Source organism: Nuphar pumila, chromosome 7 (genome assembly GCF_984573655.1).
Source record: "Nuphar pumila chromosome 7, dmNupPumi1.hap1.1, whole genome shotgun sequence".
In the NCBI taxonomy this organism is placed as follows: domain Eukaryota; kingdom Viridiplantae; phylum Streptophyta; class Magnoliopsida; order Nymphaeales; family Nymphaeaceae; genus Nuphar; species Nuphar pumila.
In genome coordinates, this window is record NC_143255.1 from 42,974,327 (window position 1) to 43,046,415 (window position 72,089).

General features: G+C 36.8%; 3 protein-coding genes across 4 annotated transcripts; all 3 read left to right on the forward strand.

The window, feature by feature from the left end:
• The first annotated feature begins 1,457 nt into the window (after nucleotides 1-1,457).
• Nucleotides 1,458-14,374, forward strand: LOC149832084 (hydroxyacyl-thioester dehydratase type-like protein). Of its 2 annotated transcripts, none has more exons than XM_090012349.1 (5): nucleotides 1,458-1,803; nucleotides 4,529-4,644; nucleotides 4,746-4,923; nucleotides 6,074-6,194; nucleotides 14,172-14,374. In XM_090012349.1, exons 1-3 carry the CDS (start codon nucleotides 1,522-1,524, stop codon nucleotides 4,858-4,860), a joined length of 513 nt encoding a protein of 170 aa, XP_089868475.1. In that variant the 5' UTR covers nucleotides 1,458-1,521; the 3' UTR covers nucleotides 4,861-4,923; nucleotides 6,074-6,194; nucleotides 14,172-14,374. The 2 variants fall into 2 exon arrangements, with proteins under 2 accessions (XP_089868475.1, XP_089868476.1); XM_090012350.1 differs by having other exon boundaries at nucleotides 1,481-1,803; nucleotides 6,106-6,194.
• Nucleotides 14,375-18,931: 4,557 nt separating this feature from the next.
• On the forward strand, nucleotides 18,932-25,455 carry LOC149832085 (transcription factor MUTE-like). The gene is made up of 3 exons (XM_090012351.1): nucleotides 18,932-19,027; nucleotides 22,964-23,359; nucleotides 25,333-25,455. Exons 1-3 carry the CDS (start codon nucleotides 18,932-18,934, stop codon nucleotides 25,396-25,398), a joined length of 558 nt encoding a protein of 185 aa, XP_089868477.1. The 3' UTR covers nucleotides 25,399-25,455.
• Nucleotides 25,456-31,348: 5,893 nt separating this feature from the next.
• On the forward strand, nucleotides 31,349-44,568 carry LOC149832086 (protein DETOXIFICATION 12-like). The gene is made up of 7 exons (XM_090013152.1): nucleotides 31,349-31,648; nucleotides 39,618-40,162; nucleotides 40,263-40,349; nucleotides 41,734-41,790; nucleotides 41,897-42,135; nucleotides 43,977-44,182; nucleotides 44,361-44,568. The coding sequence occupies exons 1-7, from the start codon at nucleotides 31,349-31,351 to the stop codon at nucleotides 44,421-44,423; spliced, it is 1,497 nt and encodes a 498-aa protein (XP_089869278.1). The 3' UTR covers nucleotides 44,424-44,568.
• The last annotated feature ends 27,521 nt before the right edge of the window (nucleotides 44,569-72,089 follow it).

Below are 72,089 nucleotides of genomic sequence, written 5' to 3' on the forward strand. Positions count from 1 at the left end.
CATGTGAAGCTTAATTTTTTTCGTAAACTAATGTATGCGAGTATGAAACAATGTATGCTAATATATTTTTTCCTAATATCATATATGCAAAAATATTTTATTTTCTTGAAAACTATCTATTTTTCTGATAATATATCTATTCTCTTGAAAATATTTATTTTTCCTCATAAAATGTTTGTAAAAGATTTATTTTTTCAAAAAATGTTTGTATTGATGCATTAATCAAATAAAATATTCGATCATAAGGTCAAACATTATAATTTTACAACCAGTAAAAAGAGACCTTACCTCAAAATCCATGCAAATACTCAAAGAGAAACGAGAAATTCTCATAATACCAAAAGGGATTTTCCTTTGTGATGAGAAAGCGCTCATTGTCGGCCTGAATGCGATTAAGACTAGTGGGCTCGATTCTTGGCGAGGGTTCCTTGTCATAAAAAAAAAACATATGTTAGGATCCATCATATGTGGACCCTAGCCGTCGAACTGATTCGCGTTCTCACCTGTGGACAAGTCCAAGCTGTTCAGATGCATCAATTGGACGGGTAGGATCAACATATGATGCATGGTCCTTTTCTCGGGTTTGGAGGGAGGAAGCCACCGGTGCTGGTGGAGCATGATGGTGCGGCAGTGCAATTAGATTTAATGCAGCCCAGGTAATTCAAATCCTGATGCAAATAAGGGTCCAAAATTAAGCAATATTTCTGAATCTCAATACTGATTCAAATAAGATCCAACGAGGTAGAGTTGATTAAAGATCTGAATTTCCTATAGGTGTACGGGATCCCACATATCGGTTGGAATGAAGAATTGGATTGGACTTATCTGGATCCAATTATAGATCTGACATAAAAATTGATTTTGATCTGATCCGAATACAAAAAAGTTTAACTACATAAGTCCAAACCTGATGCAGTTATATGTTCAGATCTTATTTTAAGATCCTGATCCATGAAAAGTAAGTCGGTTACACGATCAGAGACCTAATCTATTTTAGAAGTTTGCTCGACAATGGGATCCAAGGTAGGGGTGTCAACGGGTCTGGTATCACCTGATCCGGACCTGTACCAGATCCTGTAGGGTTAAGGTTTGAAAACAAAGGAAGGGTTCTAATTAACTATCCTGGTCAGACTCATGAAATCTCTCTCGCATCCCAGGTCTACCCCAGCTCCAATTAAAATCTGAAAATTTTCAATCTATATTTTAATGGGTATGAACTAGGTCTGGTTTTATGAAAATTTTCAATGTAAAAACATATGAAAATATTATTTTAATATATATGAACTAGGTCTAGTTTATGTAATCCTTATCAGACCCGCGTATAGTTTTCTTGTGGAAGATTTGATTGGATCCAGTATCCGAACTTCTTAATCAGATCCAGAACCAGACCCACTTTCAGTTTTATTTTGAAGATCAAGAACTAAACGTTAAAAAACGTCCCTGGTTTGTGGTTCATCTGTTGAAATTCGGAACAGATAAACCCTCGCCTCCCTCGGTCATCTCCTTTCGCGGAAACCTAACATGTTCTTGAGGAAGACTCTCGCATCCGGCGTTCGATTTTCTGTTTCCTTATTTTCTTCTTCTTCTTCGTCGTCGTCGACTCGGCCGATCAAAATCGGCGATGTTCTGAGGAGGTCGAGGGTCTTCACTCCCGGCGACGTCGAAGACTACTCAAAGGTCAGCCACGACTCGAACCCAGTCCACTTCGATCCCGAACTTGCCCGCCGATTTGGGTTCGACGATCGCGTCGTCCACGGGATCCTCGTCGCCTCCCTCTTCCCTAATGTCATCGCCTCTCATTTCGTCAGTTCCTCCCTTCCTTCTCTTTAAATTTTCTTTTAATTTCGTTTTCAAATTAGCGAAACATAATTTTTCTAGCTGCTTCCTTTTTTTTCCCATTTTGCATTTCGTTTGATTTTTCTATCGTTCTTTAAACGCTTAAAACCTGGAGTTTATGTAGTTTTTTTTTTCTGATTAGTCTCGGTTAATTTTAGGGCTTGTTTGGATCCGTAGAATTGTAGAGAATTGAATTCCCATGAATCCAAATGCATTGTTTGGATTAATTCATTGATTTGGAATAGGAATCCCTTTCCATTGTTTGTATTCACTTGTGGAAAGTGGAATTTAATTCCAAATTCAGTTTTTTGTATTCAAACTTCATTCCAAGACAACTATAATCCATAGTCTGCCCTACATAAACGGCAAAAAAAATAATCATTCGGTGCAGTTGAGATAAAAAAAATTCAAACTTTATTATCTATATAATCAGAAAACATGTTTCAATGCTCCTTAACAACTTCCAAATTCATAACCTCTGGTTACATTATCGAGAATCACAAAATTGGCTCTGTTGGTATAGTAGAGATGTTAGCTGGATCTACATCCTTGTTTGTGGGTGGGGTATCTGCTGAGGCAACGAACTAGAGCTGACTTGCATTATTATCTATCATTGTGGCTGACGCTGCTGCTGTCATTTCTGCAACACTTATGGCTCTAGTTGATTTGGAGGTAATGGTAACTGTTGTTGCATATGCTTTATTGTTCTGCCACCTGATTTTGAAATTGTAAGCTTTTAGGTAATAGAGAAGGTTGCGAAGAAGTATGTGTTGCTGGAGCTGCTGGTTTGGCCCAAACAATTGTTGCCGTTGGAACTCAGAGTGGATATGACTTTGCAGCAGTTGGTTCTGTAGCTGAGCCTGCAATGATGATTGCTATATATAAATATAATAAACGTGGGATACTATTATCCAAAACAGCAACCAAGTAGAAACATTGTTAGCCATGAAGTCGGTCATGTTTTTCTTGACACCAAACAGAACTTTTTATATAAAACCAACATAGAACTAATTTCAGTATCAATATTCAACTATGAATGACAACAAAGCTTATAATGCATCACCACTATATTGAATACATTACATTAACCACAACACCACACCATGGTCTCTATGTTGTACATCTAAGTTCCATGAGGTTGGGCTGAGAAGAAAGGGCGGTCATAATGGGTTAGCAATACATAATTAGCTATATGTTGTTAGATAATGTTGTTTTATTAACATATATATATATATATATATATATATATATATATATATATATATATATATATATATAACATTGTCCACTCTTATACATTTCTTGGGGTATCATATAATAGTTTATTATATTGTTAGGCTTAGTTGAAGTGTCTTAGAATTGTAATATATGTGATGAATTACACTTCAATTGTTGCACAAATTTTTTATTATTTCAATGCTTTGTATCGAATGTCTGAAATGAACTTATGAACTTGTAGTTTTTAGAGGTTTTGTATTTTTATTGATTATGTGTTATTTAGTTACTCTATTAAATGATATAATTGTCAATTGTTGACAACAACAACAACAACAACAACAACTACGCCTTCATCCCAAAACAATTGGGGTCAGCGATATGAACCAAAAAAGAAATTCATTTTGGGTCTTCCACATGAATCCTTTTCCTCCAATCATTTCTATCCAACGCCATGTCCTCGGTGAGGTTCAAAGCATTCATATCCTTTCCTATCATCTCCATCCAAGTCTTCCTAGGCCTACCCCGACCTCTTTTAACTAATATATTTTCCCATTTCTCCAACCTTCTAACTGGAGCATCATTAGGCCTTCGCCGAATATGTCCAAACCACCGTAAACGATTCTCTCGCATCTTATTTTCAATGGGTGCAACACCTACCTTCTTACGTATCTCTTCGTTCCGAATCTTATCTTTTATTGTATTTCCACACATCCATCTAAGCATCCGCATCTCAGCTACACTCATTTTTTGAATATGATGTCTCTTGGCAGCCCAACATTCCGTACCATATAGTAAAGCGGGTCTAATAGTCGTCCTATAAATCTTTCCCTTCAACCGCAATGGCATTCTACGATCGCACAGCACTCCAGTAGCACTTTTCCATTTCATCCACCCAACCTTTATCCTATGATTTACATCTCCATCAATTTCTCCATACTTTTGAATGATGGATCCCAAATATTTGAAATAATCATTCACCGGTATATCTTGCTCACCAAGCTTCACTACACTCCCATCACTACTTCGTTGCTTACTAAACCGACATTCCATATATTCAGTCTTACTCTTACTCAACTTAAAACCTCTAGCTTCCAATGTCTGTCTCCGTAATTCTAACTTAGCATTAACCCCAGCTCTAGACTCATCAATCAAAACAATATCATCAGCAAACAACATACACCACGGTACATTTGTTGACATCATTTCTTAATTATTCACTTTGACGTACTTCTTTTTTCTTTAAAGAACTTTATTATTTAAAAGTTGTCTTCTTACATCTATCATTTTATCATTGTTTCTCCATAATTTCTTATACCGCTTCTTGAACGATTCCCCCTACCACTTCCTATTCACTTCCTGCTTCCCGAATCCTCCAAAAATTTGGATTGGCAGCTTCCCGATTCCGATTCTTGTACCTCTTCATGTTCTAGCAACTATGGTTTTTAACTACTTGTTCTTTTATGAATATGTGCAGCCAGGGGCAGTATATGTCTCTCAAACTCTTAAGTTTAAATCACCAATTTATGTGGGGGAGGAAGTTGTTGCAGAAGTTCAAGCATTAGATCTAAGAGAGAACAGAAAGAGACACATGTACTAATCCAATCTTAGTTTTATACTCTCATCTTTTGGAAAATCTGATGCTCCTGTTCAGCTCTCTTAACCAAGTTTTTCCCCTCCTTTTCTTTATGCAGTGCAAGATTCTTGACTAAATGCATAAAAAATGGGGATGTGTTGGTAATCGAAGGTGAAGCTGTGGCAATATTGCCAAGTTTAGAAATGAGCGATGTGCAATCTAGCGTGCCATGATCTTCATAGCTCTATCTGATTATCTTATTGTTGCTTTTTGTCTCAGCTATATTACCGATTCAGGTACTTTACTGTTTTCCCAATTATTTTTTGTTTAAAATGAAGAACCTTGGAATGATTGTTCATTTGTAAGTTTATTAGTTCAAGACCAAGAAATTTGATAGATGGTTATAAGGCTTTGTTCAAGACAATGGAATCTGTTATTTTGATAAGGAGGCAGTTCTCTCATTCCTGAAAACAGTTGATGCCATAAAGAATTTTGTCCATGCAGTTAGCACAAGTCAACTATTTGTATACAGAAATCAGAATTAATTATGTAGAGAATTTTTAAGGTTCTTAGCAGTGTTATCAGTATTGTATCATACAATACGGTGTATCACAGTATCGGAAAATGCAGCATATCGGACCATATCAGTGTATCGAACTGTATCATACGGTACATGCTGTATCGTAAGATACAAGATTTTCACTTTTTTGTGCTGAAAATTTTCAAGCAATTTATTTTGGATCCTTTTTCACTTTTATGGCAACTTTTTATATAAATACGACTTTAATAGAGTCCTATTCACTTATTTCATAAGCTATGAAAACAAAAAAATATAAGTTTCTTCTTAATTTATTGTGATTAGTGAAGACAAGAAAGAAAAGAGAAATATTATTATGGAAGAGCACACATTATTCAACTCTTGTGTTTATTGTAATTAGTGAACTAATTAATGAAGACATTATGAAACTTCTCTTTTTTAATGCTTACTACCTATGTCACCTGGGTACGGGTTGATTTTTGGGTTTTCTGTTGTTATTTTTATCAATATGGATGATGCTGATGACTTTGACCAATAATGTCATGGGTGATGCTCAATTATGAAGAGGCTGCTTGTCTCTTCCGAAAATCCAATATCATGGGCATCATAAAGACATCTAAAGCTCAGTAACGGTTTGTAACTTGCCTACTGCATTCTGGAGAGTGCAAGGTTGCTCTTTACAAAGATTTAGCTTATCCATGTTCTTGTGTCAAAATTAACATGAAGTCAAAGTGAACTGATGTGATTCATTATGTTTTTTTTTTTCTTGTTATCATGGCTGTTGCTGAACTGCATTTGCTATATGAATTTTTAAAGAGTGCACATCGGTATCTAAAATAGGCCATTAGGTAACAAACTTTTTGGTTAACCTTCTAGACTTTCACTCTTGTATTTTTCATCGATATCAGTGCTTGACACACGTGATACAAATTTGGAGCAGTATTTTGATGCGTGTTTCTCCTTCATTGATGAAGCCAAAAGGATGGGTGGTGGTGTTTTAGTGCATTGTTTTGCTGGGAGATCTAGAAGGTAGTGCATCTTTTTCTATGCTTGTGTTGCTTTAGTGTTCTTGATTAACTTGTTTATTTTTTTTCCTATTCTGGATTTTTCTGTTTGAAAAAGGTTGTGCATATTCATGCACGTGTTGTGCACACATGCATGCGTGTGCACGTGTGCAATTCACATATGTATGTCAATATCCACATCCTTTAGCAGATGCTAACAAGTTAATGAATTCTTTTTGCTGCTAACAAGTTGAACTACCATGTTGGTTCTCTGCATTAATTTTTATCATGTGGGTGTTGCATCTGTAAAAAGCGCACATTAATACTTGCCTTATCTTTCCAGATTAAAAGATATTTATTCTTTTTATCCCAAATGATGGCAGTTAATTTATGGAACCGCAATGGCTTCAAAATCTTTTGGAGCAAAAGGTTTTGATAAATATTTTATCATCGGTATATGTATAAGTATTGCATCTATATCTTATGTAACTCCTATGTTGGTGGGAAAAGACTTGATGATGATGATAATCGAGATGCACAAACAAACACACGCACACGCAATTTATTGAAAACCTTAAAATGCAACATAAGCCTCAATTTTATAAAGCTTTGATTGGAAGAAGGGAATAAAGAAGGGATTTAGAGATCTGGAATTGTAGAAATGAAAGGAGTAAAGTGAATATCTTAAGTGCTTTCCTTCGAGTAGGATTTTCTCTTTTTCTACAATTTTAACAGGTTCTTGATCCATCTTCAATGCACTTTTAGACGGGGTACTGTAGGCTCTTTGACCTGAATCTCTTCCCAGTGCCCATCCAGTAATCTGAACCTAAAGTAGAACATACCCATTAAGTTTTTCTATCCTATACGACCTAATTTTCATTGCATAAAGAGCGTCTTCTTTGTGGATAATTAAATTATTGCATGAGTTTAATATGGGAAGGCAGCTGAATTTGCAGAAGCCATCTTGTGTTTGCAGTTAACATTTATTGCTGGGATGATTAACTAACTAGAATTTTGATAACAAAATTTTTAGGAGTCACCCTTTTATATATAGGATGAGCTTGTTTGAGGCCCTTCAAAAGATTACAGGGAAATGTAAAGAAATAAAATTTGTAAACTTGAAAAGATAAAAAGTTCTGTCAGTGCTTTTGGCAATTGGAGGGCTCATGGAAGTTTCTGGCAGGGCAAGGAAACAGATGGTTGATGGTCTAGGGTTTGCTCTATTTGCTTCTTGATGTCATATAGTCTTATTTAAAACATGTTCATCATTTAAACTGTTTCTATATGTTTTTCATGTCTCCAATGTTAGTACTAAAATTCCAAAAATCAAATTCATATTTGAATGCTCGGATCAAACTTTAAATGCTTTTGGCAATTGGAGGGCTCATGGAAGTTGCTGGCAGGGCAAGGAAACATATGGTTAATGGTCTAGGGTTTGCTCTATTTACCTATCTAGCTGAAATAATTAACGCCAAGGGAGTGAATCTTTTCAGGTGTAACTGTTAGAATCTTCACAGGAACTGCGTTGAGAAAGAGAAAAGGAATAGAAGAAGAAAGGGGTTGCGGCTGTCACGATTTCAATATGTGAAATCGTGACCTAAAGAGGGTATATTAATATGTTTTGAGTGTACAATATGGGTCCGGGTCTAGTATAATATCCAGACCCAGAATGAAATAAAACAATATAAAGTTGTACATAAAGGCTATACAGGTGGATTCGGGTTTGGTATGATATCCAGACCCAAAACACCACTTTATCACCCCCCCTCAAGTTGATCATGGTTCTGAACCATGAACAACTTGCCTTTAAGCGTCCAAAAATGATCTCTGCAACTTGTCTTTCAGTGTTAACAAATTCAGGCTTAATCTCTTTTTCTTCAACCTTTTGTCTCACAAAATGTTGGTCGATCTCATTATGCTTAGCACGACTGTGGTGTACTGGATTGAATGTCATATTGAGATCACTTTAATTGTCACACAACAAGGTAGACAGAGAGATCGTTTCTCCCACTTCAGTCAGTAAGTGCCTGACCCATGTGACTTCGGTAGTAGCGGCAACCATGGATCTATACTCAGCTTCAGTGCTTGATCTAGCAACAACCTTTTGTTTTCTACTACTCCAAGAGACTAAGTTTCTCCCAATAAAAACACAATATCTTGATGTAGATCTTCGCTCATCAGGATCTCCTGCCCAGTTTGCATCACAATATACAATAAGTTCATGCATATTCTTGCCAGACGACTGTGAAGAATATATCAACCCATCTCCAATGGTCCCTTTCAGATATCTGAGTATCCTCTTAACCACCTCCATATGCCCAGTACGTGCTGCATGCATGAATTGAGACACTTTATTGACTGAATAAACAATATCAGGTCGAGTAAATGTGAGATACTGTAACATTCCTATTAGACTGCGATACCTGGTGGGGTCTTCATACATGTCTCCATCATGAGCACTTAATTTTTTGTGGAGCACACTTGGAGTGGCTAAAGGTTTGCAGTCTTTTATACCTGCCTTGCCGAAAACATCTATCGTATACTTGTGCTGAGTGAGAGTCAAGCCATGAGCCTGGCTACCGAATTCTACGCCAAGAAAATAGCGCAAGGCTCCGAGATCTTTCATTTTGAATCTCTGACCTAATAGATCTTTTACTTCTTTGATGTGATCTTCAGAGTTTCCTGTGATAACTATATCATCAACATAAATTAACAATAGAGTGATCACATTCTGCCTTCTAAAAATGAATAATGAGTGATCCAATAGGGAGCGTGAGAATCCATGTTTCTGAATCTCAAGGGAGAAGCTGTCAAACCAAGAGCGAGATGCTTGTTTTAGGCCATAGATAGCTCTTTTTAGCCTGCACACTTGTGTTTTACAGTTTTGTTCTTGATATCCAAGGGGTTGTTCCATATAGACTTCTTCCTTCAAATCCCCATGCAAAAATGCATTTTTTACATCAAGCTGACTCAGCTTCCATCCATGCTCAACGGTCAAGGAAAGAATAATTTGAATCGTTCCCATTCTCACCACTGGACTGAATGTCTCATCATAGTCTTGTCCTGCTTCTTGAGTGAATCCTTTTGCAACCAGTCTCGCCTTGTATCGTTCAATGGTTCCATCTGGTTTATACTTTATTTTGTAGACCCATTTGCATCCAACAACATTTTTGTCAGGTGGTCTGAGAACGATTTCCCAGATTCCACATTCATGTAAGGCTTGCATTTCATCATTCATGGCTTCTACCCATTTAGTGAAAGTAGCTGCCTGATAGTACATGATAGGTTCATCTTCCTTATTCAGAGCAGTTAAGAAGAGCTGAAAGTCCAAAGAGAAATTGTTATAGCTGACCCACCTATCAATAGGATGTCGCATGCGATTGGATCTTCTGACCTCAAGAGTATGAGGGAGTAGGTGCAGCTGCTGAGGTGTGATTTGAAAGATTTGGCGTTGTCGTTCTCTGTCTAGCATAGCAAATGCCCTTATATCTGCCCGATACAAATGATATTTCTTCCCAATCCTGTGATCCCGATGTGCCAATAGTCTCAAACATTTCTTTTTCCTGCTGCCCACAATCTGGAGGGCATACTTCATTGGAACTAGCAAAAAGTTCTGAATTCAGCCAAGGATAATAAAATTCGGTCATGGTAGAGGACATATCCATTGTGCCAGCTTTGTGATCAAAATTGTGTTCATCAAAGATGACATTTCTTGAGATTCTGATACGTTTGTTGACGGGATCGTAACACCTGTATCCTTTGTAGTCGTCGGCATATCCCATAAATCTATACTTCTGAGCCTTGTCCTGAAACTTGTTTCTTAGGGACCGATCAATATGCACATAACAAACACATCCAAAGGCACGCAAATCATGATAACTAGGATGAGCTCCAAAAAGATAGTAATAAGAAAACTTATTTTCTAGAACAACCATAGGCAATCTATTTATCACATGTACGGCGGAATGAAAGACTTCTGTCCACAGATTAATGGGAAGATTATTATCATGGAGCATACTCATGGCACTTTCAACGATGTGCCTGTGTTTTCGCTCAGCAATCCCATTTTGTTGAGGCGTGTGTGGGTAGGACACCCTTCTTCCTATCCCATTATTTTGAAGAAAAGAAATAAAGTCATTAGATGAGAACTCTCCACCTCCATCACATTGAAAGAATTAGATAGACTCAGAGAATTGATTTTTTACTAAGGAAAAAAAATTTTGAAACAAAAGGAAAACTTCTGACTTATTTTTTATGAAATATATCCAGGTGTATCGAGAGCAGCTATCAACAAAGATTAGGTAGTATCTGCTCCCAGATCCAGAGACAACTGAGGCAAGTCCCCATACATCAGAACATATCATCTCAAAAGGCTTTGAAGCTCTCTTATTAATAGAATGAAAAGGCAATACATGACTTTTGCATAAAGAACAACTGAAACATTTCTGACTTTTCTCATCCACATTGAGACTTTCTTTTGGAATGAGATTATTAGAAACAAGTTTTTCAATAAAATGACTCCCACAATGTCCTAATCGACTATGCCATAAGAAAGGCTTATTACATTCAGAAATACTAAAAACATTTGCTGAAGGGAAGGAACACGACTCTAATGAAGACTTCAAATCCAGATGAATAGGGAAAACGAGATGACATGGAGCTTCTTCAAAGACATACATATTGCCTCGTATTTTTCCTTCAGCGAATGTTTCCCTCGTGCGAAGGTCCTTGACCTGCACAGAGAAGGGAGTGAATTCGACTGAAGCATGATTATCATCAACAAGCTTGGAAACAGAGACAATATTTTTCTTGATATTTGGAGCATGAAGTACATCAGTAAGTTCAAGAGTAGAATGTGACATGGGAATGACAAATTTTCCAACATGGGAAACAGGATGATAGGATCCATCTCCAGTGACAATGTTACTTTTGCCAAAATAAGGGATAGATTTAGAAAGTTTACCTGCATCACCAGTCACGTGAGTTGCTGCCCCTAAGTTGACGAACCATGTGCCTTGATCATTCTGTTTTAATTTCAATTCTGAGAGGGCAGATATTAACAAATCTCTAATCTCTCCATTGTCTCTGATATTAGTGGGCTTTGCTTTCTGTTCTGTCTGTGGAGCCTTTCCTTTATTTTCAGGGTTGTGCCAACAATTTGCCTTGATATGCCCCCTTTTGTTGTAAAGGAAGCAAATGGGGATTGGCCTTTGTCCCTGAGTATAAGTCAAGATATTTGGAGTGGGAAGCAATCCACGTCCTCCGTGTCCATTTCGCCCTTGTTCTCCTCGCCCTCGTCCTCGACCATAAGTCACTCCTGTGGCAAAGACTTCTTGGGAATTTGTATGAGCATGTGTTTCTTGAGAAAATCCCTTCAGAGTCATTTCATACTGAATCAGTTTAGCTCTCAAATCATCAAAAGTAGGAAGGGCAGACAAACATAATAGTGAAGTGACGATCATATTATAGTCGGGTCCCAATCCACTCAAAGTTTGCTGCACCATATCACTGTCACTCACGATGCATCCTATAACTTCAAGTTGGTCTGTGATAGTTTTCATCTTGTTGAGATATTCCATGATGGTCATGGAATCTTTTCTCAGTAGCTGAAATTCCCTCTTGAGAAAAACCATTCTCGCCTGTGAAACTTGTGAATACGTCTAAACCAATTTCTCCCAAAGTTGCAGGGTTGTACAATTGTCGGGGATCACAATAAGAACCTCTTGAGACAAGGTAGAAGTGATGTATGCAACTACTGATTGATCTTTCCTTTTCCAGTTGAGATATTCTGCATTTTTGACATACACAATTGAACTTGCCCCTTTATCATCTTTTTCTTCTCTCGTAACAAATTCTAAGGGAACTAGAGTGGTTCCATCCAGGTGACCTAAGAGACCTTGGCTCCTTATGAAAGGTATGATTTGTCTCTTCTAAATCAAGAAGTTTGAGGTGTTTAACTTTTCGAAAACGAGTTGATTAAGAAAACTTGAAGAGAGACTCGATTGAAAAGAATAAGAATCCATGGAGAAAGGAAAGGTAACAAGAGTGTTCACAAAGTGCTCAATCTTCTTCCAGTAAGATTTGTTGATCGCCCCTTTTTTTTTTGCGGCTGTGTAAACCTTAAAACTGGCGATCAAAGACTGTCAGGTTTAAAGGGAATCAGAAATAAGTTTTCCCTTACACTTTTATAAGATTGGAGATTAACGTAATGAAAGTTGAAAATTTTCACACATGAAACAAAAAATTAATTTGAATGTACTAAGTGTTTTTCAGATAAAAACAATGTGGGTACCACCTGTGACAGTGAGAGGAGACTTATTTTAAAGATGAGACACTTAAAAAAGAGGTGAGAATCAGATTAAAAACAAACTATTGTCACTCAGCAAATACGAACAGCAAAGAGGGCTTAATTTCTCAGATCTGAATACGCAGAGTAGATGCGTAGAGGGGAATGCGCAAGAAGTGAAACAGATCTGGTGCACCAGGTTTGAAAATACAGGCGAAAAGAGGAAATGATGAATCGTGAGTGAAAAAGGTTGGTCGATCCACGTGAACGAGTGAATCAACTTCAGCGATTCATGTCGTTACGTGAATCAACTTTAGTAGAATTTTCCTTTTGCGACACTCAGGGTCTGCGTGAACAAGGGTTCACGTGAATATCAGACCCTCGTGGGACATGAATTCACCAGCAAGAGAATAGAAAAGAGGTGGAGGAACGAGAAAAAGAACTGAAGAAGAGTAAAAGGCAGGAGACAGTGGAGACCTCAAACCTCTGGTCGATCGGTTGCACCTTCGGAAGCCTCTTAAACCCTAGATGGACCTTGGCTCTGATACCATGTTAGAATCTTCACAGGAACTACGTTGAGAAAGAGAAAAGGAATAGAAGAAGAAAGGGGTTGCGGCTGTCACGATTTCAATATGTGAAATCGTGACCTAATGAGGGTATATTAATTTGTTTTGAGTGTACAATATGGGTCCGGGTCTGGTATAATATCCAGACCCGGAATGAAATAAAACAATATAAAGTTGTACATAAAGGCTATACAGGTGGATTCGGGTCTGGTATGATATCCAGACCCAAAACACCACTTTATCAGTAACTGCTTCTTGATGTCATATAGTCTATTTAAAACATGTTCATCATCTAAACTGTTTCTATATATTTTTGATGTCTCCAATATTAGTTCTAAAATTCCAAAAGTCAAATTCATGTTTTAATGCTCAGATCAAACTTTAAATGCTTTTGGCAATTGGAGGGCTCATGGAAGTTGCTGGCAGGGCAAGGAAACAGATGGTTAATGGTCTAGGGTTTGCTCTATTTACCTATCTAGCTGAAATAATTAACCCCTAGGGAGTGAATCTTTTCAGGTGTAACTGCTTCTTGATGTCATATAGTATATTTAAAACATGTTCATCATATAAACTGTTTCTATATGTTTTTGATGTCTCCAACATTAGTTCTGAAATTCCAAAAGTCAAATTCATGTTTGAATGCTCGGATCAAACTTTAAATCCTTCAGAATTTGTTAATGTTGCGGTACCTTTGTGTGTACTTTGTCTTTCAAAATTTATTTGATGTCATGATGCTTCTATATCGGACTTTGAGTGGAACTTTACTAGGAATATTGTACATATGAAGTGTTCTCTTCTTGTTATTTATCGATTAAGGTAGTTAATGCGTTTCATAACATCCGGTATGATGCTTATGGGAATGGGCACACACATATGTACACATGCTCACACACCGAGACACCTGACACCTGTCACATGCTTATTGAACAAAGGCACATGGTCACTTTCATATGCACTCACACAAGCATGCGTATGTGGACATATAAGGGAAAAAACATGTATGTTGGGCTGCATTTTCTAGAATTGTTCTTTCTCTTGGTCAGTTTCTTGTAATACAGTGGAGATTTACATGAAGTTGGAAGTGGATATAAATCTTATTGGGCGTCTTATTATGCCAAATTTTTTATTCTTAATTTGTTTGTTTGTGCAGTAAATCAGACACGATTCGGTTTCCTCTTGATAAACATGGTTTATGTGCATAGATGTCTGGGTGAACTAAATGTATGTATAGTTGATCTCACACGGAATGTGCGATATCAGTTTCATCAGCCATTGCTTTAGTTTCCAATTTATGACATGAATAAATCTAATCTGAGCATTTGCTTAGTTTATACAAATATAATTTGTTTTCCTTCATTTCATTGTATCTCCTGTCTAGTTCTTCGTTCCTTTTGGAGTGGGTTGTGTGTGTGTGTGCGCGCGCTCATCCATTTGTTGCTTGCATTCTTGCTCATACCTTAATGTGACTTGACTATCCTGGGAGCACCCATACGGGATCAACCAGATTAGCTGCTATCTATTTTTGATAAACAGCGAGTGGCATGAGCACATCATGCCAGACAAACCCACCTTGCATTAGGTTTTGATATCTTTTAACAATGGGACTCACTGATTCTGAAACCTTGGCCTTCAGCCCAACAACGCTTGATGGTCGATTCCAATGCTAATGTTGGTACTGCCAATCTTGTAAGTTCTCATTGTGTCAATACAATCATTGTGTCAATACAATCGTTTAAGCCCCTTCAAAATTCCATCTCCATTTTAGTTCTTTCTAATCATTGCAACTCTTTTGGAAGTTGCAATGCTGATTTGGAAATAGTGCGAGCATTGTGGTGCTGCCATGTGTGCACAGTCATGCCAGCATCACGTGCCGTCACAACTTTACGCGTGGCAACGGAAAATGATCTGCTTGATAGTTTATGCAATCATTCAAGTTGGAGGCTTGTGTTGTTGAGTGGGTAGGTTTGAAAGTGATCTGGGAGTGTGTGCTTCAGGCCACGTTTGGAAGTGTGAAGAAATCTCATATGAAAAGAAAATTTTACTATTAGAACTGATGTGAAAAATTTTCTTTGTTTTGTGCCATGAGAGAGAGAGAGAGAGAGAGAGAGAGAGAGAGAGAGAGAGAGAGAGAGAGAGAGAGAGAGTGCATGTGCATGTTTGTGTGTCTGTCTGTACGCATAATTCAGCACCGAGTAACTTGATCATCTGGTATGTTATGGAGATGAATTTGTGAAGAGGTGGATTCAAGATTTGCCAACTCTAAAATTCCTTAAGGTAGCAATTTCTTTAGCCATTTTGTGCTTTGTAGGGTGATAGATATGTGAATGGAGATTTCAAAACTGTCACAATGACACGCATCTTTCTTACTACGACAGTTTTTAGTTATTTTATGTTTTCTCAAACGAGCATAACTAAAAATTTGAAACTATACGTGCTCCCGTAATTTTCACAAAAATTGTTTATAACCGTTGCCTTTTATCCATACGTTGGCAAATAGCCATCATGACAAGCCAAAACATGCCTGCAAGCTAGGGTTGGAGCAATGGCCTGGATCAAGAACAAGGCTTGGTTAGCCATCAAGATCTAGCAAGTATTTTTTTTTTTTGAAAGGCACTTTTATCAATGAAGTTATTATGTCAAGCCAAAGTCTAGTGTAGAATTGACAGGAAGATGGTCAGTTCTTGTTAGATCCAAATCTAAATCCAAAATGTATGCAACAAAATTGGATCTAAGTCTGGATTCTAACAATATCCACTGAAATGGGTTTGAACCCAGATCCAAAATTCAAATATCAATATTGGATTCATTAAAAGATTACCAAAAGAATAAGTTTTTTATATACAAAGATGCAAATGGATCATATTTGATATGAAACCAAAGATTAAATCCAGCAGAAAATGGGATTTAGATATTGTCTGAACCAGAAAGTATCCAATTAAATAACCCAAAACTGAGGCAAATGCACATTTAAATGTTTTATTAAGGATCCATACCCTACATTAGACTTGGATCAGATATATCAAACCTGATCCATTTCACCCTTACCAGGTAGTGGTTGTGGTGTTCTTTGGCTGCTACCTCTTTTTTCAGCCACTAGAGGGGAATGCCAGTGAAATGGATTGGATTGACATCTGATCCAATCCAAATTCATCAGATATAGTAAATTCTAACCTTTTTATTGATTGAATTTGAATCACAGATAATCTGACCTGATTACACAGAACTTTTATATGTAATTAGCTAATGAGCACCAGATTCAATATCATATTTTTATTTTGACTCTCAATGCAAATCTAACTAGACATTATCAGATCAAGTCGATTTAATGTTTGTATAGATCCAACTGAGACTGACCCATTTACATCCTTACATACTTTAATCCAGAAGAGTGAGTATTCTTACATCAAATCCGCGATTAGATCAAATAATTAATAATACAAAAAGAACGAGTGGGTCCAAGTTATCCAAACACTAGAAATTGAGATTGAGAATTCTCCTTCTTGGTATTTCTTTGGATTGATAATGCATTTTTTTTTCATGAGAAATCCTCCTCTAAAGTATCCAAATCGATGATTTTAAAGGATATATACCCCAGTTTTGTGAACCACGGTACTTAAGCTCATCCTAAATGGTCCAGAATCTCCAGATATCTTATTCAACCTTTTGTTTAGATACATTGACTTGCAACGCCTAGCTCCAATGTTTGGATAGGTAGGCGCATAAACTCTGCCCAAAAGGATTTCGAATTTCTCTATGCACGCTGAATACGTGGTTGTTTGCAACAAAGTTTGAAATCCATTTCAAAGCAATATTGTATCACCCAAGGGGGGTTTGGCGTAGTGGGGGCAGGGCCTTGACTGCAAACGGGCAGTCAAGGTTTGATTCTCATGGGTGTCAGCCCTCTGCGCAAGCCAATCAGATTTTTGGGTATGGTATCAGATCCAGACCCAGATCTAATTAGGTCTAGTATAAAAGAAACTACACCCGGACCTGATAAGAACTACATGAACCAGACCCGGACTACAACAACAACAACTACGCCATCATCCCAAAACAATTGGGGTCGGCGATATGAACCAAAAAAGAAAATCATTCTGGGTCTTCCACATGAATCCTTCTCCTCTAATCATTTCTATCCAATGCCATGTCCTCGGTGAGGTTCAAAGCATTCATATCCTTTCCTATCATCTCCATCCATGTCTTCCTAGGCTTACCCCGACCTCTTTTAACTAATATATTTTCCCATTTCTCCATCCTTCTAACTGGAGCATCATTAGGCCTTCACCGAATATGTCCAAACCACCCTAAACGATTCTCTCTCATCTTATTTTCAATGGGTGCAACACCTACCTTCTTACGTATATCCTCGTTCTGAATCTTATCTTTTATTGTATTTCCACACATCCATCTAAGCATACGCATCTCAACTATCCTTTAAAATATTATACCTGATAAAATAATATTTTTATCATTTTTATATTAAAAAATTGAGGGTCTTAATCGGAAAACTCGGGTTGGGCCTGGGTCTGGTATAAAATTTCACAAATTATACCCAGGTCCATGTATTAATCAAATCCGGGTCTTAATCGGGTCTTCTTATTTGTCACCATACCCGGACCCTATAATGTTTGGTTCGCGTTGTGTCCGGATAAACCCGACCCGTTGACACCCCCCTCTCACCAAGGTGTCAAAGGGTTGGGTTTGAGATTTTTTTAATTTTAAGTTCTCATTTTCTATTTTCTGTTTATTTTATATTTTAAAACCTTTAAAACATGTTTTTTTATATTTTTGAAATAAAAATAATGCAAAACTTATTATTTTCTTACCTTTTTTGTTGTTATTTATATTTTTTTCAATTTTTTAAACTCTTGAGATTTTTTCGAGATATTTTTGAGATTTATCGAATTTAATGCATAGCATAGGCCCTGGGGGCAAGGGTCCAAGCCTCGGAGTTTTACACTGCCCGCACGACGACCGTAGGTATGACAGGTTGAGCCAATGCGGCCAGGTCTTCTTGCCGGGTGCAGTTTTTTGGGGTTATAAATTAAAAAAAAACAATATTTTGTATCCAAACACGCCCAAAGAGCAGTTTGCTGAACGCTTATCCAAGTGCTTTGTGTTCTACTCTAACTTTTGGTGACCGATCAGTTGGGCTTGCCAACTTCTCACAAGTCTAGCCAGCGGGCTTGGGGGAAAAGGAAATGTGAACCATATCTTCAGTGGAGAACTTTGTCATAAAAAAAAAGAAACTTCTCACAAGTCTAGGCAAGCAGGAGGAAGTGAGGGTCTCATCTCTTCAAATTCAACTCACGTAATTGCATGAAGCCAAGAACACATGAATCAGGGAAGGAAATGTGAACCATATCACACACGTAATTCCGAGCAAGAAAGAATGCATGAGTCAGGTAAAGAAAGTGTGAATAGGATCACATAGAAGTTGAGACACACCATCAATACCGTTCTTTTTATTTATTTATTTTTCTTTCTTTCCTGTATGTTAAATGTTATGCAAGATAATTGAATACCAAAAAGATAAAAACGTGTAGAATGTAAACCCTAGAGAATGTGGATCACGAGACTCTGCGAAAAACCATTCAATGTGTCAAGCACCCTCTACGTGACTATTTAACTCTCCACATTGGGATGAACAATATCATGCCTTGACTTTTCTTAAATGACAAAAATACCCTTACGTGGTGCTTTCTATCTTTGGAAAGCAAAGCATGCTGCCATGTTCAAAATCTAGGGGTATTATGGTCATATGGCTAAAGCAAGGGCGGTCTGACTTATTGGGTCCTGGACCAACAGTGCAGGTGGGTTTTTGGTGATTCCCTTGAAAATGGATAGGTATATATAAGCAGGCATGGATGAAGCACAAAGTGTAAGGGGCGACCGACTGAGTGGTGGAAAATGTCTAACATTGCAGTGGAGAGGAATAGGAGGAAGCAAATGAACGAGCACCTGAAGCTCTTGCGTTCATTGACACCTTGTTTTTATATAAAGAGGGTAAATTACAAATCACTACTCCCTTAAATTCATCTCTCTCTCTCTCTCTCTCTCTCTATATATATATATATATATATATATATATATATATATATTGGTAGCTGCTCATACGTTAGGAGGTTTTCTGCCTTTCTGGTGCTTTTTTTTTGCAGTTTTGACCCCATAAATGTGTTGGACATGGTCAATTTATGAGGATTCCACACCTAGATCATGTGTTTTCAATGAAAAAATGATATTTGGAGCCTAAAAAATTTATAAAGATTTTGAACAGTTTATTTTTGGAATCTTATAAAAACACACTCATGTGTTGGAATTGAACACTTCAATTGCTGATTCTTATAAAATCAAGTACATAGATCACATCTGTACGGTCAGAATTTATAAATAAAATGAAAAAAGGACTGAAAACCCATTTAGCAAGCTCATTTAGCACATAAAGTGTGAGCAGATACCAATCACTTTATTTATACATATACGAGGAAGGAAGCTGCCACAAACATACCAAGATTCAGAAGGATTTTTTTTTTCATGCTTTTCTCAATTCTGACCATATGGATGTGTTCTATATGCTTGAGTTTTATCAGAAAAAACTCGTGAATTATCTGATTATAACATGTGGGTAGGTTTTTATAAGGTTTTAAAATTGGCAGTCTAAAGTTTTCATACAAATTAATTTAAGCTTAAAAATTTATATTTTTCATAAAAAAACATGATCCAAGTGTTGTTTTCATCGACTATGTGCAACACATCTGTGGGATCAGATTTGCAAATAGCACCCAAAATCCCACATTTCATCACAGTAGGCACCATCTCTCTCTCTCTCTCTCTATATATATATATATATATATATATATATATATATATATATATAATCATGTCAGCCATATGCCCTTCCATTTTCCAGTAGCGTGCAGCATTGAATTAGCTAGAAACCATTAGGAGAATTTGTTATTGAATTGAGATCAGGTGCGCAATAAGATTGTACACTTTAAGTGTGCTGCTGCACCTGATCACATACCGTCTGCTGTTGCACCCGTAGCTGGCAGTATCTCAAAGATGATGAGTGATTAGGTGCAGTGGCACACTAAAAGTGTGCAATCACATTACACCTGATCCTCCCTCTTCGTTATCATGGTTTGGTGCCAAAACTATCACTCGTGGTACCCCAATGCCTGTCAAAAAGATAGTTTTATTCAGGGAAATACAGTGAAAGCCAGATCATCTATTGGAAAGGAAGAAAAAATGATGCAAATGGATAGTGATAGAGTGCCCACTTGGGAATTGGTAGAATGTAATTGCACAAAATAAATAGGAAGCAGATCAGGTCATGCTGAACATGAGCGTTTTTGCTCATGCCGACATCGTGGCCGTCTGTTTGCATTATGGATGAATGCCATGTGGTTTTGTTGAGTTTTGAGCTTTTTTAAAGTGCAAATTGGATGGCCACGATGTCATGAGAAAGCTAAAAATCGGCTTAATTTTGTGGGGCCCAGAATCTTAATCCGGCAGGTGTTGGGTGGCCAGATGGAATGTTACAGTTTTGTGCTCAATGTGATTGCACCTGATCACGCTTTGATGAGATGGAGCCAAGTGTCAACCTTTCAAGTAGGGGTGGCAATCGGGTCGGGTTGGCGGGTCAGCATACCTCAACCCGAACCCGAACCGTTTATTAAACGGGTCGGCTGTGGCAAACACGAACCCGACCCGTTTAATAAACGGGTAACCCGACACGACCCGCCAACCCATTTAATAAATGGGTTGGGTCGGGTAAACGGGTTTTCAGGTTCGCGGGTCGGGTTGGCGGGTTGACGGATCGGGTTGGCAGGTATGTAGGTTGGCGGGTTGACCCACCCGTCTAACCCGTTTATTAAACGGGTCAGCCGGGTTGGCGGGTTGGCATACCCCCAACCCGAACCCGACCTGTTTAATAAACGGGTTACGCGGGTCGACCCGTTTATTAAACGGGTTGGCTTAAGCCCAACCCGAACCCGCCTAAGAGGCGGGTTGGCGGGTCGTGTCAGAAATTGCCACCCCTACTTTCAAGTAACACCATTAATAAAAAAAAATTAATATCACTTTATATATATATATATATATATATATATATATATATATAGAGAGAGAGAGAGAGAGAGAGAGAGAGAGAGAGAGTTGAGGTTTGCTACAATCATTTGTATGTGCAAACTATCTAGCTAAGAGTAGAACCTCCTTGTTTGGTTTTCTTTTTTTTTCTCACATCTAACACTTTTGGAACACAGAAATCCAACATATATATATATATATGTTTTTCCGATAATTTAAAACTCAACGGTTATGAAGGCATTGATTTTTTTCAACTCATAAAAACATGATTTAGGAGTCAATTCCTATTAAATAGAGCATGCTGAATACATCCAAGGTTAGATTGTGTTAAAATAACTTGCATTGTGAGATTCAAACTAGATTGTAGGTACAATCGATTGTACCAAATATAAATGCATGCGCGTGCACACACACACACACATATATATATATATATATATATATATATATATATATATATATATATATATATATATATATATGTGTGTGTGTGTCAAACTTGAAAATCAATGAGCAAAATCTCATTGTTTATGATTTTTTTAAAGTGAATCTGACCACTCGGATTTATCATGATTTATTCGGCTTAGGGCACTCTTTAAACCAATGAACTTAAATGTATATCTAGAAAAGATAAAACAAACAAACAAACAAAGAATATATTTTTGTTATTCAAGTTTTTCATCAGCACTAAATGAACCATGATAAAACCATCGACACAGTATGATCTGCTTAAAAGTTTTTGATAGTGTGAGATTCCACTTGTTGATACATTGAATGCACCCACAAGCATGCACCCACACGCATGCACACACACACGTGAGAAGCTTAATATCTCCTAGATGAGTTTTATCTCTTAAAACATCTCTTAAGTCATCTGGGTGCATGGTTTTAGTTCTACTGTTTAAGGCTTGCTGTTAATATTTGGTGTTGATAAACGTACAAAACTATTGATTAGAAATCACTTTCATTTCATGCTTTTATATCTTTTTGTATGTTGGACTCTATGTTATGATCTATAAAGTTTATTCGATAAAAAAATAGTTGTGAATCATATGACTGTGACATGTAAGTAGGCTTTTTTAAAAGCCTAAAAAATCAACGGCTCACAAATTAAAGTACCAAAACTTCACAAATCAAAAAGTCAAGGTTTGATCCTAATTAGCAAATAAACCATGCCGTTCTATGTGGTCATATTGGGTTAATACAACTTTTGAACCTATGATTTCTCTCTCAATAGTTATATACCTTCATTAGTACCAAATATAACCCATATATATATATATATATATATATATATATATATATATATATATATATATATATATATATAGGGCAACTGAAATATGTAAGCCAACAAAATATGTAAGTTGGTGTGCACTGAGAATTGCATAGGTTTTTTTTTTTGTTTTTTTCTAAAATTTCACCATACAAATATGATCTAGATACTTGGTTTTATAGAACCAGACTCTTAGATAATCCGATTACAATGTATAAGAAGGACCTTTTAAGTCTTGAAAATTAACGGTTCAGAATTTTTGTAAATATTCAAGCATATAAAATCAAATTTTTTGATCTGATTACGATGATCCAATAATTGATTCCAATCAAATGGATCATGCAGAATGCATCTGCAGGGTTAGATTTGCAAAAACCTTATGAAAATCTCGGTTCATACTAGTTTATATATTTTTCTGGTTTACATATTTCAGTTTTCCTATATATATATATATATATATATATATGTGTGTGTGTGTGTGTGTGCGTGCGCGCGCATGCACGCTCAAGCGTACAGAAGCTTTTTAATTTATACTTTTATCATCACCTTCAGCAACTGTTTGATATTAATGGTGGTAGGGGGACCAAGCATCGGTCATAGGTGGGGTTATAGAGTTTATAAAGGAGCTGCACCAAGTGCTACAGTCTCTAGAGTCCACGAAGCGAAGGAAGAGCTTGAGCCCAAGTCCATCTCCCAGTCCGAAGCTGCATGCCCTCCCTGCTGCTGCTCCACCAGGGAGCCCAATGTTTGGGTTCGTCGACAACCTTAAGGAGCTGAGTGCGTGCTGCAACTCTTCCCTTGCTGATGTTGAGGCCAAGCTCTCTGGCTCCAACGTTGTCCTGAGGACCGTTTCCAGGAGGATCCCCGGCCAAGTTGTGAGGATAATCTCTACTTTGGAGAGGCTTTCCTTTGAAGTCCTTCACTTGAATATCAGCAGCATGGATGACACTATCCTACATTCATTCATAATCAAGGTACTTGCCCAACCAATTTACCTTCATGTAATGTGAGCATATGCATGCATGCGCATACACACATCCACACATACACATGTTGGAACACACACACAGATATCATCTGTCCCATCTCGGTCAGGTGCAATCACATTGCACAAATGCATTGCGCCGCTGCACCTGCGCCCTCCATCTGCTCTGCACCTGATCCCAATTCGGATAGGTCCGCTAAAGACCAGCTCACAACTACTGTGGCCCATCCTGGGAATGATGAGTCCAGTCAGTGAGCCTCTGGTTGACTTGATGATATTAATCTCCTGGCAGTCAAACTGGGCCCACATCTGCGAGTGCGGATCAGACACAGTCACATTGCACACCAAAAGTATGATGATGCACCTGACTGTTCTCCATCTCACTTTTAAGCCCCACAGCTGTTGAGATGGAGGGCAGTCAGGTGTAGCCGCAGACTTTTGGTGTGCAATGTGACTGTACCCTCGGCAAATCTTCACACGGCTTTGGCCTTGTGGCCAGGGCATGCACCTTGGATATCAAACTCTTGATGTTCTTCAGATTGAATGCCTTCGTCCGACTTACCTCGTCAGGTGTGAAGGGACCTTGTGTTGTATATATATATATATATATATATATATATATATATATATATATATATATATATATATAGAGAGAGAGAGAGAGAGAGAGAGAGAGAGAGAGAGAGTAATGCGCTGGTTCTGCCCACCTTCTCGTTATGTCCTGTTCTGCCCTCTCTAAATTGCAGGTTTTTTGTATTTTTTCTCACATCTGATACTATAGATGTGATCTATAGGTTTTGTTTAGTGGTAACCGGCTTTTAGATCACCGGAATCTGACCTGTATACAGGTTTTTTCGGTGATCCAAAATCAATGGCGATGAATGTATCAGTTTTTCTGGCTCATGAAATCATGTTTTTTCATTGAAAAACATGATTCATGAGTCAATTCTCACTAAATCTAGCATGCTATCCACATCTAACGGTTCAGATATATCATAAGATACTTTAAAATTATAGGGCAGAGCGAAAAACGAGGCCTAATATGTTCAGTTCTCTCTCTCTCTCTCTCTCTCTCTCTCTCTCTCTCTCTCTCTCTCTATATATATATATATATATATATATATATATATATATATATATATATATATATATATATCCATGCAATGGACACACTAATGCCAAACAGATTATATTTGCATATATGCATGTAGTCGTCAACGGGCTTAAACCAAAATTTTCGGGCATCAGCATAAAAAAAGTGCCGACCTGAATAATATTCATGTCGACCTGAACTGGACGTGAGCAATATTCGGGTCAGGTTTGGGTTTCGATTTTTGCCAGGTACCTGACCCGACCCAGTTTTTTTGCTGGGTACTCAACCCAAGTATTTTATATGTAGTTTAAGTAAAAGTAAACTTTTGAAATTCTACAGATACAAGTTTGAGATTTCCTTTTCGTGACCCGGTAAAACCCGAAACCAACACTTTGTTGTTTTGGTGGGTTTGGGTACACTCTGATGGGTTGGGCACCCGCCCCATTTTCAGCCCTATGTATGTGCATGCTAGGGAATAGAGGTATCAACAGGTTGGACCCCTGCCAAAATGGGTGGTTCCAAACCCTGATCCAACTAAGTGATGCGGGTATCAGATCCGGATTCAGGTCTGACTGTTTTTATGAGAAAAATATACCCTGATCCGATAACAATTACATGAACTAGACCCTGTCCAACCATGTAAAATAATATTTTTTTAAGTTGTTTACATTAAAAATTCCGGATCTTAATCTGACCTGATGGGTCCAACCCAGATAGTTAATTGGACCCACTTTTTTGTAACCAAGGATCCGGGTCGGGATACGGGTCATACCCAACCCATTGACAGCCCTAGTTAGGCAAACACAGCATGGTTTCCTTCCCTCTTTCTTCCCAAATTCATTCCTCTGTATATACTTTTTGGGTGACAGATAGGACTTGAATGCCAACTTTGTATGGAAGAGCTGGCTCATGAAGTTCAACAAACCTTCTCCTGAATGTCTTGTGGAGGTCGAAGAGGGGAATAGACATCATCATGCATGAAAATGAAAGTATTTCTTACGGAAGATGCATAGGAATATTTCATGTATCAGTTTTATATATTGCTCTTGTGACTGGTGTCATGTGCTGTACTGCTTGATGTTTTAAACTGTATTTATAACGCACAGAGAAAAGATAATGTGATGACTGTTAGAAAGCTATGTGACAGGATGGCTCATGTGCTCCGAAAAACTAATGCCACAAGAAGCCTGATCATCTTACAAGCAAACATGCCTCCGCGGTTCAACTTAAATATTATTGATTTATTCTCACCTCATACTGTGCTTGCACACAAACTTAGATTTTGAAAGTCTATCTCTTATCCTCCTTTGAGTGAAAAGAAGAATGTCATCAGAATGAACCCAATATGGATCTTCTTTCTGCCTAGAGAATTAATGAAACAGATCGCCAATTAGAGTGGTTGAAAGTTTTGTTCCCTTTCTATCATAAGGCTGCCAATGGGTTAGGCCTGAACCTATTGCAACAGGGTCTGATATGGACATGAACCTACACTGAGGGGTGAATACTAGACTAACTTGATGAGGTTGGTAGAACCCAGTCCCTGGCTGAACACGAAATGGCTCACGTATATTTTACTGCACCTGAATCAGATGTAGACCTAATCTGAGTCCTACTCTTGTATTTATAGGTCTAGGGAGAAAGGGAAACTTACCTGGTTGAGTTATTTGGACTTGGTTCTAGAAACTCTGGACAGCTGGAGCCGGTCTGTAGCTCAGATCAAATCATCCAAGAATGCATAAGATGAGCTTATAAGTGTCCATCAAGGCCTGACCCATACATTGCACGCACACCTGGGTTTGAACCGAATGTGCCCAATAACCTGTCTAAATTAGCAAGCATTTTGAATGGACGGATTTTGGGTGTCAATGATTTTGACCAATAAATCAGAAAAGTACACATATGCAGATAAGAAAAGAACTATTCCATGCGGGAAACAGTTTTCGAAGTTGGAGATGTGTTGAGAGCCTTGAAGAGGCAATGAGTAATACTGAGAAATATTATTCATTAGTTCTTCAAAGTTGTAGCATATGGTGTTCATGAAAGATCCCTTATTAGAGATTATTTCAGTGTAGATGTGGTGAGCCAGCAACATCAGTTCTTAGCACTCTATTGCCATCAAATTCATGTGCTCTAACGAAAAAAAAAAAGTCATGTAACAGTAGATTCTTAAACTTTTTGCGATTGAGGGTTTAGCCCTCTCACCCCCGAATGTGACCTCAGTCATTGACTGGGCATCAAACCGGCTGGGGTCACTGGTGAGACCAGAACCCAGCAAACAGAGGACCGAACCGGTCCTGTGCACAGGGGCGGAATCGGCCAGGACTAGATGGCCTAACCGGCCTTAAACCAAATGCCGAACCGGCTTGGGTTACCGAGTCAGTCTAAAGCTCGGGTCAGCCTTGCACTGCGATTCAAAACCTAAAATGAATTGCCCGAGTCTCCGAATCGGCCGAAGGCCAAACCGGTCCCGAGTATTAGTGCATCGCCTGAAGGCCAAGCCCGATGGTCAATCTCGCTGGCCATCGATGCCGATGTCTATCGACGAAGGACCATATCAGACCACAATTGCTGCCGGTCCTCGGATGACACCGATGATGGTGGAATCCGGCTCAGGATGCTAGTGAGCACACTTTATTCGGTGAACGGCCGAATCCAAGATCGATAGCTTCCGAGAACATCCCAAGGTGGCCGACGAATCGAGTTCCTCCGACGATGGCCAAAAGTGGCCTCAGATGTCGTCGAATTCAAGTCTAGAAGGGTGTCCGCCCTCATCGCTTGGCAATCAAAGCAGATGGAGTTCGACTGACAAGATGGTTGGACGACACCCCTGTCCGGCTAGCCAAGAAAAGGATAAAACCCTTTCTGTCGTCCAGACGGTTGTCTGGATGGTGTCCTCTTCATGGGCTTTTGATGAGAAAGGGTTGATTGACTCTTTCTCGTTCAACCCTTCTTGTCCTGCTCGCTGAAAAAGGAAAGGGCCTTTCAGCCCTTTTTGTCCTGTCTTTCGAAAAAAGGAAGAGCCCCCCGCCTGCCGGCGGTGATTCGACAAACAAAAGAGGGAGGGCTGCCCGCCCGTCTACAAAATTCTAAGGGAAGGGCCGATCTGCACTCCTTACATTCAGGCAAAATTGAATAACTCAAGAAAATAAAAGAAAATAAAATAAAAGAAAATAAAAGAAAATGGATTGGCTCTCCTTTGCTTGCACCCCAAAACCGATTATGATAGATCGTCTTCATCAATCGAAAAAAAAACAAAAAATATATATTGAAATCGAACGTCTTAATGATTCATCAGGAACAAGTTGCTTTGATACCAATTGTTGGATGTTAAATTCACTAAAAAAACTAAAAGGACTGTCAAACATGTTCATGCTAAATCGTTGAAAGAAAGACTAAAACCAAATCGTAATGCGATAGCATATCTGAATTCATTGGTGCTCTAACGGGTCTTTGACATGTATGATCTTCCTGAACCGGTTATCTAAATCTCATGAGAGAGAGATTAATTTTTTTTGATGATGATGGAAAGCTTGAAGAAAAGACCTGTATATAAGGTTTGAGGATAATAACCTAATTATAACAACGTGGGAGTTCATTTTCAATTCAGCTTATCATAAAATTAAAAATTGATAAAAAATAATATAAGAGATCTCTTCACCTAATAACACTACACTAGGAGATATCACATTGCCCAACCCAATTAGATCACATAAAGAATTTCTAAACCATAAACACCATATAACATGTGACTTATTATATCTAGTCCCACACTATTTTTTCCAAGAACTGACAAATTTATCTTCAACAAGCATGATGGGCAGCCATGCCTACTTTTCAGACCTCTTTCAAATAATAGACTTCTGCTGGTTCTTACAAAAGAGAGGATCTCATTTTTTTTCCAGCTTTGGTATAGAGACGACCACAACAAACTAAGAAAGCAAATACACGACAAGCGAGTAACACGTGGTTCCGTTCAAGAAGAACGACAAAAAAGGCTCTTATCTCACGCTTTTTGTTTATATATTAAAAAAATTAAATAACCTTTATAAAGTCTATTTTTTATAGAGTTTTTTGTTTTTCTCTCGATAATTGGGGGATACACGGCCTTAGTCATCGAGTACATTGTTATAAAACTCCAAGTCTCCCTATCAATCTGGGCCTTAGTCATCCGTACATTGATATATATATATATATATGAGTAAATGTTTAATGATAACGAATAAATGTTCAACAATCACAGATTATTGTATAACAGTCATATACCAATGGCTAGTGGCTAATGGTCCGAAAACAACCAACTCAATTAAGTATTCAATAATCATATGATAGCTAGCTCATCTAAAAAGCTCAATAATCAATTCTTCTAGCAATTAATTTAAAAAAGTGTAGAAAGTCAAGTCAAATTATCATAAGCTTAAAACCTAGCTAGGTGGCATGGTTAAGGTCAAGTCAATAGTTCCAGTTAGGTGAATGCATAATTTTGAGATATAAATTCAACATCTTTCCTTATGTAAGCCTTTTATATGTCTTTCATCACTCTTATTTGTTTTCAAATTTGTAGAACTAGATCCGATAATGTTAACATAAACAAGTGGTGTTTGCTTTATAAACAAAAATGACTCGCCAATTTCTTTAAACGTGTTTGTGGGCCACCCTGTTCACCCCCACATTGGGTTGAGATCAAGTGCTATTGAAAAATAACCACTACTAGGGATGCACAATGAACCGAGCTTGGCTTGAAGCTCGTCCATGCTTTAAATGAACTGAGCTTGAACATGGTTCTAAGGCTCAAACGCGCAAACAAGCTGAGCGTGATCAGCCTACCGAGCTTGATAAAGCTCGATCGGCACGATAAAGCTTGGATACTAGTATATAGATAATATATTTGCAATTATATTCAACAAGTTATTGTTAGTGTAATGGCCGTAGACTGTTGGATTTTTATCAAAGGCTCATGTTAATATAGAGTACTTTTAGTATGTATACATTATTTTTGGTGTCAGTGACTAAAATGTATGCTTTGGCTTAGTGGTGGGTCACTTGAAAAAAAATTGTTTTTTTTAAATGCCTGCTCGGCTCGAGCTCGGAGCCTAGTCAGAACAAAGTCATTCAAGCTTGAGCCGAGCTTAGACAGATATATTTTGCACCGAGCTGAGTTCGAACAGCTCAGGCTCGGCTCGTGATCATCCCTAACCACCACACATGCTTGTACCAAGGGCATTCGGTATTACCCAGATGGGCTGGTGGGACGGAAATCCCCTGGTATAGATCAAAGGGGCACTGTAGTTTATATTGAAAAAATCACCACTGATGGTGATTTGCATTTGCCGATTAGGTGATATTGAAAAATAACCACCACACATGCCTGTAAAGAGGGCATTCTGTACCACCAAGATGGGCTGATTGGAAAGGAAATACATCCATGTAGCTCAAAGGGGCACTCCATGATTTGTGGTTGATATTGAAAAAGTTGACTGATTTTCAATATCACCTGATCTTAAGTTTAAAATGAAATATTTCACTCATCACTCTCAGAAATATTTTAATGATCGTACAATGAAATTTTTTAATAAGGTTTGTGGTGATAGCGATCGCCCCTCCTTTCACTTGAACATAGGCCTTAGTGTCAACCCACTTAAATTTCATGTTTTCTTTCTTTTTTTCTTTATCTTGTGGTTTGCATAAAAACAAATATAACAAAAGATACAATGGGGGCTCTGCGTTGTTGGTAGTAGCTGTTCAGTGCACTTCTTCCTGTGGTGGGATGTAGCAGGTTCAAATCCCAGTGGTACGATTGAATAATAACTGGTGGGTCTTCCTAACCCCAACTTGCCTTTCAAAGAAAAGATACATATAACAAAAGATGACCAGGCTCACCAGTTAAACTGACCCATGTAGGATCTTGTCAAAATCAAGCCAACAATACGTTGTGCGGCTGGATGTTCTATAAGTTTTGTTAAGCATATCTCTAATGTACATATTTTTACATTAGAGATTCGGTAAAGACATTTAGTGAGTGGACTGTGGACCATCCCCTCGATGTCATCTACGACCCATAAGATTCGGTAAAGACATGAAATATTACAATATTTTTACAGTTGTGCAAAACATCGTATAGTAAAGCAAGAATATCATAATTTTATCATTATATTAATAGACCTTACATTACATGCTTGACAGCCATCTATCTTGACATTCCTTCAAGATTGGTGCATTGTTCATCTTGAAGAATGTTCATATGGATGGTCAAGAGAATTGGAGGGTAAGCATGCAGTAGCGCTACATAAAAAATGACCTCACATAATTATATTAATATGATAATTTTAAAATACATTTTGTTTTTTATTATAAAAAAATGTTTTTTTATTCTTTTTATATTAGAAAAACCTTGTTTAAACTTTTCACTGTAGATTTAAGGGAAAGAACAAAAATTTGCAGTTCTTTGTTTTTCTCGACAGAAGTATGCGTCTTCGTTACATATATGTATGACACGTTATTTTTTCCTTCCAACCAAAGTTTGACAGCTTCATCGTGGTCGGTGCATTATTTATGCAACAAACAATGAGTCTCTCTCTCTCTCATGAGTCACGTCATGGGTAAAATTAGGCAACTCTAATGTGACTTTCTTATATCTGCAATGAATTTCAAAAAGTGCAATATGTATTTTGAACATAAGAACAGGCGCTTCGAAAATGTGCTGCATATAATGTGAATTCTAAAAACAAATAAACAATTATTTTGGGCTCTCTCTCTCTCCAATGAACCGAGGAGAGGCCAGAGAAGACAGTCATTAAATGAATTCTCATCCACATCTTCTTTTTTTGTCATTTATTATAGAAAAGTAGAGAGAGAAAGAGAGAGCTTGATAAGCCTGGTTGGGTGGTAATGGAGGATCAACAGTCTTACATTGGAGAGAGTCTCTTGAGGGGAAAGGCCTCTCCAGAAGGAAGAGAGGAAGAAGGTGTTGGGCTGTTTCATCTTCTTCATGAGAGGAGGGGGTGGGGTTTGGTGGTGGGGGAGGTGAAGAGGCAAGGGGTGATAGCGCTGCCCATGGTGCTCGTCAGCATGTTCCAGTTCCTGCTGCAGATCTTGTCCCTCATGCTGGTGGGCCACCTGGGTCGACTCCCCCTCTCCAGTGTATCCATCGGTTCCTCCCTATGCAACGTCACCGGCTACATCATCCTTGTAAGATCTTTCTCTCTCTCTCTCTCTCTCTAAATCACAGTTTCAGGTGTTTTTTCTCAATCTGAACATTCAGATGTGTTTATCATAGTTTCTTTAGTAGAAAAAATATGCAGTAAATTAAGTGTTTTCAGCCCCAAGGGGTATGGCGCAGTGGAGGGGCCCTTGACCACTAGGCTGGTGGTCAGATTTCATTCCCATGAGCGTCAGCCCTTTGCATTAATTAGAGCAAGGCTTATCCCTTGCTCAAGCGAAGCTAAGCGACTCCCTGGGCGCAAGGGGTGCGCCAGTGCGACTAGGTCTCTGATTCCAAGGGCATCCTTCATGGAAAAAAAACTTAGTATTAGTATTTTCATGTTTATATGTGTTCTTAGAGAGAAAAAAAACCAATGGTTCAGACTCTATCCGTAAATAAGCAATATGTGATAAATATGTCTACGGGTTTGGGTAAGCGATAATGTATGTGTGTCAGTGAGCGGTTGAGGACCAAAAATATGCTATAAAAGAGTAATATACAACAACAACAACTACTACGCCTTCATCCCAAAACAATTGGGGTCGGCGATATGATCCAACAAAGAAAATCATTATGGGTCTTCCACATAAATCCTTCTCCTCCATTCATTTCTATCCAATGCCATGTCCTCGGTGAGGTTCAAGGCATTCATATCCTTTCTTATCACCTCCATCCATGTCTTCCTAGGCCTACCCCGACCTCTTTTAACTAATATATTTTCCCATTTCTCCACCCTTCTAACTGGAGCATCATTAGGCCTTCGTCGAATATGTCCAAACCACCGTAAACGATTCTCTCTCATCTTATTTTCAATGGGTGCAACGCCTACCTTCTTACGTATCTCCTCGTTCCGAATCTTATCTTTTATTGTATTTCCATACATCCATCTCAGCATACGCATCTCAGCTACACTCATTTTTTGAATATGATGTCTCTTGGCAGCCCAACATTCCGTACTATATAGTAAAGCGGGCCTAATAGTCGTCCTATAAAACTTTCCCTTCAACCGCAATGGCATTCTACTATCGCACAACACTCCAGTTGCACTCTTCCATTTCATCCACCCAACCTTTATCGTATGATTTACATCTTCATCAATTTCTCCATACTTTTGAATGATAGATCCCAAATATTTGAAAGAATCATCCACCAGTATTTCGTGCTTACCAAGCTTCACTACACTCCCATCACTACTTCGTTGCTTACTAAATCGACATTCCATGTATTCGGTCTTACTCTTACTCAACTTAAAACCTCTTGCTTCCAATGTCTGTCTCCATAATTCTAACTTAGCATTAACCCCAGCTCTAGACTCATCAATCAAAACAATATCATCAGCAAACAACATACACCACGGCACATTTTCTTGAATTGATCTCGTAAGCTCATCCATCACTATAGCAAATAGGAAAGGGCTTAAAGCAGATCCTTGATGTAACCCAACCGTTATAGGAAAATTGGTTGTCACCCCTCCACAAGTGTGGACATTTTTAAGAGTATTATATTACTCAATATATTTTTAAGTAAATCTGACACAAATGGCTTTATGACAGTTCATTTTCTTTAAAGCATGCTTTGATCCAATAATGCGATACTTTTTTTCTCTAAAAACCTCCCCCATTACAGACCGCACATTGGCTGGCCTCCAGTTGGTAAAACCCTTGAGGTCCTCCTGCCCACTGTGGAGCTAGTAGTGAAAAGCCCCGACTAGTCAGTCTAGGCATAAGTAAAACGCCTAGGATTTGCAATTCTTAGGTGGGCACCTTGAAAGGAATCAATTTTGCAAGGCTCTTAGTCGGCGACTAAGCTGCCCCGACTAGTCATGAGGGCATTTTAGTCATTTATTATTCTTATACATTCTATTATTTTTTTGTATATATATAATTATATATGTGTGTCTGTTTGTGTGATTTGTTCTGTAAAATGATGAAAACATGCTTAGTTATTATATATATATATATATATATATATACATGTGTGTTACTTTGCTTTTGGGATTTTTTCTGTAAAACATTGAAAGCATAAACAGTTAATGTTAATTGATTATGTTTTTTATATATGTGTGTTACTTTGTTTCTGATGTATATATGTTATTTATATATGTATGTGTTATTGTGCTTGTGTGAAAGGCTGAAAGCATATTTTGTTGATTGTACTGAATATATTATGAATAATTAAAATATATATATATATTTGTGTGTGTACAATTATATATATGTATATTCTGGTTATGTATATTAATATATTTTGTGAAAGCATGTGTAATTTTGTACTTGTGTAATGAAAGCATCTTATTAGTAAAAGAATTAAACATATTTTTATATATATTTTTGTATACTTGCCTAATGCTTTTGATTACATAGTTGTGGAGTACACCCAGCTTTGACCTTGCAGCAAGGGACACCACTTGTGGGTTTCGAATAAGTTGACGTACTTATATTATCTTGAATATAACAACCAAAATACAAAAATATATTTATAGAAAAGAAGGCTTTTCACATCTAAATTATTGGTTAAAAACATCTTTTGAATTAAATGAACCCTCGTTGAATCCATTTGTATAATACGATCTACATGAAAGGAAGGTTTTTTCTGCGATAGAACCAAACAAACACAAAAGAAGGCAATAGGGAATGGAAAATACAGCAGCATATAAAGTGAACTTGCAAAAAATAAACTTTTTATTTTTACTTGAGCTCCTCTTTCTCTACATACGTTGAACACAACTACAAACCTATTTAAAAGCAAAAAAGTAACACAATTTTAGGAAACCACTATCCATATAAAAACCACTACTTGCAGTTTTTAACCCACTAAAAAGCAACACCTATTTTTATGGTTTTGACATGAGCTTATGCCCACCATGTGTATTCACAAATACTGCCTATTTTTAAGGATCCAAATAGATGTGGGCTGGGGATTCTCTACGGTCTTGACTCTAAAAAAAAACGTAAGCATTGGATGCTTTTTGCATACTACTTTGAACATTAACCAACATTTTTTCCCCGTTAATGTGAAAATCCCTACACACCTAAGGATTCTCTGTAAACCAGAAATTTTGGGGATGACAAGGCTTTTGTGAAACCATCAACAACTTGTTCATTTGTAGAGCAATGCTTAAACACTACTTCACCTTTTTCGACTGCATCTCTTATAAAATGATATCTAAGCTCAATGTGCTTTGTTCTACCATGAAAGGTAGGATTTTTGGCAATGGAAATTGTGGACTTATTATCACAATAGAGCTTAGTTGAAAGTTTTTGTTCCACATGCAAATCCTTCAAAACACGCCTCGTCCAAATCGCTTGACAGGTAGCAGATGCAGCAGCAATATATTCTGTTTCTAAGGATGATAAAGCTATTGAATTTTGCTTCTTTGAGAATCACAGCATAGCACCTGATCCAAAACCGAACACAAAACTACTTGTGCTTTTCCGATCGTCCATTGAACCTTCCCAATCACTGTCAGTATATCCAAGTAAATTAAAGTCAGTAACATGCTTATAAAAAATTCCATAATTGGTTGTTGCCCGGATATAATGAAGAATCCTTTTTGCTGCACTTAAGTGTTGCACGGATGGATTGTGCATAAATCTTGAGATCATACGGACTGAAAATATGATATTTGGCCGAGTGTGGGTTAAGTACATCAAACCACCAACCAGGCTTCTAAAATACCTTTCATTTTCTCTTGCCATTCCATCTTCCAAACTCAAATTTTCATTTGAATTCATTGGAGTTGCACAAACTTTGCAGCTCAACATTTTTGCCCTTTTGAGAAGATCCAATGCATACTTTTCTTGAGAGATGAAAATCCCTTCATTAGATTGCACGATATGAAGGCCAAAGAAAAAATATAACATTCCCAAATCCGACATTTCAAATTCCTTCGTCATATTATCTTTAAATTCTGCAATAAGTTTAGATGAAGAACCAGTGTAGATAATATTATCTACATAAACACTGACTATAAACATTTTTTTTCATTCACTTTGACATAGTGTAGGTTCACTATCACTCCTTTGGAAACCATTTTGATGAAAGAAATTGTCAAGACGACTATACCAAGCACGAGGTGCTTGTTTTAGCCCGCATAAAGCCTTTTTTAATTTATAAACTTTTTCTTCTTTTTCTTTAACAACAAATCCAGGTGGCTGGTCAACATACACAACTTCATTGAGAAAACCATTTAAAAATACAACTTTAACGTCAAATTGATAAACCTTTCATTTAAATTGGGTTGCAATTGCAAGAATGATTTTGACTGTTTCAAATCTTGCAATTGGTGAAAAAGTTTCGATAAAATCAATTCCATATGTTTGCACAAACCCTCTAGTGACTAACCTTGCTTTATACCTTTTCACATTTTCATCAGCATCATATTTGACCTTGTAGACCCACCTTATTCCAATTGATTATTTTCTGGGTGGCAAATCGGAAAGCTCTCATGTGTCATTCTTTTTAATGACCTTCATTTCTTCTCTCATTGCATCTATCCAATTTTTATCTGCACATGCTTCATCATACAATGATGGTTCTATTACAACAAAAGCGAAAGCACATTTATAAATGTCTTCTAAGGAGCGTACCTTTCTGGGAGGAGTCTCATCTTCAAGTGTACACTCAATGTTTTCAATAGAGTGATCTTTTGTAAATTCATCTCCCACACCCGACACTTCTGATGATGATGCTACATTAACATCAAAATGATTTGATTTTGCTGCAAGTTCATCAGTTTGCAACTTCAAGGTTTCATTGCTAGCTCATTCCCAACAAGCTTTTTCATAAAAAATGACATCTCTTTTTATAATCAACTTCTTAGAAGTAGGATTATAAAGACGATACCCTTTAGTCTCATTACTATAGCCAACAAAAATACATTTTTCACGGTTCTATCAGAAGAATCAATCAAGGCATATGCTACACATCGAAACACTCTTGGCATACTTACATTTTGTTTTCGATTCCACCAGGCCTCATATGGAGTTTTGTTTTGAACTACCTTTGTTGGAGAGATATTGAGAATATACACTGCTGTGTTGATGGCTTCTGCTAAAAATCGTTAGGTAATTTTTTCTCACTTAACATGCTGCGTGCCATTTTCACCACTGTACGATTTTTTCTTTCGGTCACTCCATTCTGTTGTGGGGTCTTTCTTACTGTCAACTGTCTGCGAATGCCATGATGTTTGCAAAATAAACCAAACTCATCAGATAAGAATTCTCCTCCTCTATCTGTGCGCAATATTTTTATAGTTTTCCCTCTTTCATTTTCTACAAGAGACTTGAATTCCTTAAATTTATCAATTGCATGAGATTTATGAGTAAAAAAATACACCCAACTCATTCTAGTAAAATCATCCGTGAAAAGCAAAAAATATTTGCTATTATTTAATGAAGGAGTTCTCATGGGGCCACATATATTTGCTTAGCTCTCCATGCCTTCCCAACAGGGAATGATAATTGGTGTTGTTTACCAAAAACACACCTTTCACATACTTCATTTGTACAATTGATGGTTGACAAACCAACCACCATGTTTTTTTAATGTAAGAGTTTCAAGCCATTAAAATAGAGATGCACGTACCTCATATGCCATAACTTAGATTGATCAAGATAGTTTGCCATAAAGGCGCAATCATCTATCTTGATTGTTTCTAGTGGAAACCTTTTATTTTGGACCATGTTAATTTTAACAAGAACTACACCATTCTTGTTTTTAATTTCACAGACGTCATTTTCAAATAAATGAGTGTAGCCTTTTTGAACCAATTGCCCTACACTAAACATGTTTTGGGCCAAACGAGGAACATAATATACATCTTGAATAAATCGTTCGTTACTTGATTTTTTTTTTAATAGCAATTGTTCCTCTGCCATTGACGTCTACTTTATTATTGTTCCCGAGCCACACATTAAACTTCACAGTCTCATCAATATTTTTGATAAGAGACTCCTATCACCGGTCACATGATTACTACACCCACTGTCTACGCAAAATTTGCTTGCTGCATTGCCTTTTCAAAACATCTAGCTTCAATATGACCAAATTTCTTAAAAAATGACACTGTTTTCTTTTAAAGAACTGATTTTGATTACCTTTTTCTGTTGCATCATTCCTTTGAGAAGTATCATAAAATTTTCCTCGACCTCTACCGCGTCCATGAAAGGTTCTTCTAAAACCTCCTCATCCTCGACGTCTTCCTTCACTCCTTTGATCACACTGGCTATTCTTTTTTTTTGAAATTTCTAGGCTAAAAGTGACCCCATTAGTTCATCAATAGAGTACACAGACAAATCCTTAGACTCTTCAATTGCAATAACAACATGGTCGAATTTAGAAGGGAGACACCTCAAAACTTTTTCCACTACTTTTTGATCATCTAAGACTTCACCAAAAGTTTTCATTTGATTTACAATTTAAGAGAGCTTAAAAAAGAAATTTTGAATACTCATTGGTTTTCATAGAAAACGTTTCAAACTCTTTTCTTAAGGTTTGAAGTTTAACCGTTGTGATATTCTTATTTCCATGAAATTTTTGCTTCTCATCTTTTGACTTTGTAGCACCGACAATTATTGGGAATGCTCGTCTCGGACACCGCCTGCTGTAATACTAACACTGTCTTTGCATGTTTCCTTTGGGCTTCTTTTACATCAATTTTTTCTGTTGCCTTCAATCCTTCAACATCTGCTCAACCAACTCCCAGAGATCTTATGAGATAAAAAAAGTTTTTATTTTAATACTCCAGAATTCGTAATTCTCACTATTAAAAATCAGCACCAATGATTGGGATAAGTTGAGAGAATTAGAATTGTTTTCCATACCGGATTTACTCAGAAATTATACTTCAAAACTCCAAGTCTAAAGGAACTCCTTGCTTCAGCAATGCTCCTATTGCGTTTTTAATGAAACACCCAGTTTAGGTTGCATCCTGGCTCTGATACCAAAATTGAAGGTTGTTTCTGCGATAGAACCAAACAAACACAAAAGAAGGCAATAGGGAATGGAAAATACAGCAGCACATAAAGTGAACTTGCAAAAAATAAACTTTTTTACTTTTACTTGAACTCCTCTTTCTCAACACAACTACAACTCTATTTAAAAGCAAAAAAACAACACAATTTTAGGAAACCACTATCCACACAAAAACCATTACTTGCAGTTTTTAACCCACTAAAAAACTGCACCTATTTTTATGGTTTTGACATGAGCTTATGCCCACCACGTCTATTCACAAATACTGCCTATTTTTAAGGATCCAAATAGACGTGGGCTTGGGATTCTCTACAGTCTTGACTCTAGAAAAAAAAAACGTGAGCATTGGATGCTCTTTGCCCACTACTTTGAACATTAACCAACATGAAAATGCATCATCAGGTGAGATTGCACTTGTTGATACCGTGTTCGTCTCCGTGCAATGAAGCTTATTATTATTAACATTTTCCTTTTTACTATTAAAAAACTGTGTAAGTATCAAAATATTAAAATGTGACATGATTTGACTAAGTAGACTATAGTGATCACATCGATAGTGTCTATCGCATGAAGCATTCAAATTAGAAATCAATAGGGTTTTCAGCATCACTGTTTCTGGAAATCCTTTCAGAGTATATGGCCAGCCCTGTAAAGTTGAGATTGTATAGAATCATGCTTCTTCTCTATATAAACTACTAAGTAGATGTGACTCCATTTTCTGTGTTATAGAAAGATAGCATCTAATGCATCCAAACCAACACCAAAGACATTTGAAAAATATGCACACTTTCAAATATGGTTGCAAGAGCTTAAGCCAAAGTAAAATACTTGACTATCAATAAAAAAAATGTGGGGTCCAATTTCATGCAGCCAAATTTCCTAGATGCTTTAGCACTTTTTCAGCAGTATTTACATGCAAGTTGCAACTAACTTCAGTATAACTTGTAACTCTGACTTTATGTCACTTATTGGTGGCAACAGCTTGGAATGGCAAGTGCCTTAGAAACATTATGTGGCCAGGCTTATGGGGCCGAGCAGTACCAAAAGTTAGGAGTGTATACGCAGAGAGCTGTGGTAGCTCTGCTGCTTGTGTGCTTCCCACTGTCTGTTTTCTGGATCTATATGGAAAAGTTCCTACTTTTGATAGGGCAAGACCCTCTTATTGCCCATGAAGCAGGCAGATATGCTATTTGCTTGATCCCGGGATTGTTTGCTTCTGCACTTCTACAGCCATTGGTGAAATTCCTGCAATCACAGAGTTTGGTCCTCCCATTGCTTTTTGGTGCTGTTGTGACTCTCTGCTTCCATGTTCCTCTCTGCTGGCTATTGCTTTTTAAATTTGGGGTTGGACACATTGGAGCTGCTATTTCTGTCAGTCTCTCCTACTGGGTGAATGTGCTTATCTTGGCATTATATGTAAAATTTGCACCTGCCTGTAAACAGACACTTGCTCCACTCTCAAAGGAGGCTTTTGTTGGGATATGTGACTTTCTTAGTCTTGCACTTCCCTCTGCAGTCATGATTTGGTGATTGTCAGTGTTTTCCCTTAAGTTGTTAATTTCTTCACTTTTTTTTTTGTTCTTTGCTTTGGACCTTATGCATTTTTCTGTTGTTTGGTTCATGCAGTCTAGAGTATTGGTCTTTTGAACTGCTGATATTGCTTTCTGGGCTTTTGCCTAATCCTGAGCTGGAAACTTCAGCGCTTTCAATTTGGTATGGTTTCATTTTCCAGTGTTTTGTATATAATATGTTTCAATTGTCAGTAGTGTAATGAAATAGCAGAAAATAAAAAAACAATGCCACTAAGGGCTTTACAAGATCATGATCACAAAAGTGCATAAGCACAAACCAATGCCACTAAGGACTTACAAGATCACAATCATAATGCGCACAAACACAAGTCCACTATAGGACAAAACAATAGCCAACAAGGGCAACAACACAAGCACTAAGTGCATATAACACATTAAGGAACTAAATAAAAAAAACACAAAATAAAAAAATATTCATTTTTATTGAGCATAAATGCATAAGAGAAGCATTTGTTACAAGAGATGGGTTCAACCCCTATTTATACACAAAGAGAGACCATGGAGCTCTATTGGGGAGCTCCCAATAGAGTCGTTGGAAGCTCCCAACAGTCACATTTGTGACCGTTGAGGAGCTCCCAATGACTCTGGTCTTTTGACCATAGAGCCCATACTCTTTAGAAAAAAGACTTTAAATGAAAAGATAAAAAATAAATAAAAGAAAAACTGTTCCTAATGAACAGTACTGTTACACGAGTAAAATGACAAAAATACCCCTAGAGGAATATATATATATAAAACTTAACAGGTAGTGCATTGTTGGTTACCATCATTATCACATTCTCCTGTTTTTTAGTGCTTAATATCACATTCTTATATTTTTTGGAGCCCAATATCGAATGATTATGTCTGCCATGCATATGTGTGCTACAGAGAACCCATGCATCAGACCTACATCAATATATCTCGTTTTTAGCAGCCGGCATAATTCAGGCTAGTAAACTGATTGTTTGGATTTTTTACAAGCCAGTATGTGATATAGTGTCTACTGCATATTACTTCTATAGAAAACATTGTGTCAGACCTTCAACTGTATTGGTTTCTCGAACCATTTTGGCAAATGGATATATATTTTTATGGTTCTTATCAGTTATCAACAGACATATTTCATATTGAAAGGATGGATTGTTCATAATAATGTTAGAATTAAGGCTATGAATCTCATGCATAACTCTTAAAGAAATATTACCATCACATTTATTACAAAGAGAGTCTTCTCATTATCGATCCTTTTAAGAGCCCCAGGCTTGTAAAAGGAACCATGAAGATTGCATTCTGTTTCTGATTTATGCTTCTTTGCCAACAATATGGAAGGACCAGTGGTATTGCTATGAGTTTTCTGTGAAGTGATGCTGCTTATTAGTTCAAACAAATGTCATTAATTTGTGAAATAACCATTTAGTTGCTTGTGTTTTATTAATGCAGTTAGAGAAAAGCACTTGTAGGAGTTATTAATGTTCAAGAACACAATCTCTCTAATCTAACTTTCCTTTTGTTTCCTTGGACAGCCTTTACACCTTATATTTGCTTTATTCTATACCATATGGCCTTAGTGCTGCTGCAAGGTGCACTCTCCATCCTTTATCACTTGACATGGCAATTACTCTCCAATTGATTTTTTGGTAATTCACAGTATTAGTACTGATATTCAAAGATGGCCTCTGATTGCAGCACACGTATTTCTAATGAACTTGGAGCTGGATATCCAAGCACAGCTCAGTTGGCAGTGTTTGTTGTTGTCCTCCTTGCAATCATAGATATTTCAATTGTAAGCACAACTATCTACTGCATCAGATATCTGTTGGGACGTGCTTACAGCAGCGACAAGGAAGTCATCCTATATGTTGTGAAAATCGCGCCTTTGATTTCCTTGTCGTCCTTCATGGATGCTTTGCAAGGAGTGCTCTCAGGTAAGATTATTTTCTCATTACATTTAGTCTCGATGAAAAAAATATTTCAGCATTAAATACTTTGCGAGCAATTTGACTGATTTGTCATGCATCAATACTAGTCCAGTTCCATGGTCACATATAGGCTTGGTAAATGGCTTAACACATGAGGCTCAGGACAGTGCACTTGAAGACCTGTATTTGCAAGCAAATGCAGTACCTACATGAGAAAGCCGCTTATATATTGGATCATGTTTTTTGGGTTGGCTCATGCAAAAATTCATGTAACATTGAGCAAAACGTGTAGCATCTTAGGTACAGCTCGAGTCTTGCCTAGTACAAGGTCGCATAAAGACCAAAGTTAGCATTCATGCTCAGCTTGTATAATGGCGGTCTTACTAAGTTTAACTCAAGCAATTATAATCTCATTTTTGAGTGAGAATCAACTTATGTGATTCTGTAAATAGTCAGCGGCATGATTTAGCAGTTAGATTGGTGGATTAAACAAGTCAATCACTTGCTGGGTCTTTTAACTTTGTTCTTTGGGTTACTTCAAAATGTTTACAGATAGACAGCTGATTTGAAAAGTATTATTATGCTTGCTTTCATTTTTCTTACATATACTACAGTATGATGAATATGCACTTTTACATGTCTGATGGGTGCTTGATCATTTTAGTCATGCTATATGTTTTTGTGTATGGTTGAATTTTGAAATTAACTCACATATCACCATAGAGATTGAAGTTAGCAATCCCACGATGCACCATAACTGTTAGATGGTCAAGTTTGTTCCTCTGAGTCTCTGAAGAGTCGGCTATTGCACCATGTTGCAGTTTCTAGCTAAGTGAAAAGTGTGTGCACTGTGTGGCTATCATAAATGGTACATTGGTACTAAACAAACACGGAAAACTCGTTAGTACATTCCTACTAAATAAACACGGAGTAGCTTCACAGAAGAACCCATATACATTGGTACTAAACAAAAACTATGGAGTAGCTTCAAGTACTAATAAATTAATTTTTGCTCATTGCCTTTGATTTCCCATAGCATAGATTGGTATTAGGAAAAAAAAAACTTATGAAATGGCTTCTAGTAAAATAACATTCACTGATCGCCTTTGATTTCCTATGCTAATCTATTTCATTTGGTTTAAAAATTTCCAATTAGTTTGCTTTAAATATCATTTGGGAATCGTTGGTACGCTTTGTATATTACATTGAAAAAAGCAATCCATTAAAAGAAATCCCTTGACAGTAGTTTACTTATCAAGAAGTACTCATTGATGCAAAAGACTGCAATATGTGCATCTCTGATGCATCCAATCCCTGCCCCCTTGTGCTTGAAAATGCAACTTGCACAGCTGAATTTAACAGTTTAGGATCAGTTCCCCTGAATTTTGACCCAAGAGATGGATCTTTAAAGGATATAATTGATACAAGGCAGAAGAGGACCATGTACATAAATAGAACCAAGTTCACAACTATAAAAAATTATACGAGAAAAGGACCAGATCTTAGTTTGTGCGAAAAACATGATCACAAAACATCCAATTGTTCAGCTGTGCTCAAGGGTGTCACTAGATGGGCATGAGTGTCAATGGACTTTTCATACCAACACGACTCCAAATGAAAATAATTTTTATGGTACTGTGTAGACTTTATCTAAAATTCAGATGATTTTGAAAACATACCCATTATCTTTTGTTTAAAAGAAGGGAAGAGAAAAGATCCAAACCTTTCACGTGAAACCATAACTTTGATTGATGCACATAATCTGAACTATTAGACATTCTGCTTGTGTGACCCATTTTCAATTGAACAACAAAGGGGCATATCTTTTAACAACTTTTCCTGTGTAGGTGTTGCAAGAGGATGTGGCTGGCAGCATCTTGGTGCATATGTCAACCTTGGAGCATTTTATCTGCTGGGCATTCCAGTTTCTGTAATTTTAGGTTTCCTGTTTCATTTTGGAGGAAGGGGACTCTGGATTGGCATACTCTGTGGTTCTACAGCACAAACAATTCTACTGTCTCTTATAACATGGTTTACAGATTGGCAACACCAGGTTAGCAAATTACATTGATCTATTTCTTTTGTTGCATTATTCATGATTTTTGTTGAGTTCAACTGGTCATTGATGGAGGACCAGGGTTGTTGGATCTTGTTCTGGAATCTTTCTTAGCTAGGTTTCTTCTGTCTTGTTAGTGGTTCTAGCTGTTGAAATATTAATGCCTGTCTTGCAGGCTGACAAAGCAAGGGATAGAGTACTTGTAAAGCCTTCAACTTACAATGGTGAAAGTGTTTAAATTTGGATGGGTTGCATGTTCCAGTTTGAGAGAGAGAGAGAGAGGCCACTTTGGCAGTGTTTAAAACAATGGTGAAAGTGTTTAAAACTGTATTTTCTAGAAAATATCAAAAATAGTTAATACAAATTAAATCAATTCCTTGTCTCTTATTTTCTGAGAAAATTTTGAACTTTCCAGTCGAACCCACAACATATATCTTCGTATCCATGTATCTTTGTAACATAGGTAAGTCGTGATTAATCAGTAAAAAATTCAATCAATTTCGACATCTGGATTCTTCAGCAAATTGTGATAGATCAGCAAGATAAAAGAATCATAATTTATTGGCATAAAACTGTCATTCTTGTTTTAACAAGAGAAACATAGAACTGAAATTATGAATTCTGAAGTAATTTCAAAAAAAAAAAAAATTAAAATTGGTGGCATATATTCAATCTCAGCTAGTCATTTTTTTTTCAGGAATTTATGATTAATCGACAAATTGAGAAAGATCATAATTGATGGATTCAATCACTTTTTAACATTCTATACCAACTTTAGTATTTATTTTCATCAGTGTTTTTTTTAAACCTTAATTTTTAAAATTTCAACAAAGTAATTTGAATAAATTCAAATTGATTTTTAATCTTTTACATTTAACATCTACTTCCTATTTATACTTGCATGAAAGATAATCAGTATTATAACTAAACATGAAAACATAAGCAATAAAAAATTTGAAAACGTTAAAACTTTTTTCGATGAGGACAATATAGCTGAATAGCAGCATTTGTGTTGTATGATTTTAAAATACGATTGTGTAGGGTTGAAAATGGATCACATGGGCCCGACATTCGATCTGAATCCGACAAATTAGTTTTGGATTTGGATTCTTCAAGCAAGATCCAAATGTGGATTCAAATCAGACATGGAGTTTCTTAATTGGATCATATTCAGATTCATATTGCATAAATATTTTAGGCAAGATCCAATTCAGGTTTGGACAAAAATCCAATCCAGTTTATTCTTTTTTAATGTAAGAATCATGTTTTGGAAATCTTTTTACCAGATCCAGTGTTATTGTTTTAGCTCCGAAACAAATTTCTTTTTCGGTAAATATGCCAACTTGAGCTCGATTCATTTAGCTTGGGCATGCTAATGAGCTTGAACTCAATTCAACTTGCCACAAGAATGAGTTAAGCTTGAACACTTCAAGCTCGGCTCATTTAGCGCATTTTGTTGGCGTTTTTATCTTGGTAGGTTGTTACCTTTTTACTGTTGGTTGTTATCTTGGGAAGCAGATCAGGTCATGCTAAACATGAGCGTTTTTGCTCATGCCGACATCGTGGCCATCCGATTTGCATTTTAAAAAGCTCAAAAGTCAACAAAACCATGTGGCATTCATCCAAAATGCAAACAGACCGCCACGATGTCGGCATGAGCAAAAACGCTCATGTTCAGCATGACCTGATCTGCTTCCATTATCTTGATAGTGTTGGCTATTTAATTTTGAGGGAGTGTAACCGAGGATCCATAACAGAATATGAAAAAAATCGATCTGTTCTCTTCGAGGATTTAAGTAAATGTTGAACCACGTAAATCCTTTTTTCTGTGTATTGCTATGCTTACATGATTTCATCAAGTATGTTGTGTTCTTCAACATGGTATCAAAGCTCCTTTTCTGATCCTGTATAGCCATGCACAACATTTTGATTCGTCATCATGGTCGGCTGCCATATCCTTCTTTTCGGTTGACAACATCAATATTCACAAGGTATCTATTTATTTTTGTGTGTCTCTATGGATACCTCGTCTCAAAGCCCTAAAAATTCTAAAGTGGTGATTCAAGATCATAATCTCACACTTAAGATTACTACTGTTCCATTAAATGGAATGAATTGTCTTAGTTGGTCCAAGGCTGCTAGCTTGTTTCTCAGCGACAAAAGGAATCTGAGGCATATAACGGGAAAAACACTTTGTTCAAAATAGGATGACATCGATTATGATGAATGGAAGTTCACAAATCATTTGGTGATGTCTTGGCTCCTCAATTTCATAGATCCAAATATCGATGAGGGATTTATTTTCTTAGAAACCGCTTAGAGAAAGCATACATGATGTGTATGGTGAACAAAATAACCTTGCTCGAATTTATCAAATTCAGTAAGAAATTTCTCCCCACACTCAGCAAGAGAAACCTTTCACACCTATCTGGAAACTCTTAAATGTCTATGGGACGAGCTTGATCAATATCAACCCATCACTACTGATCTGAAAATCATTAAAAACATATAGAGGAAGAAAAGTTTTTTAAACTGTTGACCGGTCTCAAGCCGAAATTTGAATCATTGAGAAACAAATTCTCATATCAACGTCATTACCTACCTTTAACACGATTTTCTCTATCATTCAACATGAGGAGACCGAACGTAAGGTAATGAATCCATCCTCACAAGCCATCGATTCCGCAACTGAAAAAATGGCGTTTAAAGTGTTATATCCTCCATCTATCGTTGCCATCATTAACCAGAAAGACATCTCGAAAAGGCCCAAGTTTCATTGCACCTACTGTAAGAAATTCGGCCATACGAAGGACATATGTTGGGAGCTTCACGACAAACCACCTAAATCCACATCCCGTGGGATTCACCAACCTGAGAGGCTCCTACCCAAACAACTTAGTCTCCATTGCCGATCTTACCAATGTCTTGCAACAGCTGAATAAGGGACATCTTGCGGAACCAACCAGACCAACTTGTGAAAACACATCAGGTATCACTCATTTCTTTACCTCCAAAATGTTAATCGAAAAATGGATTGTGGACACCGGAGCATCTGACCACATGACAGGGATCATGACTTTATGATATTCGGTACACTGCACAGAAAACCGTATGCATTGCCGATAGGAGCAAAGTCCCGATAGAAGAAATCGGTTCAACCTTTTTTTTGATAACTATGCTGATTCAAAAGTTTTTTATATCCCAAAGTTTCCAGCTAGTCTATTATCTGTTAGTCGTATGACCAGGAGTCATGATTGTGTAGCTGTTTTTTTAGCTGATAATGTGATTTTTCAGGATCAAAGGACACAAAAAGTGATTGGTAAAGGGCACCAGCACAATGGCCAATATTTTCTGGATGGCGATGCTTAAGCTCTTGTTGCATACAACTCTAAGGAATTGAGCATGTTGTGGCACACTAGATTAGGCCATCCTTCACACAGAGTTTAAAACTAGTTATTGTCGCATGTACCTGCTATTTTAAGTACATGTGATGCTTGCGAATATGCCAAAGCAACTCAGCTACCGTTTTCTAAGTCTCGCAGTAGATTTGAATTTATGTTTCATTTGATACATTTTGATGTTTGGGGACCTGCCCTAATAACATCACATTTGGGGTATAACTATTTTATTACATTTATTGATGATCACTCATGGGCAACTTAGATTTATTTTCTTAAAAATAAAGGCAAAGTTTCAAGAGTTTTTTTGAAATTTTATCAGCTGGTCTTCACTCAATTTGATAAGAAAATAAAGGTCCTATAGTTTGATAATGGGAGTGAATTTCTTAATACTAATATGGGAGATTTTTTTACCAAACATGGGATTTTGCCTCAAAATTTGTGTGCTCGGATTTCACAACAAAATGAAGTTGAATTGTCAGTTACTGAATATTGCCAGAGCAATTATGTTTGAAAAAAATATACTAAAAGAATATTGGTCTGAGGCTATTGTTACAACTTGCTACATTTCAAATTGTTTGCCTGATTCTGCTATTGAAGGGCATGTGCCACTGGAAGTGGTCTACAATAAGCCCATCTTTATTTCCTATTTACATGTTTTTGGATGAAATGTGTTTGTTCACCTTTAAGCCAAACACAGAGACAAACTCGAACCCAGGTTGGTCAAATATGTTTTTTTTGGATTATTCTACAGTTAAAAAAGGCTACCGGTGTTTTGATCTACATCTAAAAAAAATTTATATCTCGAGAGATGTTCATTTCTTTGAAAGTGAATATTTTTTTCATAAGCATGTTCACTATAAGAATTCTGTGAATTAGCGACGGACGTTATCCGTCGCTAATCCATCACTAAAATTGTTAGTGACAAATTTACGATGAATAGCGTACATCGCTAATTCATGATCGCTAATTAGCGACAGAAAAGATCTGTCACTACTTCCATCGCTAAATTGCGAGGGATTAGTGAATGCCACAATTCATCGCTAAATAACGATTGATTTTGTTTTTGTGATAGATATAAATTCGTCGCTAATCCATCACTAAAATTTATCGATGAATGATATCTATCGCTAAATTACGTCGCTATTTTGTGCTTGTATTTTTGGTGAATTTTAGCGACGGATACATATCCATCGCTAATTCATCGCAAAATTTTAAAAAGTTTGTTTGAAATATAAATATCGAGAAAAAAATTTCTTGTTGTACAAATTATATAAGTTGTGTATAGACAAAGAACACATAAAAAAAAGCGTATACAAAATAGGCAAAACAAATTTATAAGTGAAACAAGGTACAAAAGGTAAGTGAAATAAAATAGGCAAAACAAATTTAACCAAACAAGTTATAAGTGAAACAATTTTAACAAAGAATATATACAAAAGGTTTTGTTTCAAACAACATGTGAAACAAATTTAACACATGATCAAGCTACTCCTCGCCAAGATTCAGAGCATCCTTCTCCTCATAGTCTTGATATGCCCCTCCATCCATGCCTCCATTAGCTCCTCTACGCTGATCATCTCCAGCATCCTATGAGAGAACCAAAATGTTAGTATTGATAAACAAAATATATTGAAATAAACTATATGCAATGCACATAAACATTTCAATCTTCAATCTGTATTTGCTATCTAATTGATCTATCGACTTGTAGATGGGGAAAGTAAGGATGAAGCAAAATTATCCAAGTGCATTGACTTGTTGAAGCAGAGCTCCTTGACACTTAAAGAAGGGCTAGATATGTTTGATTGTGCTGTTAATGATGTGTCATAATGTTGGGCTTGAAATCACCAAATTTGATTTGGATAATTTCTCTTGAAATCAGATTTGGATAATTTCTAGCAAATGAAATGCCCAACATAATTTCTAGAAAATGAAATGCTGCTATATGATGTTAATGATGTGTCATAATGTTGGGCTTGAAATCACCAAATTTGAGATTAAAACAAAGCCTTAAAACAAATTTTTTTTTTTGAAGAAAATGGAGGACATTTGGTGTCATTCTCTCAACTGGCTAAGCATAAAGGCATGGGCAGCCCGTATCTCACATAGGATGTCAATGGTTGGATATAAGCAGTATTCGATTCAGATTCAAAATTGGGTAGTTGGATCCGACAATAAAATTCATATCCAATTAGTAATTGGATGTGGACACGGTATAAAGTTTTTCTTTACCAAATCCTATTACATGTAAAAATTCAGATATGAATTTATATTTTTAATATTCAAATCTAAATCTGATTCTGAATCAAATTAATTAATATCTGAATAAGCGGATATGGTAAAAGCCATATCCAATCCAAATCCGATCCTATGACATTCCTAATCTCACAGTTGGCAAAAGCGTAGCATGCATTAAAAGAATTCACAAACATGCATGAAGTGTATTTTTAAAATATTATATAGTGATTTTTTTGGCACTTAAGCGAAAATTTCTCTTGCGTAGAAAACTTTTATATTTTCAAGAATCACTGTGGCAACTTTTAAGAATGAGACTTAAAACCTTTGATGAGATTCTTCCGCTGGGGGAAATTGGGAAGGGAATCAAATTGGCTCTTCCAAATGTTCAAAACTATGAGACTACCTAATTGCAAAACTCACCTAATCCGACTCCCAACATCCAAATCGAGTCAGACCCAAACACTATTGATGAACCAAATTCTCATGAATCGACTTCCAATGATGCTATTGTTGTTGCTTCCACTAGAAGATTGAGTCACATTTCCATACTACTTGAGCGGTTGAACGATTTCTATACCTATTTGGCCTCATCCTCAATCACACACTCCACGTCTCACCCCATCCAAAACTATTTCTCCCTTAAAGGCCTTTTATCATCTTATATCTTCTATGCCTTAAGTGTTTATGCTCACCATGAACCCAATACCTTTCAAGAAGCCAACCTTGACCTTGAGTGAAGAAAAGCTATGGCAAAGAAAATTCAGGCTCTAAAAAAAATGGTACATGGGAAATTGTCAATCGTCTTGAAGAACAAAAAAACTTGTAGGATGTCGTTGAATCTAAAAGATCAAGTATAACAGTGATAGTTTCATTGAAAGGTATAAAGCCAAATTGATGGCGAAAGTCTACACTCAAATAGAGGGAATAAACTATAATGAAACCTTTGCCCCTGTAGTTAAAATGAATTGCATAAGAATTCTTTAATCAGTGGCCGCGAATAAGAATTGGAAAATGTTCCAATCTGATGTTAAAAATACCTTTCTTCATGGAGATCTTGAGGAAGAAATATATATGGAATTGCCTCCAAGCTATCAGGTTCGAGACCGTGAAAGTGTAGCCTGCAAATTAAAAAAGGTGCTTTATGGGCTAAAGCAATCTCCTGGAGCTTGGTTCGCTAAGTTTAGTTGGGCTCTATGTGAAATGAGTTTTAAAAAAAGTTTTGCTAATCATTTCATATTTGCATCTATTCAGGGATCCAAATCTGCTATCATTCTCATATATGTCAATGATATAATCATGACATGAAATGATGAAGCCTTGATTGAGCAAGTTAAAAGGAGACTTCATCATAAATTCAAGATAAAAGACCTAAAAACACTCAGGTACTTCCTTGGTTTAGAAGTCGCTCACTCAAGCAAAGGAATCTGTATCTGCCAAAGAAAGTATATCTTAGATCTTCTTTAGGATACAAGGATGCTTGGCACCAAACCTATAGACACTCCCATAGATTTCAGCAATAAGTTAAGGAAAGATGATATAATCTTTATCTCACTGTTACTCGGCTAGATATAACATATTCTGTCAACTTGATAAGTCAGTTCATGTATGACCCTAAAGAACCACATCTTGATGCTGCTTACAGAATTCTCAAGTACCTAAAAGGGATGATCGGAAAAGAAATTTTGATAAAAAGAAACAAAAATTTAAATATTGTTAGTTATACAGATGTTGATTGGGCTGGGAACCCAAATGATAGACGATCCACATCAAGATACTGTGTGTTTGTTGGAGGCAACCGGGTAACTTGGCGTAGTAAGAAACAAAATGTCGTTGCTCGATCAAGTGCTGAAGCCGAATACCGCTCTATGGCTCTCGGAGTATATGAACTCATCTGGATCAAGTCTCTGTTATCAGACATGGGAATTAAAGTTGATGAACCCATGGAATTGAGATGCGATAATTAAGCCGCCATTCATATTGGAGCCAATCTAATTTTTCACTAACGGACAAAACACATTGAGCTCGATTGTCATTTTGTTCATAAAAAAATTCAGGCTCAAGTCATCAAAACTCCTCATGTCAAAAGTCAAGATCAATTGGCTGATGCTTTAACTAAAGCTCTGGAAAAAGAAAAATACCTTGATATCATAAGCAAGTTAGGACAGATTGATACCTACCAACTTGAGGGGGAGATTGTTGGTGTCTTTTGGATAGGATACTCGCTCCATATTTTTAGCAGGTTGTTATCCTTGTATCCTATCTTAGATACTTACCATTTTTATCTTGGTAGGTTGTTACCTTTTTACTGATGGTTGTTATCTTGAGAGATAGTGTTGGCTATTTAATCTTGAGGGAGTGTAATCGAGGATCCATATCAATCTGTTCTCTCTGTGGTTGTAGGCAAATGCCGTAAATCCTTTTTCCTATGTATTGCTATGCGTACATGCTTTCATTAAGTCTTGTGTTCTTCAACACATTTGGCAGCTCTACATAAAAATAGCTCATGGGTCCCTACCATAGTGACAAACGTTAAAAACGACAAAATCTTGTTTTTCAAAAGCTTGCAAGAAATTGATTTTTTTTTCATAAATTTCACATTTTTTGGCAAAATCTTGGCAATAAAAAGGTAAATTTAAAATATAAAAATGATTTATATGATAAAATAATAATTATTAAAAAATCAAATTACACTGATTTTTCACTATAAGCAGCCATTTAAAACATAAATATCATGTTTAAATAGCAGTATTTATGTTTTTTCATAAATCTCACGGTATTTTGAAAATGTCTTGAGAAATTATCGTTTAAATCTTTCAGGCAATTTCTCGTGATATTATTGCGAGATTTTCTTAAATCTTAAGATATTTGTCACTATAGTTCCCACTATATCAAACATCATTTTTGTATTCATTCTTTTACATAAGGCTTTTTATTAGATCAGCTCCCCTTATAGAAAGGATATGATCACATGACCAGCTACAAAAAGGATGTAGTCTCCTTTTTTTTTTTTTTTTGAGAAGGCAAACATTCTCATTTTGTATATATGTATTAAGAAATATATACATTGTTTAAATTGTTTTCAATGCTGTGTTTGAGACAGCTGAAATCGAATGACGAACGGTCATTCGTAATCACTTAAAGAAACCTTTATACCACTGGCAGAGCCAGGGGTGGGCATGGGTGGGCGGTCGCCCACCCCAGAATTAGAAACCGGAATTTTTTTTTCTTCTGACGATGTTAAAGAAAGAATATGCGTCCATGTGTGTTTTCTTCTGATGATGGTAGTGCTAATCTTTTCCCTTAATTTTTTTCGCTTTATTGAATTATGTAAAAACGGCAGAAGAGATGGGTTATTAGTTCATGGGAGTTGGAGTTCTCTCTTGTGAATATTCAACGAAGATCTGTGTGTTTTTTCCCCAGCTTCTTCTTTTGTCATTTGTTCTTTGTGAAACCGTGTAACCTACGTTTATGGGGAACCCAGCTCCACTCATCCCTATATCATCCTCTGTGGTCATAACTCCCTCTGGGATCTCATTGGTACTAAGTTGTTTTGATCAATCTGGTCCTATCGATGGGTTCAACACACTTGATTTAATAGAAATCAATCTTTTGATAGTGTTCTTTAACAAAAAAAAACATGATTTTCAATTTATTTTGACAGTGTTCTTTAACAAAAAAAACATGTTTTTATTAATGGTTATTGATTTTTTAATCAGCAAAAAGTCCTGCACATAAGTCGGATTTTGTCTATTCAAATGCCGATCTTCACTAAATGGATGATGTAGATCACATACACAGGGTCCAATTTGATGAAAACAACTTGCATCGGTGAGGTCCTAATGACAGGAATGTCGATATGGATGACTGGAACCTAAATGTGGTTATGGGTACCCTGCAAAACACTATGCTTGCTTCACTAAATAAAGGAAAAAAGGGATTGAAAGTGTGTTGTTATAGCCTGGCCACGGGCAGGCCGATGCCATGAAGGCCCTCAGAATAATGAAACCAGATGGTACCATCAACTTGATGGCCATCGCCTTCTCCGGCCAGGGAGGCCGCTTCTAGAAGAGCATGTCAGATCTACCACGCACAACCAAAATTTCTTCTGACGATGGGTGGGCGAAAATTTTCTGGCTCCGCCACTGGTCCGAATAAATGGATCGTCCTTCAAGATCATAGCATTGTCCCCGAGACCCGAAGTCTGCCCACCCAACAAAAAACTTCTGGCTCCGCCACTGCTTTATACATGAGAAAGCTGAACCAAGACATCCGGAAGCAGTCCGCTGCCCCCATTTTTAACTTCCTTCAACATCTTCCATTCTCATCACTTTCGTATGATTCTGATCCGTAATAACTTTATGCTTGGAGCTGCACCTTCAAAAATAATTTCATTCTTATGCAGCCATATCAGCCTCCATTAATTAAATCACGACCCAACTTCTTCACTCGAGGTCCCCTTTTGTTGCTGGTGGTAGAGGCCTCCACTCGCATAAAAGGTTGATATATATTTCATTAAATGACAAGGACCACATGACACAAGTGGTTAATATGGCACAAAGAGCCAGCACTAGGGATGGCAGTGGACCAGGGCGAGGGTGGGAGACAAGGTCTCAGCCCTTGCCTGGTCTCAAAATTTTGCCCTTCATCCCCGCCTCCATTCTCACACGGGTTTTGATTTTAACCTTCATTTCTGGTTTATTCCCCACTTCATGTCTTCCATCCTCAGTCCAAACGAGGCAAGCCGGGGTGGGGCTCATTTTCTTGGTCCTTCCGCTGCTGCTACCTTCTCGTTAGAGAAAGGAGAGATTCAAGAAAAAGTTTTATGTTAGGGTTATATATATATATATATATGATTTTATAATATGTATCAGGGTATAATAGTACTTTTCTTAAAAGGGATCAAGGACAGGGTGGGGTGGGGTATACACCGATACATGACTCGAGTTTGACACACATGTTTGATTTTTTTTTCAAAAATAAGATACAATGACACATTTTTTTGAATATTTTAATCAATAAGAAACTAATTTTTGATGTTTTAATATATGAAGATATATTTTTTATTAAGTTATTGTTAGAAAGTGACAAAATAATATTTTAAACTATTAAATTAATGTTTCTATGTGTCACAATCATGTTGAGGTGTCATAGCATGTCCAACTCGTGTCACCCATGACACGCCCTCTAAATGGTGTGTCATATTGTGACATAGGAGTCCAAAAAGCAACAACTGATGACTAACTTTATTATATTAATTTTCAATATACTATTACACAAAAGTCATTTTTTCTAATTCTGAATTGTATATATATAACAAAGATTGGAAGGGATTGATTTACGATTTCTATTATTTTCTTGGAGTTTTTCTTCGATTTTTATTTTTTGATCATTTTGTTGTTTGATCCTCCTCTAGAAATAGGGTACTTTTTATAGGAAAGTTTTGTTTGGGTTGAATGATTTGTTGTAGTAAAAGTTGAAAGGGGGATGTTAGAATTAGAGAATAGCGATCTGTTTTGGTTTTTTGTTGCATGCATTTTTGTGGTCTTTGGATATTTTTTTCCCATAGAAGAATTTGAGTTTGATTGGAGTTTGCTTTGGATTTTAATAGCATTTTTTCTATTGATGGATATTAGGGTTCTTCGTTTGAAGGACAGTGATAAGAACTTGTTTTGATTTTATTTATTTTAAAAAAATGAAATTTTATTTTAAGGGCTTTTCATTTTAATTTTTTCTTAATTTTATTTATTGTATAAAATTTTGTGATTTTTGAAATTCTATAAATTGAAAATATTTTTAAATGGGCCAATTTCATTTATTTTTAAATTTTTTAAATTATTTTTCTGAATTTTATTTATTTTTAGAAATATTTTAAATAGGGCAATTCCTCTTATATTTTTATTTTTAAAATTTTACTTATGAATTTTATCCATTTATAGAAATTCTTGTGATTTTTTTGAAAAATTTTAAACAAAACATATTTTAAATAGGCCGATTCCTCTTGATTTTTTGACTTTTATTTTTTTAGTATTTTTTGCAATTTTTGAAAAATTTAAATAAAAATATTTTAAAATAGGCCAATTCCTCTTGATTTTTATTACTTTAAAAATGTTGTCTTATTTTTTCTAAATATTTTATTTAAAAAAATCTATTTTAATTTTTCAAATTTAGCAAAAACCAGTTTTTAAAATAAGTTGATTCTAGTTTTATTGGATACACTTTGATACAAGTCTTTTAATTGAAATACCGATTTGGTTGTGAATCCAAATTCAAAAATATTCAACCATGTGTCCAAAGGTTAGTTTCTTTAGCAAAATCTTCTTGACCAGAACAAGTTGTTATGGCAACTCGGACAGAAATTTATTTCTTCAATGCTAATTGTTCTGTCAAATCAAACACAGAACAAAAACTAGTTTAGGACAGCTTGTCCTGAACCCGTTGTACTGAACAAACTGGTTATGCAAATCAAATACACCCTTACGGAACTATATTGAGAATCTTCTGAATAAAAGATCAGTTGCCAAATCAAACACACCCTTAGTGTTCAACTTTACGTAGAACCAGCACGCGCCGCTGATCGTGCACACGCACTATATGTGCTCTTTTGGCAAATTTAGCACAGTCTTAGACCGCCACTAAATGTCATTTTATCAAAAATTTTGGATGCACGGTGTGTGACTGCACATCCAACCTGAGTTTGACGAAAACCCGTTTGATGATATGGGTTTTCACTCTCGGCAGTACTTGACAGCAGTGTTGTGAGAGCGAACGCCTCAGTACCTGAAGCGTACACCTTAGAGGCGAAGCGCACACTGAAGGTACTGAGGCGATGTAGTAAAGCGTTTGAGTCTCGAAGCGCACGCTTCACATGGGTGAAGCGTGTGCCTCGCGTCGAGACGCGCTTCGCTTCTAAGGCGTAAGCATCAACGTCACCAGGCCCGACCTCCACGTAGAGCTCAACAACGAAAAAGAAAAATAACGTGAATTCTCTGCTAAACTCAAAAAGAATGCCAGAAAAGGAAATCTGCCTCACGAGACAGTATAAAATCCCCAAAAATCATATCGATTTTTGCTGAGCTCTGCAACCTCCAACTTTGAGGACGACAAAGAGCGAGTTCTGATATAAAAGGCACTCTGCCTACGTAACAAAAAAGAAAAATAACGCAAATTCTCTGTTAAACTCAAAAATAACGCAAAAAAGGAAATCTGCCTCATGAAACACTAAAAATCCCCAAAAATCTTACAATTTTTGCTGAGCTCTGCAATCTCCAACTCCGAGGAAGACAACGATGAAACAGAGTTACGTATCCTCGGTCTCAGAATCGGTCACCTTCCCCTTCTTCTTCTTCTTCTTCTCCTTCTGGTGTTGCAGAAGAGGCTGAAAGAAGGCCGTGAAGTCCTGACGAAGGCCTTTGATTTTGAGATCTTCCAAGCGGGAGAGCAAAGAAGCGGCATCCATCGTTGATTGGAGACGCGAATTAGGGCAAGAACGATAGATTGAATCGACGATCGGAATGAGAACCAAAGAGAGAGAGAAAGAAGCTTGCGGGGGAAGAAAGCGAGGTTTGGGGGGGGGGGGATTTGTTTGGGGCCGAATTTGACGATGTGTGTTTTAGAAACACACATACAAAGCGATATTTAAAAATGCCGATATAATGCCAAAAGCACTTTTTGCAAAATTCATTTGAATTTTAAAGAGAATTTTATACTTTATAGAGTTAAAACAAGATTAATTTCCATATTGTTATCGTCGCGAAATTTTTCCCCCGCCTTCCCTTCCTTGTGGAAGAGAGAAAGAGAGAAACGCTTTTGCGATTCAAACTTTGACCGGATTTTGGAAATTATTTTGAAATACTCGCCTCCGTTTTGAAAATTGCGGGAAAATCCATGGGATGGGGCTCGACCTGTCGGTACGAGGTTCGACCGTTCCTGCCGCCTTTAACAGGGGTAATCGAACCAAGGACCAAAACTATGCTTGACTTAGCGAAATTATCAAAGTTATGTTCTATCCTAAATGCATAGAGAATTCAGGCATGTGCTATGAGATTTTGAAAAATGCCGGTTGGAAAACATGATGTATGCTTAGAAAAACATTTGGAGTTGGAAAGAATCTCTCAGGAAAAAGGTCAATTTCTCAGGAAACTCAGATAAAAAAGGGGTTTTTGAAAACATGAGAAAGCTTATAAAGATGTGGAAAATTCAGAAATAGTTGAAAATCTTGGGAAAATGGAAGTGATTCTTGAGAAAAGATGGACTTTTTGAAAATGGAAGCACTTCTTAGGAAAACTTGGACTTTGAGAGTTTTCTTAGGAAAATGATGGAAGATTTATAGGAAAGCTCATTGGAGAAGGAAATTCAAAACTTGTGGAATCGAAATCCTGGGAATTTTACCTTTTTAAATACTTGGAAATCGATTTTGGATCTTGAAGAAAGATTGGAAAACTCTTTTGAATATCATAAGAAAATATCATTTTCCTGGGAAAACTGTGGAAAAACTTGTCTTGGAAAAACCAATTTTGAAAAATCCTTAGAATTTCTTGAGAAATCGATTTCTTGAGAATGAAGTTTTCTTGAGAAAATCTTGAGAAAATCAATGATTTTATGATGCAAATGACATAAGTGAATGAATGCACTTTGAAAAGATTTTCTAAGAGATTTGTTGGAAAAATGTGCATTAAGTCAAGATAAATCCTTCACATATCCTGACTGTGGCCATGAATATGTTCAGAATTTAGTTGATTTGATGCACATGATTTTGAAAACTTTTGGAAATATGATGTGCATTTTAAGATAGCCTAAGAGTGTAGGCTCAATGTGACTAGTAGAAAGATGATGGATCTGGGTCTCGTCCATATTCCGACTAGGGCCGTAAATATGGATCCCACCTAGTCCATCAACTCCCTAAGAGTTGGTGCACGTGCCATTCGTGAACATCCATAGTGCTTTTGAAATAAGATGTATGCATCACATAAGCAGGATATTTGTATAAATTCAAACTATATGATATGCATCCTAGTCTAAGCAGGAAATTAACTCTCTTATTCCAAAATTTACATTATTACATCACTAAATAAGGAAATAAAAGAAATTTGCAAACTTCAGCTCCTTCTTTGGAATGTCCCTGTCAAACTTGAAATAAGGTTAGCTCAAATATGTGGGTTTTTCCAAAATTTTCCAATAATATTATGAAATTATTGGATTTAATTAGATATAAACCCTATTCTCATGCTTCCTTGATATTTTGAAATGATGAAAATGCTAGAAATTCAGTGAAAAACAATTTGAAATTCGGAATTGAGGTTAAAATGACCAAAATACCCCTAAAATTAAAGTTACATCTTTAAAATCAGGGTTTTTTGAAGGAAAACTTGGTAAAATTGAGATTTTGAAATTCAAATTGAATCAAATGATGATGAAATGCAGTAAGAGATATGATGACATGCTGCTAGACACATTAAGACTGTAAAATCAGAATTTGGCATTTTGCAATTTATCAAAAATAGCGATTTTCGCTTGTTTTTCGCTTGGATCTGGGTCCTGCGGGACCCTGTTTTGGTATTATGGATGATCCGAACCTCAAATGGATTCCAAATTGTACCAAATTCGGTATGAAGCATCTAAACACTCTGATAAACAACCTAGAATGCTAAAAATTACGAAATGATATGATTTAAATGCTAAAATTCAAGGAAAGTCCTAAAAATGATGGATTTTGCCTATGGATCCGAACCAAATGCAATGCCTAATATGATAATGCAAGATTTACACCATGGAAACTTCTGATATTTTGCAGACTGCTAAAATACCCGAAATGGAACATTTTTGGTTTTTACAGCTATGGGATTTGAGCCATGGTGAGTTCAATAACAGGGATTTAGTTCAGATAGAGGTAAAAATCACACTAATCTGATGTAAAATGCTAAAAAAATACAAAACGGCCATGGAAATTTATGAAATTAATCAGAGCTATGCACGACACCTACATGAACAACTTTCATGTTTATGACTTCGGCATTTGATCAACATAAACACCGATAAAAATATAATTATTCCTGCCTAAACTAACAGAACAGACAAATGTAGCAAAACAGGGGTCTGACAAGAAAAATCCGAAGCAGGGGTCAACACTGTTCTAAAAATTACAGGCTTTCAGATTCGAACAGAGGACATCTCGGACACCACTTTCACTTTTTACAGTTTTGGATTTGAAGCAACACACAAAGAGAAACCATAGCCCTAAGTCGATCCAAGATCTCAGAGGCCCAAATTAGGCTCTGACACGTGTACCGACATCTCGGATTTTTGTCAGACATTAAAAAACATCCGAAAAATCTGATAAAATCATATTAAAAACTAGACATTCTCCCGAGTTCAAAACATCTTTCTGATCGAAAATCGGATCTCCCATGAGGGATATCTTGATTTTACAAGTCGGAAAATGATTTTCAAAACGTATCCCGGATAACAAAACCCGACTTGCCATTTTGAATGTTTACCGCAGTAAACAAATTCAAATGCCTCCGAATTTTTGGCAAAATTTCAGGGACACCTAAGAGCGCATTCCGTGATTTTTTTGGAATTTTTAATAAAAAACAAATGCATGAAATGACGTGTGGACTGACTGACAAAAACAGAGACCTACTGAAAATAAGCAGAATTGAAATAAAGGCTAAATTAATCCTAATTAATTCATGAAATGTACTAAATGAATGAAATAAAATGCCAATTAAACCTAGCTAACTATATGAATGTTAAAAATCATCAAGGAAGCATAATGAAACATTTTTATGTATGTCGTTTTTTGAGAATAGCTCAATCCATCCCTCGGATGAGCTCTTTCTTCAAACGACTCCCGATTCGGATTATAGAATCACATCAAGGGGAAAAGAAGTGCACCTTGTTTCTTTACGCAGTGTAAGAGCTCTTAAAATGGGCAGCTATCACGAGCTTCCTTCGTCCTTCGCTCCAAGCTTCGGATGGTTCACAAAAATCGAGCTCTGTTGGAATCGAATTGGCCACAACACGAGCTTTACTCCACCTTCTTCAATGCGCCAAATGGGGGCACGATTTCCACAGTTCAAAATCTGATTCTAGGAAGGCTAGGTCGGATTTTCCAAGTTCACCAGAGCTAAAAAATGATCTCTTTTTAGGCTGGGCGTGAACCCTTGTTTTTATAACTTTTCTGAAAAATTTTGAAATTCAAACAGGTTCAATCCGAGCCCTCCATGTGGCGCCATCTCAGGGGGTGCCATCTGAGGGGTTTGAAATTCGAATTTGTCTTTTGCAGGGAGCCCTCAGGTGGCGCCACCTCAAAAGGTGTTTTAATTTTTGAGAAAAATAAAAAAATGGAAATTTTGTGGGTGAGACACCTCAGCGGGGGGAATTTGGAATTTTTCAAAAGTTAGCTTGATTCTCTCTGCAGGGAGCTCCCAGAAGGCGCCACCTCAGAGAGTGCTCTCTTGGAATTTGAAATTCAAACTCACCTTTTGTAGAGAGTCCTCAGGTGGCGCCACCTCATGGTGGGCTACCTTTATTAAAAATAAAATAAAAAATAAAAATGGAGCCAAGTGGAGTCCTGGAATGGTGCCACCTCAAAAGGTGTTTGACACATGTCAGAAGGACAGAGCAGTGGGCTCAGAAGGCGCCACCTCAGAGGAATTTGAATTTTGCTTTTTCTGGTGAAAGGAGATCTGGACATGTGGCAGTCCAGGATGGTTCCAAGTGTCAGCCTGCTGGAGAGGCTTTCTCAAATTGCGCCACCTCAGGGGGGAGTTTGAAATTCAAATGGAGGTTGGCCCTGGAGGAATGGAGGGTGGACATGTGGCGCCACCTCAGGGTGGCTCCTACAATGCCATGTGGCGAGAGGGAGGAAAAAGAGGGCAGTGACATGTGTCTCCTACTTTTCTGAAAAAAGTAGGGAGAGGACATGTGTCCTCTACTTTTTCTGAAAGAAGCAGAGAATGACACGTGGCAGAGGGGAGAGAAGGTGGGCCAAGCCATGTGGCGCCATCTCAGACATGATGAAAAAGGTAGGAGTTCAGGATCTGCGCCACCTATGAGGAGGTTTGAACTTTTGAATTCTAGTTTTTCTGAAGAAAGCAGGAAATGACACATGACACTTGCTTTTTCTGAGGAAATGAGAGCTTGCCACGTGTCCTCTGCAGGAGACACTCCAGATGGCGCCACCTCAGAGGAGACAAGCCTACCTTTTCTGTAGGAATTTAGGAGTGACACATGTTTCCTACTTTTCTGAAAAAATAGGGAGAGGACATGTGTCAGGCTACTTTTCTAGAAGGAAGGAGGGGTTGACACGTGTCCCCTGCAGGAGACACACTTCAAGTGGCGCCACCTCAGAGGAGACAAACTCCACTTTTTCTAGACAGGACAACCTATGACACTTGGCATCTCCTGGTAGTCTTGGATTGACACATGGCGCCGGATGGATAGGGTGACATATGACAGATAATTGGGATGACATGGCGACTTCTTAGGGTAGCCCCACACTGACACGTGGCAGAAGAGGGAACGTGACATGTGGCACCAATCCAGGGGACAAGGCTCCTATATTTTTGGGTTTTTCAAAATTCAAATTTTCAAAAGGAAAGCTTGTGTGACACCACCTCAGTGTGGGTCCCACATTGCCTCTTTATTGAAATAAGGATAAAACCACAACTTCTTTTTGGAATTTTCATAAAATCTGGACTAATGGGAAAAACAGGAATTTTGGAAAGAGTTGGCCCTTGTAGGGCGATTTTGTAAAAGAAAGATATTTGAAATTGTCAAAAAGGGCAAAATCTGAGGTGAAGTGACTGAAATCCATATTGAAAACTATCCAGATGGTTTTCCTGAGGAAATATTTTGAAATTCAGAGTCCTGGGGGTAAAATGGGAAAAATTGATAATTTTGAAGACCCAGGGTTTTGAAATCAATTTTGAAAAGAGTTAAAATTCTAATCTGGATTGAAGATTTTGAAATCAAGAGTTCTGGACCTCGAAATGACATGCTGTGCAGTGCAGTGATTTGAAATGCTCATGCAATGATATGCAATGTCATGTCTTATGAAATGGAATCTTGAACCAAGACTTGAGGATTCCTGTCTTCTGTCAGGAGTAAGATTTTGACTATCTGAGACAAAATAGAGAAATTTTGAGAGTTGCAGATGAAATTTAGACTTTTGCAAGGTCCGGGCTCAGAAAATGACCATTTTGCCCTCCAGCGATTTCAGAGGCTGGATGATGATGCTCGGTGGACTGTCGGGGAGGTGAGTGAAAATTTGGGGTGTTTACACATATATTCATGAATATGGCCATAAATAGACTTTAAATTAATCTTTATTAAAATTTTAATAAAGAAGAAAAATAGATTTTGTGCCTTTATAGAATTAAAATAAGATTATTTTTTATATTTTCATGACTATGGCTACAAATATATTTGAATTAATCTTTATTTAAATTCTAATCAAGGAAGAAAAGAGAAATCAATTTTTTTGAAAATTGATGATTTTTGAAAATGACCTAAAAGTGTAGGTTAAAATTTTTTTAATAAAGGATAATAATTTTAAGTATTATTCATATTCTGACAATGGCCGTGAATACAAACTTTACTTAGTTTTATTTATCCTTTATTAAATGATGCACGTGTCATTCGTATTTCCATAGTGTATTTGAAAATAAAAATAAAAAATGTAACAAATTAATATAAAATTAAACTATATGCTCATTTATTCTAAACTAAGCATAAAGTGAATATTCTCATTAATAGAATTATTATATCCCTTGAATTAATTATAATAATTAAAAAAATAAAAATAAAAATTCCTGCAAAATTAGCAAACATGTTATAAATAAATGTATGCATTTATGGATTTTCTTCATCACTCCTAATGCTCAAGCCAAGTCGAGTTTCTTCTTGACATATCTCGGCAATGGCATCTTCAATGGATCAAAAAATATGAAATCAAAATTAATACAGAAATGAAGTAGATCTACATTGCTGCTTATGAAATTCGAAAGAAATTAAAAGAAGAAGAAAAGAGGAGGGGAGCGACACTTAAAGAAATTAAATTTTTTTTGGAAAAACTAGTTGAAAAAAGGGAAGAGCGTTCACCTTAAGGTCGAGGAAGGAGATCCTTCTTCTTTACTCCAATCACCAAACAAAACCAATATTATCAAATATGAGAAGAGAGGAGAATTCGAGATGATCGACCCCTCCCTTTTGGCTTTTATTTATAGCCTAAGGTGAGGGTAGTTTAGGCATTAAAAGTTTTAAAAATCAGTTAGGGTAGGATCGATGTGGCAAGGCCTCTAAAAGGCTCTTGTCACATGGCATTTGAAGGGGACACAAGGGGGGTTGACCCCTCCCATATGGGCATTTTCAAAAAGTTTCAATGGGTAAAGTGGGTATTTTGCTAAAACATTGACACATGACACCACCTCCAAGTGTGTACATATGTGGGTTTTTAAAAACAAAGAGGAGGTTAAAATGAGCTTTAAAAACAAGGTTTTTTTAACTAAAAGGGGTTTTTGAAATGGAAATCTTTTTTTGAAATTTGAAAATGCCAAGTGGTGCCCCCTTTATAAACAAAAAACTTTTTCTTTTTAAAATCTAAAATCAAAGATTTAAAAGTAAAAAGGGAAATAAAATGTTAAAAAATAAAGGGGATTTGAAAATTAAAAACAATGGATCTCAATTGGATTTAAGATCCATTTTGATTTTTGAAATCCAAATTGAAAAGAAATTGGATCCAGATTGATTTTTGAAAGTTTTTCTCAAAACATTGGATTTGAATTTTAAAATGCAAGAATTGGTTTTGAAAATTGGATAAAAATCGAGTTTTGAATCTAGATCTGGATCCATTTTGGTTTTTGAAATCCAAATCAAAGTTTAAAAGTGGATTTAGCTTTGAAATATCAATTTTTGAAAGAAGGAGAATATTGGATTTATTTTTGGAATAAGTGGATTAGTTTTGAAATTGAATTTTGAAAAAGGACCTGGATTCGAGGTTTTGAATAGAAAAAATGGATCTGGATCTCGATTGAAGGTAAAAATGAAGAAAATTGGTTCAAAATGGTAATCAAACCCTGAATATGGATTTATAGAATGAATTGAAATGGAAAATCTAGGCTTATAATGAAATTTGAATCTTCGATCAAGCCTGAAAATAGAATTGGATCTTGGATCTAGATCAGAATCCAAGAAGTGAAATTGGATTTCAAATATTAGGTATGAAAAATGGATCTGAGATGAAAATAATAATATTGATCCAATTATCCTCTTGAATGGATAAGGAGGTGGATCCAAGGGCAAAAAGAAAAGGGTAAATTTTAAATTTTGGAAAATTTGAGGTGTTTACACCATCCTATCACCGAGATTCCAAACAACAAGCTAGTTTGACCAAGATTTTACCTTAGGACCTCCAAATGCATAAACGCCCATCCCAGCGCCGAGATTCCAAACAGGCTATATAAGCAGTTGATAAATAAGGGTGCAAATGGATTGAAATCTAGATTTGGATCCTTGAAGGAAGACCTGAGTGTGTATTCACATCTAATCAAATTTTTTCAAATTTAAACCAGATGTGGATCATCAATACTTTAAGTCAAATAAAATTCAGATTTGGATCAAAACCTGATTCATTTGTGTTTTGCAAAGTCTATTATATTCAATTTTATATCAAAATCTAGTCCATTTGCATCTTTTATGTGAAACTAGATTTGCTTTTTTTATGCTTTTTGTTACATGGAGAAACTGCCCTTGGTGCAGAGACCTAGCTGCTGGCTCAGCTTGTCGTACTTACGGTCTCTATCTATGTCAGCGTAAAACTCTGAGGGCTTACCCCTTGACCCAGGGAGTCACCAACCTTTGGCTTATGCAGTGGGGTGATGCCCATGGGATTTGAATGTAGACAACCCATCAAACGGTCTAAGCCCCATCCCACTACGCCGAACCCCTTGGATCTTATTCTACGTTTTTTACCTGCTCCAGTATTACAACATAAGTTTGGTTTCAACCTTACCTCATTGAACATGGTTTGGACCTACACATTTCGGATTGGGATTCGGATCTAGCATGATCCTTCCTGAATTCAATACTACATTCCCCATACCTAACACCCCACAAATGCAAGCATGCACACACTCACCGAACAAAAGTTCATCTTGTGTCATATAGGGTTCCCATCTAAAAATCAGCAGAACAAGTACTTGTCCCACATTGGAACAAACTTTTAGCTATTTTCATTTTAGAAAATAATGTTGGACATAATGGGTTTGGGTCCAACCCACAAGGTGACCCTGTTTGACACTATTAGTGGGCCACATTAATGAACCATATAATGGGATTAGTGGGTGGGAGTTACGTGAGTGAGAAAACTGCATTCACGTAACTGCCTATTTCTCCCATTATATAAAGGGTAGGCTGCCATGAAAATGATGAGAGATTCATAGCAATTAGCTTACCCCAAATACCACATAAGGAGTCCTACTGACCGTCGATCTAAGGTTTGGGCTCATCATGAGCGTTGATCGGCTGAAGAGAATGCACTCTATGACAACTACAAGTATGTTTTTTGTGTTTTGCATTGAATTTTGCATGAAGCTCCAACCAATAAATCTTACTCCAAATTGGAAGAATCAAGTACAAAATAGATGATGGGTAATGAACATTGAACAAAATATATATAAATGAAACATAAAAGAGAAAAAGTTGGATTGGATTCAGTTTGGATGCAAGTCAAGTCTGTCAATTACACTTTTGAGCTCAAATTTGTTTGATACGAATCAACTCAGATCTAACAACATTTTCGATATGTTCTCATTGTTAGAGAGAATTTAAAAAAAAAAAGGCAGAATGGAGAGACAACTCAGTGATTAGGGTAGTACTTCCGTTAGTAAGATGATGAAACCCCATCATGACAAATAAGGTGCATTCACATTTCACACTTTGAGTATTCCGCTGTACTTGACAGTAATTCATCTTTAGGATAGGCACATCAGGTGCAACAGCACACTAAAGTGTAAAATGTGATTGCACCGGCCCGGATCGAGTAGAATATGATTGCATTAAGCAGCCATCACCCTCCATCAGGTATTAGGTCCCACATCTGACAGGCCCTATCCTCGAGATGGAGGGTGAGCAGGTGCTTAATGCACAAATATTTGTGCAATCATATTGCACCTGATCTTTTTCACCTTGATCACTATGCATCTTATGTATAATCATGCCTTCTAATCATCACACAAATTCTCTCTCTCTCTCTCTCTAATATATTTTTATGCTGGCCTTAACTGAGGGTTAACACACATAAGATGTTTGTTTTGTCTTTTATAAAACCTGAGAAGGATGAATTAGTTTATTTATTTGACACAAAATTACACGGAAAGAGAAAATTCTATAGTTAACAAAATCTAAGCCACATGCTTCAAAAGTTCACTTGTAACACTGACCTTAAACATGTGTTGTGGACTTTCAGCTTGCCAAGCCTCTGCAACTGCAAAGCCATGTCACATGGACACGCTCAAACATAGTGACATTAAGGATTCTTTGATGCACTGTTTCCAGCAGGATTCGAACGGAAATTCCGTTGAGAACAGGGATTTTAACAAACGTTGGATGCGGTGGACATGCAGAACCCGTTCCTTAAAATGGCTTGAAGTTAGCTCGACCCATTTATTAATGGGCTGAGTTTTGACCCAGTTATTAATGGGCACGAGTTTGAAGAGCAGCCTATGACCTGGCTCATTAACCCATTTCAATGGACCAATGTTCAATGGGTCGGACCCAAGGGGTTTGCCATAGTGGGATGGGCCTAGACCATTTGACGAGCGGTCTAGGTTCGAATCCTATGGGCGTCCCCCCTACATAAGCCAAAGCTTGGCGACAACTTGGGGTCGAGCGGGAAGCCCTTGGGGTTTCACGCTGACATGGACAGAGAGTAAGTACGGTAGGTTGAGCCAGCGTGACTCGATTTCTGTGCCTAGAGCAGTTTCTCTGAGTAAAACTCAAAAAAAAAGTTCAATGGGTCGGTCCAGCCCAGCCCAAACACCATTTGTAGGTTATTTTCAAATGAAGTTCATAAATAAATTCTTATAATATCAAAATAATGAATTAAATAAAAGATTAATATACTCACATTATCATATATATATATATATATATATATATATATATCTTTCTATTTTTTTATATAATCAATACAACTAATTAGGTAAATAATATTAATTATCAAGTTTCTATGCAGCCAGCTATTAAAAAATTAATTAGGTAGCTCAGGCTCATTGGATCAGTGCGGTAGCCCGTGAGCTGACCCAAACTCGGCCCATAGTTCCAGCCTGATAACTAATGAGTCAAGGCCTAAAACCTTGGCCCGCTCGGCCACCGTCCCATTGCCCACCCAGCATGTGAAAGGCCATTGCCACCTATTGAGATTATTGAAATATTTTTAATAGGGATGATGGATTCCTCACCAATCAGAATTATTACAATTGCAATAGAAGAGACACACACACAGATCTAAAACAACTTGCCGCTGATCGTATAAACTTGAGGTAATGCGTCGATGATGAATTCGCTTCTATCTGATCCCAACTATCCAAGTGCCATAATCAGTAACCTGCATCAAGGATTAAGAAAAAATATGAGAGTTTGAGGCTATAGGATTGAACACACAAACACACCCCTTATATATATATATATATATATATATATATATATATATATATATATATATATATATATATATATATATATATATATATATATATATATATATATATATGGTGCATGATCACTTTTGAACATGACAAAATGAACTCACGCGGAGCATCCATCACGCACATGATGAGCGCTTTGGGCTTGTTTCCACCAAACAAGAGCTTTAGTGGTCAAAAGCCGTTGTTAAAGGTTCAATACCTTTAGCGATGAAAAAAGTCGCCACTAAAGGTCTTCTTTAGCGAAACCACGTGTGGAGCATTCATCACACGCACGATGAAGTTTTCGAACGAGTTCATTTTGGTTATGTTCGAAAGTGATCATGCACCTACGAGTTTTCGTGTGTGTATATATAAGGGCGTAATGTCGGATGCCCTTCCCATTGGAAGTGTGCACGATCAAGGGCACAAGCGTGTCAAGAAAATGCCTTTAAGGAGTTGCAAAAGCTGCTAAAGAGTGTTTTTTCGAAAAGAATGCCGCTGATCGGCAACGGTCAGAATTCATCAACGTTACTCCTATTGCCTATTTTGGGAGAACAAGGTTTTTTTGACATGTTTTTACACAAATCTGACCATGCGTATACTTTCTATATGGTTGATTTGCTAGAAAGCAATACTTAGACCGTGTTTTTTAAATGAAAAATATAAAATTTTAAGCTTGAATATTTATGAAAAAATTAGACCATCACTTTTCAAACTTTATAAAAACCTATCCACGTGTCAGACAAACCAAGAGTACATTCTTATAAAAATCAAGCAAGTAAAACACATACACACACATATATATATAGTCAAATTTGAAAACATATAAAAAACTCTTTAAAGGCTCGGTGCAGTGGTAGGCACTGTTCAAGGAAGGCCAGTTGTTTTTATTCAACACGATCACATAGATTTGTTCATGGTTGATTGTTAGGAGTTGACCCTTTGTTTATATTGCTTTATAAAAATATTTTATTTATTTATTTATTTTGATGATGAGGAACCCTTTCCAAGAAGGAGAGCATATCAAGTGATCTGCCAAATCACTTTTAGAAAAGTGATTTGGCATCCTCACCATCCATAATATACATGACCTCTGTGATGAAGCAATGGACGGTTTAGATGTCAAATCATTTTCTTAAAGTGATTTGACATATCTGATTTTCTCTCTCCTAAAATTAGGTCATCGACACCTAAGCTTTTACCGTTGCCACTCAGCCAACCCACGTGAGTGTCAACACATTTTCGATGAATTTACATAATCGATTTTAGACACTTGAAAAAAAATTCAAATACCCACCAAACTTTTTTTTATATAAATCATGCATACAAAATGTTTAGCGTTTTTCAACTTCCACCCATTTTTTTCTTTAAATTAAGCAACCAACATCCGGTTTAGTTATCTATTCATCTATTAAAATGACCATTATACGCATTCTTCTTTGACAACCTAATTATTAGGGAACCTACCCTGGCCTTGTAAACCATGAATGTTATGTTATGCAAACCATAACGAAAATGAAACAAACACAAGATAAAAAACTAAAAAGAATAAAAAGACAAGATTTGTGTGTTTTCACACTCAGGTGAAGGAAGAGCAAGAAATCTACTAATAAATGTGAAGAAATACATGTACAAATCTCTCAAAACACTAATCTCTAATACACCTAAAATTCTCATACCCAACTTTTAAAAAGAGAGCTATAAAAATGATTAAGAGAATAAAACCCTAACCGATACAAAAAGAAAAAAATACAAAGCTGGACAGGTCCATAACACGAAGTAGTAGCCCCTCCACCCAGAGAAATTATGGGTGGGCTCTGGTCTCATGCCTATCGACCTAATCCGTCCCCTACGTACCACCACAAACACTCATTAAGAATCACATTGTACGGTTACCAATATATTTTTTGATCATAGATCAAAGCAAATTCAGAATTCAAGACACCTACAACAAGTTATCATGGTGGGAATGGGCTTGAGTTTTTTCCACCATCTACTACTCTTTATATGAAAATCCTTTCATTCCTCCTCCCAAGCCTTTGCGAAGCAAATATGCCTTTATAAAAGAAAATAATATATGTACATAAATGTGCATGTGTGTCTATGAGCGAGAGAGAGAGAGCTTGGAAACTTACCATCACAATTGGTCAGAACAAGGGTTTCAACGTAAGGACAAATGGATCTTATAACTGAACTCTCTAGGTCACGAACTAGATGATGGCTTTTAGATCTTGTTTGCTCATGATCATAGGTCAAGAATCGCTATTAGGGAGCTCCGAGATAACATCAAACGACTACAAAATGAATTTGCAGAAAGAAACACTATCAATAATTTTGTACGTATGAAATCACTATCAGCTATATATTACGTATGCCATGGGTATGTATGTTTACAAGTTCATATTTGTTGCAAACAGACTATATCCGATTACGTTATGTATATTCAAAGCAATGCAACAACCAATACTAGACACATAGTTACCCCTTATTTCATGGTATATCGATTCTCTTATATGTTTATTTTCTTTTTTGATTTACTCTTGTTGCTTCATGTTTTAACCTTACTATTATCACTATTTCGTTCTACAGAGTTTCATCCGCCGATTGCCATACTTCATTGGATTTCAAGATGGACTAGCATATTGGGGTAACGATGATCATTGCAGAGACTTTTAGTCAAGTGAAAATGTAAGTGAAGAAACCTCTTGTCCAAGGTTTAGGCATAACAGTCTTAATATGATTTGTATTATCGATTTGCAGATATTTATTCCTACACTCTGACAAACTGCTCAACATTGGGTCTTATACGTGATGGATTTACGGGAAAAACAACTATGGTGCTACAACTCATTGGACTTACACACTGGTGTACATTGTGACATTTTGTATTTGGTAAGTTTTCATCTATAAGGGTATCGTATCATGTATGGTGGCCGAAAATTTACTTTATTCTGCATTAACCACATGTGGGATTCATCAAAGATGTTTTGGGCTTCGACATTGGCGAGTGCAAGTTTCACTCAACACATAATGCTCCTTTACAAATTAATGGCATCGATTATGACGTATTTATAATGAAGTATATTGAAGCAATATGCAATGGACGAGAACTTGATTTCGACGTTGTATGCTCCTTATTATCTTCTATTATATACTGGGGTCACATTATATTTTTATTGCATAATGATATACCTGGATTCCGCACAGGACTATGCAAAAAATTGATGAAGTTTCTAATTACATAAGAGAAAAAAAATCATCCAGCAAGAATACCTAGAAGACAACAAATGATGCCCCCCCCCCTGGAGTAATATGATGTACATCGACTTCTAACAGATTTTATAGACTGTACAACAAAATTTTGTAAGACTGTATACAAATTATGTAAATCTCTCTTGGTTGAAACAAATAAAAAATCAATTTTACTAAACATGCCAATAAGTTGGATTGTTATGTGTAGTAAAGGCAAATCGTTGTTATGTTCACCCTTCGTAAATAAAAATCATAAAAGTGATTACCGTTGTGTACAGTGGAAAGGAGTTTTTTTCTTTAACGTGACATTCTATAAGGGTATAAATC

What these genes read in the sequence shown, in the direction of transcription:
- LOC149832086 (XM_090013152.1), top strand. Translation starts at nt 31,349, where the DNA reads ATGGAGGATCAACAGTCTTACATTGGAGAGAGTCTCTTGAGGGGAAAG. An exon ending in CCCTCTGCAGTCATGATTTG is followed by an intron (nt 40,163 to 40,262) that starts GTGATTGTCAGT and finishes TGGTTCATGCAG; the next exon opens with TCTAGAGTATTGGTCTTTTG. An exon ending in GGCCTTAGTGCTGCTGCAAG is followed by an intron (nt 41,791 to 41,896) that starts GTGCACTCTCCA and finishes CTCTGATTGCAG; the next exon opens with CACACGTATTTCTAATGAAC.
- LOC149832085 (XM_090012351.1), top strand. Translation starts at nt 18,932, where the DNA reads ATGTCTAACATTGCAGTGGAGAGGAATAGGAGGAAGCAAATGAACGAG. An exon ending in CTTGTTTTTATATAAAGAGG is followed by an intron (nt 19,028 to 22,963) that starts GTAAATTACAAA and finishes TAATGGTGGTAG; the next exon opens with GGGGACCAAGCATCGGTCAT. An exon ending in TACATTCATTCATAATCAAG is followed by an intron (nt 23,360 to 25,332) that starts GTACTTGCCCAA and finishes TTTGGGTGACAG; the next exon opens with ATAGGACTTGAATGCCAACT.
- LOC149832084 (XM_090012349.1), top strand. Translation starts at nt 1,522, where the DNA reads ATGTTCTTGAGGAAGACTCTCGCATCCGGCGTTCGATTTTCTGTTTCC. An exon ending in ATGTCATCGCCTCTCATTTC is followed by an intron (nt 1,804 to 4,528) that starts GTCAGTTCCTCC and finishes GAATATGTGCAG; the next exon opens with CCAGGGGCAGTATATGTCTC. An exon ending in GAGAACAGAAAGAGACACAT is followed by an intron (nt 4,645 to 4,745) that starts GTACTAATCCAA and finishes TTCTTTATGCAG; the next exon opens with TGCAAGATTCTTGACTAAAT.